The 72089-nt window shown below is 36.5% G+C and overlaps 1 long non-coding RNA gene and 1 pseudogene across 9 annotated transcripts; one reads left to right on the top strand and one right to left on the bottom strand.

Annotated features, from left to right (window-relative positions):
• The first annotated feature begins 15830 nt into the window (after positions 1-15830).
• On the top strand, positions 15831-55388 carry LOC113194494 (uncharacterized). Of its 9 annotated transcripts, XR_003302288.2 has the most exons (8): positions 15831-15970; positions 16334-16502; positions 17371-17499; positions 18072-18227; positions 43733-43805; positions 48790-48904; positions 54160-54301; positions 54803-55388. It is a non-coding gene; the product is annotated as an uncharacterized LOC113194494 (long non-coding RNA). The 9 variants fall into 9 exon arrangements; XR_003302292.2 differs by lacking the exon at positions 43733-43805 and having other exon boundaries at positions 15831-15956; XR_013342542.1 differs by lacking the exon at positions 43733-43805 and having other exon boundaries at positions 48790-48866.
• Positions 55389-67207: 11819 nt separating this feature from the next.
• On the bottom strand, positions 67208-67545 carry LOC113194508 (large ribosomal subunit protein eL30 pseudogene; annotated as a pseudogene).
• Positions 67546-72089: the final 4544 nt, after the last annotated feature.

Genomic DNA, 72089 nt, shown 5'->3' with positions numbered 1-72089 from the left:
GCATTTAATTTGATAACAGTGAATGCATAAGTGAGAAGACTTGAGGGAAGTCAAACAGGGAAGAGAAATCCATACATACTTGTATGAGTATCCGTGTGTGTGTGTGTGTGTGTGTGTGTGTAGGTAGATAAGACATAGATGATATACATACCCCAAGATATTTTTTTTATCATTTGAGAAGAACTTCCAGTTTATGGAAAGGATCAAATTTCCTAAGGTCAGACATATTTATACTTGAAATAGTCATAGATTTCTTGTGTGTTCTAGAAGTAGCATTGCTTTGTTCCTTTGTTCTAGACAAAGTATTTTATAGGAGCTCTATGTACCCATATGATAGTTTGGACAAAATAGGCCTAGAAGGACTTTGATATTGTTTGTGCTTATCCTTCATCAGATATAAGAGAGTAGGGATTGCTGGTTTACCTTTTCCTCCTCTGAATGCCCTTTTGGGCCTCTCTTGAGGTTTCTTATGCCACATCCAAAGAGGATGGTGTCCATAGCCTAATCTGTTCCTCAATTACATGGCCCAGGAGGTAAGTGTAAACACAGGTCACTCATTTCCTCTCTCAGACCTTACATTCCACTCTCTCTAGCAAGAGCTAACCTGTATCCTGAGGCTTGAGATGCAGGAAAAGTGACAGTTTTCTTACTTGTTCATAAAGACTAAACATTGCCTGATCTTAGAAAAATCAGTGCCTCTTTAAACTAAAACGTGTTTCCACAGTTTTCAGTCTAAATGATGTTCAAACTACGGATTTCCCTAACACCTCTCTTCCTACTCACCCTTCTGTTTTTCAACTTATTTTATCCATTCAAACATACAACACTGCCTCCTCTTCTCACTTCTGGAGGATAACCTTCTTTTCTATTCATTGAGAAAATTTCAGAAGACTCAACTAAGATTTACAAGCCCCAAACTGAATGCTCCCATCTTCTCTCATAAACCTTTTTCACCTGTAGTTTCCAAGCAGGAAAGGGCATCTCTTATGTCTCTTATGTCTCCAGTTCTTCCTGCCATAGATTTCAGGATGGCCCTCCACTTTGCTCCTTCCCTCATCCTTTGTTTTCCATTTGTCAGGAAATTCAACGAGCTCTCTTCTCAGAATGGATCCAGAATCTGAGATCTTACCACTTCTTGCTGCCTCTTCTGGTACCACCCTGTTCCTAGCCACTCTTAAGTTTGCTCATAGGGTATGGGAGTGTTTTGCTGACTCTCTCCTTGCTTCACCCTCCCCTCACCCACTCTGGTGATCAATTCAGCAGCCAGAGTACCTCTATGAATACATACTCAGATCTTAGGAATGCCTCTGCTCAAAACCTACACCCCATGTCAGTCAGGGTAATCAAGTGTCCCTACAGTCCTCTACAAGGCTGTATGTGGTGTGGGTACCAGTTACTTCTTTCACCCTGTCTTCTAGTACTGTCCTCCTTCTTCCTGCTCTGGCTGTGGTCACGTCCTTGTTGCTCTGGAGGTAAAGGCTTTTGCTCTCTTCTTTCTGCATGAGGCATTCTTGTCCTAGATGTGTGCCCTACATATGTCATCCTCATTTCATTCATGTTTTTGATTAATGTTATTATTCAATGTGACCTCCCATTAAAATGTCTTATTTCAAATGCCACACCCCTCTCTCATCAAACACAGGATTCCCTCTTACTTGGCTTTCTTGGGACTCTTTTTTTGGGGGGCTGGGTACTGGGGATTGAACTCAGAGGCACTTGACTACTGAACCATATCCCCAGCCCTATTTTGTATTTTATTTAGAGACAGGGTCTCGATGAGTTGCTCAGCACCTCACCATTGCTGTGGCTGGCTTTGAACTTGTGATCCTCCTGCCTCAGCCTCTCGAGCCACTGGGATTATAGGTGTGTGCCACTGTGCCTAGCAAGAAGCTGGCTTTTCTTGTTGATTTTAGTTTGGGTGTCTGATTGTTCATTAATTTATCCCACTAGAGGCTGACTTGTAGTAGTTGCTCTGTAAATATCTATTGAATTAATAATACATTCATTCAACAAAAATCCAGTATATTCATCTCTACATATGTATTCATTTCTACTGGATTTTTTTTGGTCTTTTTTGTTTGTTTGTTTGTTTGTTTTGGTACTGGGGATTGAACCCAGGGACGCTTAACCAGTGAGCCACATACCCAGCCCTTTTTAAAATATTTTATTTAGAGACTAGGTCTTTCAAAGTTGCTTTACAGCCTCACTAGATTGCTGAGGCTGGCTTTGAACTTGTGATCCTCCTGCCTCAATCTCCTGAGATACTGAATTACATTGTACCTGGCCTGTCTGGTTTTTTGACCCAGTGAAGAATAAGAGTGAGTTATGAGTTTTCCTTACAAAATTATGCTCCTTTCAATTTCTCCTTGTTGTTGTAGGATCATTGACAATGTCCCAGAACAAGGAAAATTATTTCTTGTGCATATGACTGTCAATAGGTGAATAACCCTTAAAAGACAACATAGACAGTAACACATAGCTATTCACAGAAATGAAGAAAACACCTTAATGCATAAATAAATGCATACTATTGACAGGCTTTACTACACTTACACTAAAGTTTTTATTTAAAAGACCTCATGCATTTCCTTGTTGCATTTAGGGTCAGGACAGAGTTGAAGAGGAATTTTACTCAGGACAGGGTTCCCTCCCTAGGATGAGTCGTGGTAGATGCTTATTTCAGGGAAAAGCACAGTTGTTCTTCCTTAGTTAGTAATTTGGCGGGTGGTGGGGGGTGCTTGTGATTGAACCCAGGGCCTTATGCATGCCAAGCAAAAAGTCTACCAACTGAGCAATATCCCCAGCCTTAGTTAGTCATCTTTGGTCTCAGGGGTGCTGTGAGTACCCCTGGGTTCGCTTTTCCCTCTTTACATCTTGGCAGCTAAGAAACTTAGCTCCACATCTGTGACCAGCTAGTGGTCAATGTGTAGAACCCTCCGGCCAGCACTCTGTTCAAATCAGTCCTCTGATTAGAAGTCCCTTGAGTTGACTTGCTTTTCCCTCCCAATATCTGTTTTAAACTTTGAAATCTACATCCTTATGTATTTTATGAACTGCTCAAAGCCCTCCAAAGGCTTCAGATCTCGTTGAAGTAAAAGGCCAGCCCTTGGCCAGTAAGGGCGTATAAGGTTTAACACCTAACTTACTCCCTGGCTGCCCTACTCACAACTGGCTTTTCCCCTTTACTGCCCTAGTCAAAATGAAATTGGCTCCTACTTTGAACAAAATCTTTTGTTCCCAGGGTAGTAAAGGTTTGTGGCATTTGACCACAGCTACAAAGTTTTCATTTTTATCTAGCTTTTTTTTTGTACTAGTGAATGAATCCAGGGGTGCTTAACTACTGAGCCACATCCCCAGCCCTTGTTTGTATTTTATTTAAAGATAGGGTCTCACTGAGTTACTAAGGACCTCACTAAGTTGCTGAGGCGGGCTTTGAACTTGTGATTCTCCTTCCTCAGCCTCCCAAGCTCCTGGGTTTACAGTTTTGTGCCACTATGCTCATCCTTTATCTACTTTTGATGGGAAGATAGATATCATGGTTATGTAAGTTCAGTCATCCCTTGTGCATGCCATCCTTTGTTAAAGCACTGTGAATAAATCCTAAATGTCTATCAGTGGGTGAATTGATAAGGAAATATATGCCACGAATAATTGTTGACCTTAAAATAGGAGGAAATTCTATCATTTGTGAATACATGGATGAAACTTGTGAATATTATTCTAAGTGAAGTAAGCCAGGCACAGAAAGACAAGAATTGTTTGATTTCCCTTATATGTGGAACTCATAGAAGTCGGGAATAGGGAGATGGTTACTAGAAGCTGGAGTGTCGGGCAAATGGTGAGGAATGGGGAGGTGTTGGTCAAATGATACTGAAACTGTCAAACTGAAACTGTTTGACAAGAGGACTAAATTTTAGTGACATATTGTGGAGAATGCTGACTATAGTTAGTGGTAATTTGTTGTCTATTTTAGGTTTTCCATGAGTCTTATTTTCAATATTCTTACCACAAAAAGTATGAGTCATGATATACATTCGCTTGTTAGCTTCATTTAAGCATTCCACATGTGTATGTATTTGAAAACATTGCATCATGCTCCAGAAATATATAAAATTATTATTTTTTACAGTTCTACAACCTCTCCAGACTCTTTGTATCCCCCCTAAAAACTGAAGCTCAGCTCTGAGTACCACATTCCTTTTCTATGACAAGGTAGAAGCAGAATAGGACTATTGCCATCTTCCTGGAATCCTAACCATGCAGGCCTATTACAAGGCTGATTCACACCTGCTCTGTTAATTAGGAACCACACTGGGAATTATGTGCTTAATTAGAAGAAAATTTTTGTGTCCCTTAAGAAGGTCACACTTACCTATTCCATCAATTTCTCTTCTTAAAACACTATCACCCTGAGTTGACAATTCTCAGAACTTTTATTTCTTTTTATTTTATTATTTATTTATTTAGGTACTTGGGATGAACCTTGAGAAGTTGCTGAGGCTTCCCTTGAACTTGTAATCTTCCTGTTTCAACCTTTCAGGTCACTGATATTAAAGGCATTTGCCACCATGCTTGGCTCTCAGTAATTTTAAACTTTCACAAATTATAGGGTATTTTACTTGGAAGTGAATATTGGAAAGTGAGTGGCTCAGGCAGGTGAAGTTTTTTTGCTTAATATCATGAATATATTTAGTGGCTGAGCATGGATTAGAGGCAAATTTCCTGAAGCCCAGGCCAGACTCCTTAAGTCCTCAAAGGAGTCAACTGCAGTGGACTATTCTCTAGCCCTTGTCTCTCAGGCCAGATCTTTCTAGAGGAAACACATATCCTCAAAGCCAAAGCTGCCAAATATTTCCTTCCTAACCCCACAGCATCCCTATATTTTTCACATGACTGCTTGGCTTCCCGACAAACCAAATGTGGGAGAATTTCAGAGTGCATTAGTAAAGGCCTAATGTCTCATAGGAAATATAAGTCTGTGGTATGAACGCTGCCACCAGACAATTAAAAACTGTGAAACATATGGTACTTGATTGGCTTCATATCTGTAGGTTGACACTAGGTCCAAGGTCTAAAGTAAGTATTTCTTGAGGAAGTTCAACTGGACACTAGTGTATGATATAAGTACATTTGAGACCTAGAACCTTGATGGTAAACACAACTTTACCAGACTACCATTTCCTTGAAACAGCTTCTGGCAGTCCTGGATGTTTCTCCCCAACTCTTACACTGACAGTTAGCTGGAACCCAAAAGAACTTAGAATGTAATCCCCCAAAGTTGCAACCCCTTGCATTTTCCCATTGTGTTAAGTTCCTTTGGGACTTATAATTTGAATATTCCACATGGTAAAGGAAGAGAGTCAGTGCCATTAACAGAACAAGTACAAATGGTTGATGCAGAGCAATGGCATATGGTGGTGCAGCTGATGCTAATGTCTAGATCAACTAAATTAATGTTTTCTTCCAGTCCTTTTCATACTGGAGTGTCCCCCTGAATTAAAAATTCTACTCCCATTGACCTCAGATTCTCAGAAGTCACAGAAGGAAACAATTTGCAAAGTGGAACAGTAAAGCAGGGAAAGGACCAGTGACATACAAAACCATAAAGTAAACTAGCAGCAGTGTAACACAAGTCTCCTGACTTCCAGCCAAAGATCATTTTACAAAACATCCCAGCTCCACTTATTTTTAGCAAATCTGGACAAGTAATTTAACCATTCAAGCTTCAGTTTCCTCATCTATAATGAGAGGATAACAGTACCTGCACCATCATACTGTTGCAGTGAACTAATGCATGGGAAACATTTAGCAAATTCTCTGAATATTGTAAAAGCTTAATAAATATTAACCATCAGTATTATATTGGATCAGTTTTTTCCTTATACCAGAATAAATTGGCCACTAGATGCATCCCTGTTTTTACTTCTTCATCCTGTTTTCCATGGAGCATATATCCTTTGAGTTTCCATTTTCTAGTTTCCATTGATATAGAAAGGAAGTTACTGTAGGTGGAAAGGAATAGAAGAAGAGACAGCATTTAGTACTACCTCAGAAATCAGTACTCTTGAAAATAGAGTAAAGGAATGGGATTAAGAGGGAGGAAGCTAGACATGGAAAAGAAAAAGAAAGGTAGAAGTGTGTGATCTTATGAAAATCAAAGGGATATCGATCAGTAGAGGAAAGGGACTAGGGCATGGGAGGAGGGGAGGGAGGGGGAACTGCTGGGGAGTGATGTTGGCCAAATTATATTGCTATATTGTGTGCATATTCAAATATATAATAGCAAATGTTATCAGTATGTACAACTATAATACACCAATAAAAATGTGGAAAGAGAATAAAAGAGTCAGGAGGGGAGAGCATGGGTAAGTACTGGGGAATGGAATCTATCAAATTATGTATGCTACAATGAATCCTGATTGTGTGTGTGTGTGTGTTTGTGTGTGTGTGTGATTATAATGTGCTAATTAATATAATCATAAAAAATAGAAGGGAGAGAAATAGAATAGAGAAAGCAGATGGAGGAAGTAGGAGGGAGCAAAAAGGAGAATGAGATTGATCAAATTGTTATATGCATGTATAAATATGGTATAATAAATTCCACTATTATATATAAAATATGTCAGCGCTCATAAACTTCAAGGGAGTTGGCAAATTTTCTGGCTGTTATGATTCTTCTATTTCTGAGTGGGAATCAAAGCATGAGACAGGGCTAAATTCTATAGTAGGTATATCGAAGAAAGGAGTTCTAGTTTGGGATCAGTAGGTGTGTGTTTGCACCTCAGCTGTGCTTCCTTTTTATAGTGTCATGGTTTAGATATGTGCCTCCCCCCTCAAATCTCATGTGTAAGACAGTGCAAGAAGTTTTGGAGAGGAAACGCTTGGGTTATGAGAGCCATAACCCAATTAGTGAATTAATCCCCTGTTAGGGATTAACCGAATGGTAACTGTAGGTTACCATTAGATGTAGCTATTAGAGGTGGGTCCCTGGAGGTGTGCCTTTGGAGTAGATATTTTGTCCTTGTTGGGGCTGGGGATGTGGCTCAAGTGGTAGGGTGCTCGCCTAGCATGCATGAGGCACTGGGTTCGATTCTCAGCACCACATAAAAACAAAATAAAGATATTGTGTGTCCACCAAAAAAAAAAAAAAAGATATTTTGTCCTTGTTGAGTAGAGCTCTCTCTCTCTGCTTCCTAGTGTGATGTCTTGAGCCATGTTCTTCTGCCATGATGTTTATTCTTGCCTCAAGCTCTAAGGAATGGAGCTTGAGACTGAGGAATGGACTGAGACTTTTGAAAACATGAGTCACTAAATAAACTTTTCCTCTTCTAAAATTGTTCCTGTAAGGTCTTTTGGTCACTGAAGCAAAGAAGTGGCCATAGGTAACTAAGTGACTCAATTTTCAGAGCCAAACTCTTCAGTTGTCAAATATGGCTCATAATACCACATACAGGATCGCAGTGAAGAGTCCTGAGGGAGAAGGGTATGTGTGTGTGTGTGTGTGTGTGTGTGTGAGAGAGAGAGAGAGAGAGAGAGAGAGAGAGAGAGAGAGATTTTCCCACACATACAGGGAATATTCAATAATTGGAAACTTCTCATTTTAGAGATGGTGGAAATGTTTCACATGTTCTGACTGTTGGTTCCTTGACAGTCTTACTTTTCAAGGTTGCTGCAAAATTTTCTCCCCTCTGTGGGTCATCTTAGGTATTTAGTCAGAAGCTGGAAGAGGCAGAATCAAGGACTATTCACCAATGGCCATTATAAACTTTAAACCCTTAAATAAAAATAAAATCTATAATTTTTAAAAACAATTATAATTAAACCCTCCCCCAAAAGTTTGATAAAATACTGTTAGCAAGACAGTGGGTAACTGTTAGATATTGTTGGTGACAGTATAATTTGACACACCAGTTGAAGGCAATTTAAGAAGTCTATCAAATTTTGAGTGCATATAGCCTCTACCCAGCAATTTCTTTTTTTATGTATTTATTTTTTAGTTGTAGTTGGACATAATACTTTTATTTTATTGTGATGCTGAGGATAGAACCCAGGGCCTTGCACATGCTAGGCGAGCACTCTACCACTGAGCCACAACCCTAGCCCTCTACCCAGAAATTTCACCTCTGGAAATTCATCTCACAGACATGCCACTATTTATAAATGTTTGAGAAAAACACGTTCCAGGTTGTTCACTGAACCATTGCTTGTAATAGTGAAACCCTTGCCCCTTGTTAGAGTACTTATTAAGTAAATTATTATACAATGAAACTATAAAAAAGAATGAGAATTGTTCCATATAATGTCATGGAGAGCCCAATAGGAATAAAACATATTCATAGAAGTGCACATTGTGTACAAAAACAGATGGGAGGTTAGCTCCTTATTCAAATATGCACAAACGTACTTGAAGTTTTCAGAAGAAATGAATAAGAGTGGTTAACTGTGCATGTGTGTGGGTGAGTGGGAACTGCTAGATGGAAGATTAAGTTGAGAGAGATGCTTTTCATTGTATAACTATTCTTATTTTTTGTTTTTTGATAACTGTAAATATATTACCTTTTAAGTAAATCTGATTTTAAAAAATTAAAAAACTTGAAAAATGTTTGCTATGTACATGATATATGGCAAATATTCTTATTGTGCATCTAATTTTACAAAGTAAAGACATTCTCAAAGAATTATGTGAAAAAATAGTTATTGTACTTTATTAATAATAGTGACATATAAAGAGTCAAATGCATAAGAGAATGAGTAAATAAAGAATAGTATGTGGACCTCTGGTAGATGGATTATTTGTCAACCACTAGAAATATTGTTCCAGAAGAATTTTATGACATGGAAAAATGCTCATTAATTCAACATTACATAGAAATCTATGGTATGAACACCATTTTATTATGTTGTGTGAGTTCATGTGTGTGTCATTATCTGACCAACCTGTAAATAGAGAAAATGATTTTGGAGTAGCACCATAAAAGTCCACCAAAATAATAACAGTGATTGATCAACAGCTACTGTTTCTGTAGCTTCTGCATTTGTGAATTGTTCAAATTTTCACAAAGTATGACACATACTGTAACAGAGCCCCTTGAGAATTAAAAAGCCTCAGCCTCCCCAGTTTCCTGATAAATTGTTTGTCTGCAACTGAGTTTCCTCGGGCTGAGAATGGAAACTGAGGAACTGGCCCCAAAGTCTGTCCAGATGCCAGCAAGGGTTGGAAATCTAATTGTAACATATCTCTGGCTAGCACAGCCTGACTAAATCTACATATGTATATTTCCTGACTTTTTTTTCCTATAAATTGAAAAGTTCCTGAGGGAGACAGATTAATTACCTTCCCAGTTTGGGCCAAACTGTGATTAAATTCATTTTCCCTTTTTATATTTTATCTCTTATTTCAGATGTGGGCGGGTGACTGAGTCTAGTCTGTTGGCACCCTGATAGGACCTCTGGACTGGGATGCTGATGATAGTACTAATTTGATGATTTATATTTAGAATATAAAACCACAGTAGGGAAATAAAGGACACAAATAGAAATTTCAGTGAAAAACACAGAGACAAACTGGGAGCAAATGTTTAATCTCCAAAGTAATTTTTAAAAACACTAATTAAATAGTAATAGAATCATACTACAAAGGCAATAGTTTACCCTGGTCAAGACAAAAAATAGGCCCTTTACTTCTAGAATATTTCAGCCATCTGCAGAAAACAGTTTAAAATTTTTTTAAAGGCTAAGAAACTGATTTCTTCTCTCTCCTAACATGAGTCCCTCAACCTTCAGGACATGGGTAAAGGGCAAAGTTCAGATGAATAAGGGGGCGGGGGCTTTAATCCCTGCACATATTCAGGAAGTAATGTTGCCTACCTAGATCTTCCAAAAAAGAGTCAGACATAAAACACAGGAACTTTTCCCAGTTTTATTACTGAAACCACCTGATAATTTCATTATATCTCCAAAGAGGGTGACATTCATGGTTGCCTAGGAGATCAGGAGCCTGAGGAAAAGTTTTAAAGCTGTAGAATTCATTTCTGCTGGGTTTTCCTAAATCCCCAATTTCCTCTCTGCTTCAGAAACCTATTTTATAGACCATCTGAGTTATCTTTTTTTTTTTTCGTGGTGCTTGCAAGTTAAGCACTCTACCAACTGATTTATATCCCTAGCCCTTGAGCTATTTTTTTTTCTTATCTGTATATTTGTTGAACTGGAGCTAGATTCCTTGCCACTTCATCCTGTGGTCATTTTCTTTCTCCTGTTAATGCAGTATACATTATAACCCCCATTAAAACAGTCCTCAAAGCAGGAAATAGAAATGAAAGGGCATATAGCTGGATGTAGTGGCACACGCCTGTAATCCCAGCAGCTGCAGAGGCTGAAGCAGGAGGATTGCAAGTCCAAAGCCAACCTCATCAATTTGGGCCCTAAGAAACTTAGTGAGACACTGTCTCAAATAAAAAGGGCTGGGAATGTGACTCAGTTGTTAAGCATTCCTGGGTTCAATCCCCAGTACAAAAAAAGAAAAGGTATCAGTTAAATAGGCAATCGGACAGGGCTGGGGATATAGCTCAGTTGGTAGAGTGCTTTCCTGGCATGTAGGAGACCCTGGGTTCAATCCCCATCACCAAAAAAAAAAAAAAAAAAAAAAAAGACAATCAGACAAAGAGAAATAACCAAGCAGTGCTTTATCCTAGGGATTTCTTCTCCCTTAATGATATTTTTCTCATTATAGACCTACCAGATATGACAGTAAACTAAAGGAGAAGAGACTTGATACAAAGAGACTGAGTAATAAATTCATTTTAATAGTTTAGATGGATATATTGACAACCAGTATTAACCCTTACTTAATTCTTTGAGCCAAGCACAATTCTAAATATGTTATAGGTATTAAGTGTCAGAACAACCCTATGAGATGGGTACTGCTATTGACCCATTTTCCACATAAGGGAGAGGTTAAGTATCTAGCTCAGGGTCATACTCCTATAGTAAGTGAATTATCCCAGTTGCTATGGTTTGGCTCTTAAAGATTCCTCACAGAAACATAGGTTAATGCTTATTCCCCTCCCTGAGGTGATGGAACTTTTAAGTGGTGGAAAGGAAGTTAGGCCCTTGAGGGCATGTACTTGAAGGGGATTTTGGGACCTGGCCCTTTCCTGTATGTTTTCTTCCTGGTTACAATGAGGTGAACAGGCCTTCTCCACCACAAGCTCCAGTCATGAGGAACTGTGCCAGTCCAGGCCCAAAGCAATGGAACAAATCAACCATGGACTGAAACCTCTGAAACCATGAGCCAAAGTAAAACTTTCCTCCTTTTAAGTTGATTCTCTCAGGTGTCTTGTTACAGTGACAAGACCTCAAGATATTACACAGGAGGTCCAACATCAGCAGAATAGCATATCTTATAAAAAATATATTACTAGAGTATGAGGATCATTTTCTAGGAGATTAGGAATATGATCATATGCTGCTAAACCAAGTGTAAACCAGACCTTTCTTATACTCAAATATTCCTATTTGGTCTATGAGTCAAGAGATTACAAATATTTTATACTGTTGTTCCTGTCTTTAGGAAATCCCAGATAACCAATGTTACAACCTGGACTGTACCTGCAACTTGCTTTGCTCTCTTGATTCTCCAAATTGAGTGCTCACCTTTGGTTGTTGTTATTCTTATTTAGTTTTGTTCTTCTTCCTCCTTTCCCCCCTCCTCCTATTTCTCTTTCTCCTTCTCTTCCTCCTCCTCCTCCTTTGTACTGGCATACTGGGTATCAAACCCAGGGTCTCACACATGCTAGGCAAATGCTCCTCTGCTGAATCCCCAGCCCATGCTCACTCTTGTGTGTATATGTATGTGTGTATTTTACTGGGGATCGATCCCAGGGTCTAGCATAGGCTAAATAAGCACTGTACCACTGAGCTACATCCCTAGTCCTTTTTACTTTTTATTCTTCATTTTCTAAAATTTTGAGACAAGTTCTTACTAAGTTGCTAAGGCTGTCCTCAAACATATGATCCTTTTGTCTCAGCCTCTCAAGTTACTGGGATTGCAGGCATGTGCCACCATGCCCAGCTATGCTAATTTTGCCATCTATAGTTATTACTAATTTCATGTTGTTGAATTGTGACTTGATCCCTTGATTTGGTTGAGTCTCTTCAAACCTTAAGTTATACATATTTTTCATACATTTTTTCTAAGTTGTTTTAATTTAAAAAGTTTAATTTTGAGATAATTGTAGATTCTCATGCAGTTGTATAAGCACATGTATTCTTTATCTGATTTTGCCAAATGATAACATCTTCCAAATGTATATAGTCCAATATTACAAGAAGAAAATTGATATTCATTTATAAATGATTCATATTTCCCTAGTTACATGTGTACTCATTTGTGTATGTGTGTGCTTAGTTCTATGTAATTTTATCACATGTGTAGGTTTGCTAGTCCACCAACACCACAGTAGGTGTACAAAACAGTTACATCACCACAAAGTTTACTTGAATGTTGTTCTTTCATTACCATATCCACCTCAACCTTCTTCTACCCCAAGACCCTGTCCATAACACCTGGCAATCACAAATATCTTCCACATCTCCATAATTTTGTCATTTCAAAAATGTTATGTAAAACAACAATAAGTGTTGGAGAGCCCTCTGTTTTCCCTGATGGGAAGAACCATAGCCTCTGGGACTAGATTCCCCTGTGTTTTTCCTTTGCTAGCAAAGCAATAAGCCTTCTTTTTCCTTTTTCTCAAAACTGTATCCTCATTTTTAAATTGGAATGAATTGGCATTGGGGAGAAGGAGTGAGCTTTTGGTAACAAACTTAAACCGAACACATTTGTGTCTTTACAAAATGCCAGAATTTATTGAAATTGACAAGGTACACCACTTTCACTCGTAGCAAAAAATTCATCAATTACTTCTGGTACACCTGATAGTCATAAGCCGAGCAATCAAAAGTTCTTTTATTTCATTCCAATCTTACTATAACTCTCAATTCATACAAGTATACACACACATACAAATATGTCACAAAGGGACAAAAAAGGGGTTAAGGAGGCTACAGGTTACAGGATGTTTTGCTAAGGATACAAGCAGAGATCACACAGGAATGCGAAAAGTCAAAGAGTTATGGTAGGTGCTCAGATAAAGATTTTTTTTTTTTTGGTACAGAGATTGAACTCAGGGACACTGAACCACTGAGCCACATCACCAGCCAATTTTTGTATTTTATTTAGAGACAGGGTCTCACTGAGTTGCCTAGCGCCTTGCTAAATTGCTGAGGCTAGCTTTGAATTCCTGATTCTCCTGCTTCAGCCTCCCAAGGGGGTGGGATTATAGATGTGTGCCATCATATCCAGTTCAGATAAAGATTTTTAAAAAAATATTTTTAATTGTAGTTGGACACAATACCTTTACTTTTTTTAAAATTAATTTTTATGTTGTGCCCTGGATCGAACCCATCCTGGCACTGCTAGGTGAGCACTCTACTGCTGAGCCCCAGCCCCAGCCCCTCAGATAAAGATTTTAAGGAACCAGTTTCACAGAGTTGTGAAGGCAGAGGACGTTGAAAAAGGCAGCTTTGGAGTGTCAGCTTGAGGAATCAATTTGAAGTGGGCTGTGGGTTCTCTTCATGGACAGGAGAAACTGCATTATGCTGAAGCTCGGTGGGAGAGAAGTAGAGGTTCATCACTGTACTAATTTTCCTGGATAAGTCCTCTGAGAGTGCCCAGGTCACAGGGTCAGAGTGTTGCCAAGTCCAGTCTTTGAGGAATTCCTCCTATTTATGAGTCTTCACAAAGGGAGTTGTATCTGATAAGGTTGATGAGCCTCTGTATCTGGTGTTTCTCAGATCATTTGGGAGGTCCAGGTATCAAAGTGTTTCTGATTTAGTATGATGAATTAGCATGAATAAGTGCCTTATGGTTGTGCCAGGCAAATGGTGGTTGTTTACTTGTACAAACAATAGAGTCATTTTACCTTGGCATTTGTGCTCAGATAAAGATTTGTGTGATTTGTGGTAAAATACTCCTTCACAAAAGGGTATTCAGGGTTAAGCAGAGCCTGAAAACTACTTTTCTATACATCATGGAGTAACTGGCAAGATATAGATTACTCTCCGCAGGGTGATTTTCTCAAAACTTATTACTTTGATTTATGCTAAAGGCAGACCGAATTGCAGGCCTAATATAGAAGCACTCAGGGAACCTGGAGCAAAGTGTGGTCAAGGAGTCATTGTCAGCAAACCTCATGATTTATGCATCTTATTGTAAGGGTCCGGAGAAACGTCGGAAGAAGAGACCACCAAGAGACTGACTCATGCAATTGCAGAAGGGGATTTATTGAGGATCCATTCCAGTGCGCCCCGTGCTCACTCAAGAAGGGAGAGCAGCCCAGAGCCCAGAGCAGAGGTTAAGCAGTGCTTAAGTACACTTTTTGGGGGAGGGCGGGGGCTTTTCGTACATCAGAACAAATCATCATGAGGCGTGGGAAAATCAAACAACAATTCTTAAATTTGATTAGTACATTCATTGGCAGGAACAGGTCGGGCGGGGGTGATTGGTCACTCCTAAGCGGGGTACACATTCATACTGATTGGTTTGGGCCCTGAATGCTTACGTGCCAAACTGCACAGGGTCCTAGGTTATTAAACAGTGGGGCATTGTCTTAACTGCCTCAGGAATTTCAGGTTCTGTGTGCAGTTCAGAAACTTTACAATACCTAGTCCTTTACATTTTAACTCAGGCTTTGTAGCTTAGAAACTTTACCCTTTCATTATTGTATCCTGTCCACGTGGACGTACAACCAGATATTGGCCAATTTTCCCATTTCAAAGCATTTTTTTATGGTTCTCCATTTTAAGAAAGGGGATAATAAAAAGATCCATGAGCATAAAGCTTTGTTTTTCTGTTTCATTATTTCACAACCTATTTTCAACAAGTCTTACTCCCTTGCCAGTACCCCAAACTAGTAATAAATTGAGTGTTAAGGCAAACCCCTAAGAGCTGTGACTCTAAGTAGAATGTGTCTCAAGAAACACCTGGAGATCTGGGCAAGAATTCCAACTTCGAATGTAAATAATACTCAATGGTTATGCTACCAGTTTGTGAAAGGCAATATCTACACGGAAGTAGGATTGGTACTTTTTGCTGAAGGGTGTTGGGGCGAAATTTCCCTTCTTATTCATATTTTCTGAGTGCTGAATGAACACTTATAGGTTCAGCATCATGAGATTTACTTAATGAATAACAAAACGAATTAAAATAAACTTTGGAGGAGACTTGGCGTTTGACTTTAAAAAAAATTGCACATGCGACAAAGTACAAGTAGGTTTGTAATTAAAGATACTTACACGAAGAATATTTTTTAATGTCCCCTTTGTGTCCATTGGATTGGCCTAGAGATTGGAGTTAAAAGTGGGAATCAGAAATCTGTGATGGAAAAACTGGGCCTGTTTAAATACAGAACTTTGTGCAAGAAATTCCTTTTTTTTGAAACGCGAAGGGCGGGGTAGGAGCGGAGCGGCGCTAATCAGTGGTCTCTTACTGCCACCTAACGGTCAACGTTTAGCTGAAAGACGACAAAAGTCCGTGATTATGTACCCTTTCCACAAGATTTCTGCTCTTTAGAACCACAGTAACCCAATGAAGTACTGCGGCAAGATAAATGGTAAGGATCAAGCAATTGCGGTTTGACCAGTTGCCCCTTCACATAACCAGTAGCGGTTCCCGGAAGTCCATTTGCTATTGGGGGCGCGCGCTCCTAAAGTCCGACCCGGAAGCCATAATAACAGCGGCAGGAAGTTCCGGCTGTTCAAAGGCAGCGGTTCCGGCCTCAGGAGGGCCCAGGCTGCTGGGCAGTGTGCATGTGTTTTATTAGTGTTGTGCGGTATTCGGCGTGGTCCTTTGAACTCGCCGCCTGAGCTTATTTCGTGAACGGCTTCTTCTGTTCCTCGGGGTACCGGACTTACTGTGAGGAATGAGAGCGAGCGGGGCCGGAAGTGGGGGGTGTTGGACCTTAGACCTATGCCCCGAGGGTCATATTGAGGAGTAGTGCAGGGATGGACGCTTTCGTTCTAGTTGAGCATGCGCATTAGCTCTCCAGGGATAATAAAAAGGGGTGACTTGACAACGAAATGTGGTGAATGTATCTCCGTTTAGACTAAGTGGTAAGATTGGACTTCCAGAAATGATTGTTGAAGACTTTAGAAATGATCCAGCCTGGCTTTGATGAGTGGAAAGGCTTTTTCTGTTTTCCTTTTTGTTTGTTTTGTGTTTTACCAACAGAAACTTACCGCAAAATATAATATATGCTTGTTGCTTTATTCCCTCCAGGTGCTCCTAGCTTCACCCAGTTTCCCGATGGTGCTTTGAGCTGAGCAACTTTCCTCCACTGGGCCCTTACCCCCAATATGCCTCCTCACCTGAGGTTCAGAGCAATGGATTTGGCTGTTTATGGACTGCGATCTCTTAAAACACGATCGCTATATAAACTTTTCCTGCTGTAAGTTGTTTTGTTGGGTATTTTGGTCACAGTCACACAAAAGCTAACTAATACACTTCCCTTCTGGACTCCTTTCCCTATGAGCCCTGGGATTTTCTCCTTCCATATTAAGTTAGTATGGAACTTTGCTTGGCTGTCATGGGAGAAGTAGTGTGTCACATATTCCCCAATGGTATTAGGGGAAAGCCAGTGGGATTTTAATTCTGTATGAGTTTGGAATGGGCCCACCATATAGTACATCTTCACCTATTAGGTAGCAGACAGACATGAGTAATAGGAAAAAGGAGGGGAATACTGTACCCCCCCCCCCCATATGCTGTCTTTGGGGGAAAAAAAAGCAATTTACCTAACCTAGCTTATTGGCTTTAATCAGTAGGCTATGCTGCATTTCTCACCCAGTAACCTGCAGAGCTATTGTCAGGGCCTCTGTGCCAATAAGAACAACACAAGTTACTGTAAAGCTGGGACTTTACAGCTATACACGGATCAAAGATTCCAGGACTCAGGAAGACAGGATAATTAAAAGCAAAGACCACCAACTGTAAAATAGCAGTAGGGAATTAATCTAATGTGATCGTATTGTCAGTTGCAAATTGAGAGGTGGTTCCTGGGGTTACACTTTAGAAACTTCCCTAAGGCCCCCAATAAAACTAGGAAAGTGGCATGTAATCACTATCTTCTTTGAGAGAACCCACTTTCACCTTTGAGAGTGTCTGTTTTTTCCCCTTCTAATGATCTTTGGTATACTTTTATTATGTTTTATGTGTTGCCTGAAAGTTTTTTTTGCAATATCACCAGAGCCAAAATAACAACACAGTTTCCTTTACCATTTTGGTGCTGTGACTCAGATTGATATTTACTTTTCTAGATCTTTATTGTAGGCCTTGGATTCGTGGTGACTGGAAGGATATTTTAAGACAACTGAAAGTCTCTGGCTGGAGATACTCTGCTGGGACTGAAACTCTTGATTGAGACTCAGATCCTCCAGACCCTAGAGGTAAGAAACTGAGGCTTTCTTTTCAGTCTTTTTGGCAGATAGGTCTTGCTCACTGACAATTGAAAGTCACCTGGCTAGGGCAATACTGTAATGGAATCTGAAGTTCAATGACTACAGGATTTTTGAACCCCAGAGACCATTAGGGGAAAAAGACCTCTTTCCCTTCCTCATACCCTTTTCATCTTGAGATGGGTGTTTGAGAATAAAGGGAAAAATGCTGAATTTAAAAGGAAGTACCCTTGACCCTGCCTTTGTATCATAAAGGCGGTGGGCAGGTATAGGGAAAACTGGCATGAAATTATGTAACTCCATCCTAGCTCTACCTCTAGTTCAGTCCCTAGCATCTGTCCCTCTATTAATATTAATTCCCTACACCAATGGGTTGCTGTCTCTCCCATTGGAGATAGCCAGCATTCTCACTTGAATGTGTATTCCTTGCTTTACTCCAAAGGTAGCATTATCTTGAGATTGTCCCCATTCTCCATTAAATATATATCTACTTTTCTAAATAATTCTCTATCTATGCCTTAGACTGGTGTGTGCTGAAATTTTTTTCTGTCTCATATGCCAAGAACCTCGGTGGTCCTGAGTCAGGTTATCCCTTCTCTCTGGGAACCCTTCTTCAGAGACATCCCTTCTTCTGCGATAACCTCTATCTCTGGACCAACCAAACGTCGTGGGACCTCACTCAAGTCTCAAATCAGTGGGAACTTGAATTCACATTTAAGGTAAGAAGACACTTTCCATGCCTTTATGTCAAAATGCACATTTTAAGGTCTGCCTCTTATATTCAAAAGGCAAGTTTCTTAGCTCTTCTGTTACTTTTTTTTTCTTCAAATTTGTGTTCTAGTTAGCTTTTTCATTGGTGTGAACAAAAGTCCTGACAAGAACAATTTTAGAGGAGGGAAAAGTTTATTTGGGGTTCAAGGTTTCAGAGGTCTCAGTCCATTCATGGCTGAATTCATTGAATCCATTGTGCTGGCCCCAAGGTGAGACAGAACAACATGGTGGAAAGGTGTGGCAGAGGAAAGCAGCCTAGGCCCTAGCCACCTGTAAACAGCACTTCTCTCACCAGGAAGAAAATGTGTACCCTAAAGGCATGCCCTCAGTAACCTACCTCCTCCACTGACACCTTATGTATCTATAGACACTACCCAGTTAATCAATTTAAATGGATTAATGCACTAATTAGGTTAAGGTTCTCCTCACCCAATCATTTCACCTCTAAACTTTCTTGTATTATCTCACACATGAGCTTTTGGGGGACATCTCTTTTCTAAACCATAACAATTTGAAGCCAGGTCTCGCTAAGTTGTAGAGGCTGGCCTTGGAACTTGGATCTTCCTGCCTCAGACTCCTGAGTAGCTGGGATTACAGGTGTATGTCATTATATCCAGGTAATAAATGAAACTTTATAATACGTGAACTTTTGTTTGGCTTCTTTCACTTAGCATAAGGGTTTCAAGATACATCCATATTATAGTTGTTTGAGTCAGCTGTAGAGCTCCTCTAGTGTATTTTTTATTTTGTTTACTGTACTTTAAATTATAGAAAATTTTCTCTATTTAATTACACATGGTTTTCATACTTTCCTTTAGTTCATTAAACATGGTTTCCCTTAGTTCTTTTTTTTTTTTTTAAGTATTGGGGATTGAACCCAGAGGGCTTTGCCACTGAGCCACATCCCCAGCTCTTTTTACGTTTTGAGACAAGGTTTACTAAGTTGCACAGGACCTCACTAAGTTGCTGAGGCTGACTTTGAACTCGCAATCTCCCTGCCTTAGTCTCTTGAGTCTCTAGGATTGCGGGCATGTACCACGGCACCTGGTTTACCTTAGCTCTTTGAATTGATCAAGTTTGATAGTATATAGGCTTTGAAGAATTAGTCCATTTCTTTTAAATTATCAAATTTTGAATGTATAATTATTCATAAAATAATTCTCTTTGAAAGCCAGGCACGGTGGCACACACCTGTAATTCTAGTGGCTCGGGAGGCTGAGGCAGGAGGATCAGGAGTTCAAAGCCAGCCTCAGCAACTGTGAGGCGCTAAGCAACTCAGTGAGAGCCTGTCTCTAAATAAAATACAAAATAGGACTGGGATGTGGCTCAGTGGTAGAGTGCCCCTGAATTCAATCCCTGGTACCGCCTCTGCCCCCCCCCCGCCCCCAAAAAGAATATATGTTATAGATGAGAGAGCATGGCTGGTAGCTGCGGTAGCCACTGAGGCAAGGGGAGAAGCACAGGCAGAGAATTTATAAACAATTTTTTTTTTTAAACTTCGGGGAACTTGTGGATTAGAGAGAGAGGCTGATTTTTTCATACACACAAATATATATATTTTTAATTGTAGACGGATACAATACCTTAAATATAATAAATTAAATAAATAAAATTATGTGGTGCTGAGGATCCAACCCAGTGCCTCACACATGCTAGGCAAGTGCTCTACCACTGAGGTACAACCTCAGCCCCGGAGGCTGATTTTAATGAACACAGAGTCAGTGGGGAAATGAGTTGAATGAAACCAACCCCAAATTGCTCAGATTCCTGGAGCAGGGATTTTGAACTGAGATTCCTGGCAGGTGCAGCCTGGGAACTATCTGTAAACACTGGGGCAGCCAGCAGAGACAAATCAGGATGATTGATATAAAGGAAGTTGCCAGCAGTAGCATTTTACCACCTGCAGAGTGTGCCTGATTCAGAGTGACTGAAATAGCCACAAAACATTATACAAGTTCCAAATACAAAGAGGAGAACACTAAATCTTTGTGGCAGGCACCCCATAAGAGCTATTGGGAATCCACCTTATAGCAGTCACTCAGGAGTGTTTGCATTCCAGGGCATATATGCGGTAATTCACTTTGAGAGTGGCCAAGGTAAAACCTGTGGAAAGTTAGTCCCTGTACCGGAAAAGTGGATTTTACCAGAGGCCTCAGTGATCTAGACATCCAGCAGAGTCTGGCATTTCTCCAGTAATAGGGGGTGTGAACCAAATCCCAAATATCTACCAACAGAGTTCCAAAATTCACCCAACATTAAACCCCAAATACTGCAACGTCATATTTAGAACTCTGCTTTACCCCCACTATGGTATTACACAATCCACCAATATTACATAGTCTATCCTATTCTGTACTGGGAGATTGGAAGCTGAGAGCTACTACACTTGGCTAGCAGCTAGGTGAGGAACACAAAAGACATGTGATTTAATAACCCCCAGCTTTTGATCCAACGGTTACAAAGCCAAAAATAAACATAGAGAATGAAAATCCATTCCTGCCAATAATTTTGACCACCAAAACAGAAACAGGCCCTTTATTTCTTACCAAGATATTTCTGTTTGTTTTCTTTTATCTATATTCACATTTTTAAATTTTTAATTCTCTTTAAATTTTAACCTAAATTTTTTCAAGCATAATTTCATCAGTATATTATTTTTCACTTTTTTTGATCATACATGATTTTTTGTATGTGTATATGTGTGTTCTCACTGAAAAACACTGAGAAAATAGGCTTGAAAAAATAAGTATATATTCATATAATTTTTACCTTCACATTAATAGCATTTGTATATAATTTAGTCTTATTTGAATCAGTGGGGTATAATTATATGAGAGTTTGAGTTGTAGGTTCATACCTTGGTTCCTGTCCCTCCTATCTCCCGTTTTTTACTTTTTTCTCTAATAGGCAGATTTTCTTGTTCTTTCTTGCTTTCTTTCCTTCATTCTTTAGTTGTAGTTAATTTTTATTCCTCTTTACAGTTGACATCTGGTATCTCCTGCCTCTCCTATGAACAATTTCTTAAGTATCTCAAACTTTCTTTCATCTTCCTGATTTTCTCTTAAAAAGTAGAAATCACTGGGTGTGGTGGTGCACGCCTGTAATCCTGGCAGCTGAGGCAGCTGAGGCAGGATGATCACCAGTTCAAAGCCAGTCTTAGCAACTTAGTGAGGCCCTAAGTAGGGCTGGGGATATAGTTCAGTTGGTAGAGTGCTTGCCTTGCATGCATAAGGCCCTGGGTTCAATCCCCAGCACCACACACACACACACACACACACACACAAAATGCAATAATCATTTTAGGGTCTGGGGATATAGCTCAGTTGGTAGAGTGCTTGCCTCATATGCATAAGGCCCTGGGTTCAATCCTCAGCACCACAAAAAAAAAAAAAAAAAAAAAAAGGAGGCCCTAAGCAACTCAGTGAGACCCTGCCTGTAAATAAAGTACAAAATAGGGCTGGGGATGTGTCTCAGTGGTCGAGTGCCCCTGAATTCAACCCCTCATACCAAAAAAGAAAAAAGAGCCAAAATCCCACTAAGTAACAGAATTATGCAGTTTATATATTTCCTACTCCATTTATGTTGTGATTATAAATACAGTGGATGACATAGTAGACACCTACTGTTAAATGTCCAATCTAATTCACAGTTATTTATAGTTGGTACTGATGTTAAATGCTAATCCCATCATTCCTATATAGATGGCAATTAGTGTTATAGATTTCAAAGTAGACACTGAATATTTATATTAGCGCTGTACATCTGTTGCTGACATTAGGGCTGTCCCTGGCTCCCCCTTTCCCTTAAAAGGGGCTGGAAAGTGATTGGGACACTTTGAGATCACAGAGTAGTGATCCTGATGCCGAGAAATCCTCACAACTCAGCCAAGCAAAAGTGAATCTCACCCTACACATGATCTAGACCCACCTGAGCCCTGACATTACTTCAACTCATAGAATTGGGGAGATAAAACTCCCAAACTAATAACCAGGCCTCAAGGAGGAACAACCAGAGGGAGACTCACGTTCCACCCCTTTACATCTACTCATATATCAAAAATTGAAAGAGATCCCAGAAGAGACAGTAACTACACACAAAAGGACATACATATAAAAGAGAAAGGGGAATCCATTTCAATTGATGCACAAGTTTAGGACTTTTGAAAACATGAGAAAACAGGCAAACAAATTTCACCCCACTCCCAAATTTATAATCCCCTAACAAAGGATCCCAGATATGAAAGGGATAAAATTCCAGAGAAAGGTTATTTAAAAACGGATTTTTTTGTTGTTGTTGTTGTTGGTACCAGGGATTGATCCCAGTGATCCCTGGATACAACCCTAGCCCTTTTTTACTTTTCATTTTGAGACATGGTCTTACTAAATTGCTTAGGGCTTTGCTAAGTTGCTGAGTCTGGCTTTGAACTTGTGTCCATCCTGCCTCAGTTTCCTGAGCCAATTGGATTATAGGCATGCTCCATTGTGCCCAGCAAAAACTGATTATTAAAATGTTCAGTGAAATTTGGCTGGGGCTGGGGCTCAGTGGTAGAGCGCTCGTGCAGCAAGGCGCTGGGTTTGATCCCCCACACCATATAAAAATAAAACAAAAATAAAATTAACGTTTAAAAAAACTTTAAAAATGTTTAGTGAAATAAAAGAGAGCTAATGAATTAATTAAGAAAGCAATGCAGGAAATGAAAGACCATTTCAGTAAAGAAATAGTAATATTAAAGAGAAACCAATCAGAATTCCTGGAAATGAAAAACATAATCAAATTAAAAACTCACTTGTAATCATCACCAACAGATTACACTGCATAGAATATAGAACTTCAGGCCTTGAAGACAGGGTACATGAAGTTGAACACATAGTATGCAATAAAGGGAAAAATTAGTAGAAACTGACCAAAATATACAAGAATTCTGTGATAACATCAAGAGACCCAACTTGAGAATAATTGGGATATAAGCTAAAATCATTAACAACATCAAGAACATTTTCAATGATAGAGTAAAAGAAAACTTTTCCAGTATCAGAAATGAGATAGACATCAATGTACTGGAGGTATACAGGATCCTAAATAGACCAAATCAGACGAGAAGCTCTCCAAGACACATCATAATCAAAATGCCAAACATAGAAAGTTAGGAAAAACTATTAAAAGGGACAGGAGGGAAATATCAGGTCACCATTTAAAAGAAACCAGTAAATCTCACTTCTGACTTCCCAATTCAGACGCTAAAATGAAGGAGAGCCTGGAATGAGATATTGCAAGCTCTAAAAGAAAATAATTGCCAACTAAGATTGCTGTACTCATCAAAGCTTTCTTTCAAATTTGAGGGGGAAATAAAAACTTCCCATGACAACGATAAGCTGAAATTTCAAATTTATGACCACCAAGCTAGCAGTATAAAGAATACTTAAATATAAACAGCTCACAGGGCTGGGGATATAGCTCAGTTGGTAGAGCACTTGCCTTGCATGTACAAGGCCATGAGTTCAATCCCCAGCACCACAAAAGAGAAAAAAAAAAAAAAAAAACTGCACACAGAGGAACCCAAAGAAGATTAGTAGAAGAGTAATCATCTCAATGAAAATCAAGACAATTAAATATAGCAAAGAATCAGAATGGCAGAAAACCACTAACATCCAGACTAACACTGAATGTAAATGGTCTCAACTCCCCAATTAAAAGACATAGATTAGCAGAATGGATCAAAAACAAGATCCAACTATATGCTGTTTGCAAGAGACTCGTTTCTTTTTTTTCTTTAAATATGTGTGTGTGTGTGTGAGTGTGTATGTGTGTATTTGTTGTTGTTGATGATGGACTTTTATTTATATGTGATGCTGAGAATCAAACCCAGTGCTTCACACATGCTAGGCAAGTGCTCTACTATTGAGCTACAACCTCAGCCAAGAGACTCATTTCATAGGCAAAGACACAGACTGAAGGTAAACGAATGGAAAAAAATATTCTATACAAATGGAGTCTGCAAACATGCAGCCATCTGAAAACCAGATATTCTCATATCTGACAAAGCAGATATCAAGCAAAAATTATTTGGAAGGCACAAAGAAGGCCACTACATCCTGGTAAATGGAAAATTCCAACAAGAAGATATAATGAGAGCTGGGGTTGTGGCTCAGCAATAAAGTGCTTGCCTAGCATGTGCGAGGCGCTGAGTTCAATCCTCAGCACCACATACAAATAAGTAAAATAAAGGTATAAAAATTAGTTTTTAGGGCTGGGGTTGTAGCTCAGTGGTAGAGTGATTGCCTAGCATGTGCAAGGCACTGGGTTTGATTCTCAGCACCACATATAAATAAATGAACAAAATAAAGATCCATCAACATTAAAAAAAATTAGTTTTTTAAAAAAGAAGATATAATGATAGTAAATATATATGCCCTAAACGTCAGCACTCCCAATATATATAAAAAATACTCCTTGGCATTAAATCTGAAATAGACCCCAATACAATACTGGGTGATTTCAACACACCCTTATCACCAATAGACAGGTTATCAAAACAAAATCAATAAAGATATTTCCAACCTAAGTAATACTATAAATCAAATGGACCTTGTTTTCGCATTTTCACTGCTGTGAGTAAATGACCTGACCAGAACAATCATAGAGGAGGAGGAATTTATTTGAGGGCTCACAGTTTCAGAGGTCTTGGTCCATAGATGGCCAGCTCCATTCCTCAGGGCTCCAGGTGAGGCTGAACTTTATGGTGGGAGAGTGTGGCAGAGGGAAGCAGCTCATATCACGATGATCTGGAAGCAGAGAGAGAGCACTCTCCGATTACAAATGTATATTCCAGAGCCACGCCCTAATTCCCACCTCCTCCAGCCATACCTTACCACTTCAATTACCACTCAGTTAATCCCTATCAAGAGATTAATTCACTCTCACAACTCAATCATTTTTTCTCTGAACTGTTTTTCATTGTCTCATAATGAGCTTTTGGGGGACACCACACATACAAACCATAACAGACCTAATACACATCTATAGAATATTTAACCCTCAAACAGCTAAATTTACCTTCTCAGCAGCTCATGGAACCTTTTCCAAAAAAGACTATATTCTAGGTAGAAATGTAAGTTATAGCAAATACAAAAGAGTCTATATAATCCTGTTCATCTTACTGAATTTTAATGGAATAAACTAGGAATGAATAGCAAGAAAAATAATAGAAACTACATAAACATGTGGAGATTAAATAATATTTTAAATGAAGACTGGATTAAATAAATGAGAGAAGAAATTCTGAGAATCAAATGAGAACATAGATACAACATATCAAACTCTCTGGGATGGTAGGAAAGCAGTTCTAAGAGGAAAGTTCATATTATTGAATGCCTACATTAAAAGAACATATATACCAAATAAATAAGCTTATATTCTACTTTAAGGCCCTAGAAAAGCAGGAATAAAGGAATTCCAAACTCAGAAAATGCAGGAAATAATTTAGATCAGAGCTAAAATTAATGAAATTGAGAATAAAAAAACAATATTGTTTCAGGATCAGTGAAACAAGATTTAGTTCTTTGAAAAGACAAATAAGATTGATAAACCTTTAGCCAAACTAACTAAAAGTAATAGAGACCCAAATTAACAGAATTAGAGTTGAAAAAGGAGATATAAGCACAGATACTTCTGAAATCCAGAGGCTCATTAGAAGCTATTTTGAAAAATTATACTCCAGTAAAATGGAAGATATTGACAAATTTCTAGTCATATATGACCTGCCTAAATTGTACCAGGAAGATATAGAAAACAAACTAATATCAAGTAATTAAATTGAAACAGCAATTAAAAGTCTTCCAACAAAGAAAAGCCAAGAGCACATGGGCTCTCAGCTGAGTTCTACTAGACTGTTAAAAAATAACTAATTGGAATCTTCCTCAAAGTATTCCATGAAATTAAAAGGGAAGAAAGACTTCCAAATATATTCCATGACGCTAGTATAACCATGATACCAAAAGCAGACAAAGACACATCAAGGAAAGAAAACAACAGAACAATATCCCTAATGAACATAGATGTAAAAGTCCTTAATAAAATAGTAGCAAACCACATTAAAAAATTAAGATAATACACCATGATCAAGTGGGTTTCATTTCATGTATGCAAGGTTGGTTTAACATTCAAATCAATAAGTGTAATTCACTGTACAAATAGAATTAAGAACAAGAATCAAGTGATCCTCTCAATAGATGCAGAAAAGGACTTTGATAAAATGCAGCACTCATTTATGTTAAATATACCAGCAAAGTCACCAATACAAGGAACTTACTTCAACATTGTAAAGGCTATATGTGACAAACTCAAAGCCAACATTATACTGAATAGAGAAAAAGTGAATGCATTTCCTCTAAAAACAGGAACAAGAAAAGCACTCCTTGGCATTAAATCTGAAATAGACCCCAATATAATACTGGGTGATTTCAACACACCCTTTTTACCAATAGACAGGCCATCAAAACAAAATCAATAAAGATATTTTATGTAGATCCCTTAAAAAAAAAAACTAGGAATGGAAACCAGTGTATAATCTACCTGTCCCACTCCATATTCTTTTTCCAAAAGAACTAATAAAAGCACACTAAAGTGGTACAGCTACCTCAATGTTTATAGCAGCACAGTTCACAATTGCCAAAGTATGGAATTATCCCAGATGCCCCTCAGTAGATGAATGGATTAAGAAATTGTGGCATGTATGTACAATGGAGTTTTACTTAGCCAATTAAAATAATGAAATTATGACATTTGCTGGTAAATGAATGAAAATGGAAAACATCCTACTATGTGGAATAAGTGAATCTCAGAAAATCAAAGCTCAAATATTTTGTCTTATATGTGGAAGCTAGAGCAAAATAAAGGAAAGTTGGAGGGCAGGATCAGGTATCAATGATATAGGGAAATCAGTAAAGTATAAGAAGGAGATGGAGAGGGAAAGGAGGTGATGGGAAAGTGGAGAAAACACAAAATGGATTTTAAAAAATCATGCTATGTGCACATACCACAGGTAATTTCACCTTTATGTATAAGTGGAGAGAACCAATAAAAAAGAAATAAATAGATGATCTAAAGGAAGATCAGTAGAGAAAGGTGAATGGAGGGAGGAAGGATGAGAAGAGGGGACATGAACTGAAATTTAATTCCAAGAATGTATGAATTTGTCAAGATGAACCCAACTACTGTGTGTAACTATAATGCTCTAATAAAAAATAAAATAATTCTTTTTATAATGATTGAAGATTCCATAAGGATATCCTCTGTATTATATCTGATAAGGTAATTTGTATCTATTTTGTCAAGTCTTCCTACAAGTTTATAAATTTTAATTATCTTTTCTAAGAGTTATCTTTATATATTATTTTTAATTGCAAAATAAAAAATGTTAACAAACAATAAATCTGTTGCTGTGTGCCACATGATAAATGAGAGAATGAATGATCGCAATCTTCTCCCTGAGCCTGACAGCAGGACTTATTCAACCCATTTTCCAAAATATTACATCATCAAACCTATGATTTACCCAATTTTTTTTTTTTAATATTTATTTTTTAGTTCTCGGCGGACACAACATCTTTGTTGGTATGTGGTGCTGAGGATCGAACCTGGGCCACACGCATGGCAGGCGAGCTTGAGCCACATCCCCAGCCCCGATTTACCCAATTTTCCACTGAAAATAATTAATTTAAATATAAATGAACTAGATATTGTAATTAAAAGGTATAAATATTCAGCATGTGTAAAAGGCAAACAATATATCACACTTTAATATCAGTACACTAATAGGTTAAAAGCAAAAGAAGAGGAAAATGAGCATAAGAAGTCAGAAGTAGAACTATTAATATAAAATAAATTTCAAGAAAAAATATCTTCAGGGGCTGGCATTGTGGCTGAGCAGTAGAGTGCTTGCCTAGCATGTGTGAGACACTGAGTTCAATCCTCAGCACCATGTAAAGTAAATAAAATAAAAATATTGTGTCCGGGCTGGGGATGTGGCTCAAGCGGTAGCACGCTCGCCTAGCATGCGTGCGGCCCGGGTTCGATCCTCAGCACCACATACCAACAAAGATGTTGTGTCCGCCGAGAACTAAAAAATAAATATTAAAAAATTCTCTCTCTCTCTCCTCTCTCACTCTCTCTTAAAAAAAAAAAAAAGACCCCTCCTCCTGATGTTAAAAAAAAAAATATTGTGTCCAACTACAACTAAAAAACGTATTTAAAAAAAGAGAAAGTATTTTCAGAGATAAGGAGGAACATTTCATAACCATAATAGGATAACTTCTTCAAGAAAGTATAATAATCCTAAATGTGTATGTACCTAATAACAAAATTTCAAAATACATGAAGTAAAAATTAATAAAACTAGAAAGACAAATCCATAATCATATTTGGAGATTTTAAGCCCTCTTACTTTGCTGGAAGAAGTAGTGATATAGAAAGCTTAACAACACTATCAGCCCCCTTGAACTACTTGTTATTTATAGAGAATTATACACAAAAATGACAAGTAGAAAATTAATAAGGATAGAATATATTTTGTCATAAAATAAGCTTTGAGAAATTTTAAAATTTTGAAATCATGCAGACTGTTGTTTCCTGCATGATTTATTACATTAGAAATCAATCACTTTAAGATATATAGAACCCCACCCCCATGTCTCAACTACTTTAAAATTAAATGGTACACTTATAAATATCTCACAGATCAAATAAGGAAGCACAAGAAAAGCAAATAAAAAGTGCTTTGAACTAAGTGATAATTAAAGCTTAAAATATCAGAATCTTTGGAATGAAATAGTACTCAGATGAACACTTGCAACAAAGTATTTGTATCAGAAAGAAGCTAGATTAACAAATTATTTTCAAATTAGGTCGTAGGAAGAAAAAAATAAAGAGTAGGAGCAGAAATATGTGAAACAGAAAAGAAATAATACAACTAAAAGTTGGTAAAAATCGCTAACAAGTCAAATCAAGAAAAAATATTAGTGGAAAGGGAGCTATCAAAACAACCCTTCAGATGCTAAAAATGTATTAAGGCAACATTACAATCGTATGAGTACAATTGAGAAGCTTATATAAGTTGTTCTATTTTAGAGGATAGAAACCCCTGAGATCCACGTAAGTGGTATGTTTTTTCCCATCCTTTCATTTTCAGTCTGTGGATGTCTTTGCCTTTGAGGTGAGTCTTTTGGAGACACCATGTTGTTGGGTCTTGTTTTTTAATGCAGTCTGCCAATCTGTGTCTTTTGATTGATGGATTTAGGCCTTTAATATTCAAGGCTATTATTGAGATATGATTTGTATTCATGGTTATTTGGGTTTATTTCTAGTTTTTAATATTATTTAGTTTCTCCTCTGATTGACTATTCCTTTAGTGTAGTTCCTCCCTTCGCTGGTTTTCACTTTTTAAAAATTTCATCTTCATGGAATATCTTGTTGGGAATATTCTGAAGAGCAGGCTTTCTGGTTGTAGATTCTTTTAATTTGTGTTTATCACAGAAGGTTTTCAAGGGCTGGGGCTGTAGCTCAGTGGCAGAGCACTTGCCTAGCATGTGTGAGACACTGTATTCGATCCTTAGCACCACATAAAAATGAAACAAAATAAAGGCGTGCTGTCCGTCTACAACTACAAAAACAAAATTAGAAAAAAAAAATAGTTCAGTACAGCATCCGAGATGCTGTGACCCACTGGAGCCGCACAGCCTCTCAGAGATGGGTATGGCTCGCTAAAATGCCAATCAACCTGTTTGCCACAACAACCCATGCCACAACAAGAAGCAAGACTCCTCACTGAAACCTTATCCCTGCCTTTGATGTACTCCCCCTTAAATAAAAAATTGGAGCCATTTTTTTAAATTTTAGTTGTAGATGTACACAATAACCTTTATTTTATTTTTATGTGGTGCTGAGGATCGAACACAGAGCCTCATGTGTGCTAGGCGAGCACTTTACCACTGTGCCACAATCCCAGCCCCAAATTGGAGCCATTTTAAAAAAGAGAGAATCAAAGGGAACAAAAATATATATATAAAACAAAAATATAAAAAACATAAACAAAAAATGTATATAATGCAAAAGTTTAAATAAAAAGATTAAAAGAATATAAAACAAAACTAAAATACACTAATCAAACATCCTAGTTCACAAAAAACTTCTAAGAACTATCTTTTAAAGAATGGGTTTCTCTGTTTGTTTCTTGGTTTCAGTTTTACTGTCTTCTGCGCTTTATTTGTTCCCTTCTGTTTTCTTTTGCTTTTGTTTTTCTGGTTTTTAGAAGTAGAAACTTAGCTTATGGATTTGAGATCCTTCTTCTTTTCTAATATAAACACTTAATGCTAAAATTTCCCTTTTGATATTCCTTTGTACCAGCCCAAACATTTTGATATGCTGCAATTATATTTTAATTCACTCCCACTTATTTTAAATTTTCTTTTACTTTTTCAGTTGATCCATTGATTATTTGTAAGTTTGTTGTATGTTTTGTAAGAATAGATTTTCTTGTCTCTCTGTTCTTTTCTAGCTCGACTCCATTATGGTCAGATAATGACTTCAATTCTTTAAAATTGTTGAAGTTTGTTTTACGGCCCGAGGATGATCTATATTCTTTTTTTTTTTTTTTTTAAACATGTACAAATGAAGCCAGATTTTTTTAAAGTTTTTTTTTTAAAGAGAGAGTGAGTGAGAGAGAATTTTTTAATATTTATATTTAATATAATTTTATATTATATAAACATTTATAATTATATAAACATCTTTGTATGTGGTGCTGAGGATTGAACCCGGGCCGCACGCATGCCAGGCGAGCATGCTACCACGTGAGCCACATCCCCAGCCCTGATCTATATTCTTAATGCACCTGTTTCAATTTATCTGAATCCCTTCCATGCTAATTTGCAATGTAAGGCTAGGAAATTGCTCCCCATCATCTCCATTTTACTTCTGTAGCTACAGAGAGCCAAGGTCTCAAAAAGAATATCAAGTTTCCTTGGCTCTGTTCTACAGTGGTTTTCAAGTCACAGATTAATTTCTTAGTTGCATTTCATGTAGTTGTCTTTAGGTGGCAGCAAAACATGACAAAAAAGGAGAACTGGCCCCTTCTTCCTCCACCCACTACGTTAAAAAAAAAAAAAATGAAAGTAAAAGAAATGGGTGTATTTCTGCTGCCTTGAAAGCTGGGATACTCCCTTGAACAATGTCTTTTTAATATATCTGCCAATTTGAGAGATGAAAAAAGATTATTATTTTTGAAGTGGCCTTTAAAAATTGTTAGGTTGAATTTACATTTGTGTGTTTTTAGTGGATGCTTTCCCCCTTTAATTTATCTTTTCATTTTAATCGTTCATTTTCCTGTTGAGAATCTTAAAGGACAACTTAAGGCTTTTTCTTTTTTATCATTACAAAAATAATTCAACTCATTAAAGAAAAGTAAGAAATGTCATAAAGGAGAAAAAATGAAAGTTACATGTTACCACTAATAGCATTTTGATACACTTTGCCTGTTCCTATGTTGGTGTTTTGGTGGTGTGCTGTGGATTTAAAATTATATTCTTGTCCAGTTTTGCTTCCTAATTTTTTAAAAAATATTGTATTTAGTTGTTGATAGACCTTTATTTTATTTATTTATATATGGTGTTGAGAATTGAACCCAGTGCCTCACACATGCCAGGGAAGTGTGCTAGCACAGAGCCACAGCCCCAACCCCACTTACTAATTTTTAAGTAAAATTAATATTGTGATCCTTTTTATCTCACTAAACTTTTTGAATATTCTTTAAAATAATTTCATTAAAATTTAAAAAATAATATACAACTAATCTTTTTGTACATTATTGTTAATTTTTATATTTATTGCTCCAGATTAAATTTGAATATATGTCAACTCCTTCCCCAAGTAGAATTTTTGAAATTCGGGTTGATTGAAATCTATATAATAATTTGGGAATAAGAAATGAAGTAACAATTAAAGACAGGCAGTCAGTGTAGATAGATAATAGGGTAGGATTTTGAAAATGAAGGCAGGTTTAGGTGTGGGAAGTTAAAGAGAACCACCTCTGGGAGATTGTTAATACCTCTAGAGCCCTTCCTCCACTCTTACCAAGATAGTTTGCTCCTCCTCCAACCTGTTACTAAGGTAACCCATCCCAGGAATTGTTCCTCCAAAAGGTATAAATTAATGCCTCCTGGGCTGTTGCTCTTTTCCTGTCCATCTGCTTCTCACCTTTTGGCCATCCCAAGGGCATCTCCTTGGCCTAGTCTGGTATAGGGATGGGGAAAGGAAGTAGCCAGATGAGGAGGGAAGAGGGCAGGAGAACAAAGAAAACCTAAAATGTATAAAAAGGGCAGGAGGCTCCTACTTCTTGGGATACTAGGAAACTAGCTATGGCCCCCCTCTCTCTCTGGGAGAAATCTACTTTACTATTTTTTAAATAAAACCTGCTTTCTATGCTCGCCTTGGGGTTCAAACTTAAGCATTTGAGGAAGCAGAACTTCTCACTGTTAACTGATAGCAGTATCAGTATAATCTTTAAGGTAAATAGTTTTTCCATCCAGGTATATAGCTTATCCCTTTATTGACTTACCTCATTTATCTTCTGTAAAAATTTGTCACTTTATCCATATAAGTGTAGAATATTTCTTCTTAAATACATTTCTAATATTTTCTATTTTTTCTTACAGTGATAGAAAGTGATTTGACAATGAATGGGGAAAATGAAGGCCCATTAACTTCCTTAAATAATAAATGGAATGATTAACATTTCTTTGTGTTGTAATTGTTTGTTTTGTGGTACTGGGGTTGAATCCTGGGTTTCCCACATTCTATGCAAATGTTCTATCTTTGAGTTACATCCTCAAACCCTTTTCATTTTAAGGCAGTGGCCTAGAACAATGATTCTCCTGCCTCAGCCTCCCAAGTAGCTGGGTTATTGCCCTGTGCCATTGCACCTGGCTTATTGAAACATCTTAAAGTAAGATGTGCTTATTGTTGAAACATTGGGCAAATGTAGAAAAGCAAAAGAAGAAGGGAGAACAAAAATCATCTATTCATCTGTATTCTCAAAAATCATTAGTACCAACTTGGTATATTTCCTTCTGTTTCTTTTTGGATTTCTTTATTGTGTTCATAAGTGCACAATTCTACATGGAAATGTGCTTCTAAAATTTTTAAACAGTACAGAAACATATAAAGATATGAAATAAAAAGTAAAAGTGTTGACAAAAGCTTGGTCCTTGTCCCAATTCAATAATGAGGACCCAGTTTTGAGAAAAAGGAAAAAGAAGGTTTAGTGCTTGGAGTTGTTTCCTGACCCTGAATGGGCTCTTCTTAGATATTTATTACCCTAGTTGTCTCTGTCAAACTGGTTGGCCTAAGAGTTAGTTTGTTACTCTCCTAAAGAAACAAGCCTCTTTGCAATTGCTAACCACTCAAATCTATATTATTTTCAAGAATACCCTTGGGCTTGAATTTCCCTCACACTCTGAAATAGTCAGGTTTTTTTGTTTGTTTTTGTTTTGTTTTGTTTTGTGTGTGTGGAGATCTTCAGAGTTTTCTGGTTTTATGGACTCCTTCCACTTGGAAAAATTTATGAGCCACTGCCTTGGGCCCTGGACAAAGGAGAAGCATTCTCTATTTTCCTTTCCTTGCCTTTTACTTTGGAACCTCTGCCTTGTGAACACACTGGTGTGACAGCAACTGATGCCCCAGTATTTTGTACTTCAAACCCTGGAGTAGAGCACCTACCTTATGAGTTGGGGGCTTGGTGGAGGAAAGAAGTCTCTTGGCCACATTAATGAGGACTAACATTAGTAAGTCTGAGTTAGAGGAGATGAAAAATACTGGCAGTTTGCCCCTCCCCAGTAATGTACTTTATTTATTGGGAGCCATACCTACCTGGTGCAGAGTTTCTCCCAGAGTTACCTGGGGAAAGGAGGGAACTGATCATGGCTCAGTAGCAATTAAAGTGCCACAGAATTTCATTGTTCTTGCCAACTTTTCATAATTTTTATTGTATAAATATTTCTTCATTTCCTGTATTCTTTGGCATAATTTTCAGACTCTAAACTGTCATTTAAAAGTAATTTCAAGTGCTGGGCATGGTGGCACATGCCTGCAATCCCAGTTACTAGAGATTTTGAGGTAGGAGGATCATCGCTTGAGGCCAGCCTAAGCAATTATAGAGACCCTGTCTCAAAAAAACAATAAAACAAACCACTAAAAAGCCAAGATGGGGGGCAGTTGGGGATTTAGCTCAGTGGTGGAGTGCTCACCTAGCATGTGTGAGGCCCTGGGTTCAATCACCAGTACCACACACAAAGGAAATTCCACCACTTATAATTGTTTTTCCGGAAAGAGTGTTCAAGGTTTTTAATGACTTCATCCTTTAAGTGGAATCTTCAATCCAGTAAAATATTTTTTGCACTTAAATCTCATCATATTTTTTTTTTTTGTGTGGTGCTGGGGATTGAACCCAGGGTCTTGTGCATTGAGGTAAGCACTCTACCAACTGAGCTATATCCCCAGCCCCATAATTTCAATAATAGTGATATAATAGAATAAAACTAAATGTTTAACAGCAAGAAAATGATGAAATAAAAGATAAAATCATTCAAATAATAGTTTGGATGTAGTTATGCAAGAATATTAAAAGTCCATACATAAAGCCATATACAGTCATGTGCTACATAATGACATTTCAGTTTTAAAAATGGACCACATATATGATAGTGGTACCATAAGATTATAATGGCGCTAGTATTGCAAGACATAACTCATGTGTTTGTGGGATGTTGTTGTAAACACACCAAATGCTTTGACAGTCATATGAAAGTATAGCATGTGAAAGCTGGGGTTGTAGCTCAGTGGTAGAGTGCTTGACTAGCATGTGTGAGGCACTGGGTTTGATTCTCAGCATCACATATAAATAAAGGTCCATTGACAACTTACAAAATTAAAAAGAAAGTGTAGCACATGCAATTATGTATAGTATATCATACTTGATAATAATAATAAATGACTTATTGGTTTATATGTTTAAAGTATACTACTATATTGTATTTTTTATTGCTATTTTGGAGTATATTCATTTTACTTATGAAAAACCTCCAGCTTACTATAAAATAGTATGCCATGTTATGCCAGCAGCAGATTCATACATCTTACGTTTGTTGAGTATCTTGATTTCATGAACAGGCCACATTGACTGGTTAACTTATGCTATCCAAGTTTGTGTTAAGTACATTCTACGATGTTCACTCTGGCAAAAGCACCTAATAGCACATTTCACAGAACATATCTCTATTGTTAAGCAATGCAGGACCGTATATAGTATAGTCCTAATTCTGTTAAATATATATATTTATAAGAATATAGAATATTTGTATAGATAATATTTAGGGAAAATATATTAAATGGTTAACAATAGTTATCTGTATGTTGAAAAATTATTTTCTTATTGCATATATAGTGTAGATTTGCCAAGTTTTCAATAATGCTTATGCATTACTTTACAAATCACCAAAAAAATCATCAAGATTATCTAAGAAAAATATTTATGACAAGTCATTACTCTTATTTGCCATGATCACAATTCTATGAAAATATTTGAGTACAAGTAAAAAAAGAAATACTATAAAATACAAACTATTGCGTATCAAACAAAATATTTATTGACTATCTAGGATTAGGGATGCAATATTAAGTAAAATATTTATTGAATACATAGGATTAGGGATATAATGGAAAGTAGTAGGAATGCTATCATAGGTTACAAGGTTGATTTAAAAATTTTTCCTTTTTCCAATTAAAAAAAATCAACATATAGTAGTATTGTAATAATCAAAATAATAATATAAGTGGGCAAATGAAATTCAGAGAAGAAACACTAGTATCTTTAAAAAGCTATGAAAAAAATTATTTGCCTTAGTAGCACTTAAGGTATGCACATTTTAAAAATATGTATCACTTTTCTCCATTTGGCCTTGCAAAGGACTTTTTAAGATTATTGTGGTAAAAAACACACAACATGAGATCTATCTTAATTTTTTAAGTGCATTGTACAGTATTGTTAATTATAAACATAGTGTTGTGTAATATCTCTAGAACTTTTTCATCTTGCATAACTGAAACTTTATACCAAATGCATAGTAACTCTTTCCACCTTCTGCTAACCCTTAGATACCATTATTCTACTTTGTAATTCTATGACTTTGACTGCTGTAGATAATTCATGTAAATGGAATCATGCTGTATTTGTCCTTCGGTGACTGCCTTATATCACTTAGAATTATGCTCTTAAGATTCATCTATGCTATGGCATACAACAGGATTTCATTCTTTTTATGGCTGAATAATATTCCATTTTATGTATATATCATATTTTCTTTAAACATTCATCCACCAATACATATTTAGGTTGTTTCCACCTTTTAGCTACTGTGAAAAATACTGCAATCACCACAGGAGTACAAATATCTCTGTAGGATTCTGATTTTAACTCTTTTGGATAAATATCCAGAAATGGAAATTACTAAATCATATAGTGGTGCTATTTTTAATTTGTTTTTAGAAAACTCAATACTATTTTTCATACTGGCTTCACCAACCTCACCAATACTAGTTATATTTTGTTTTATAGTGGCCATCCTGACAATTGTTAAGGTGATATCTCATTGTGATTTTGATTTGCATTTCATCCATAATTAGTGAGATTGAGCATCTTTTCATATGCCTGTTGACCCCTTGCTTGTCTTTAGAGAAATGTCTGTTTAAGACCTTTGCCCATTTTAAAATCATTTTAATTCTTTCTTTCCTCCTTCCTTTTCCTTTTCTTTCTTTTTTAATATTTTTTATATTTGTTTTTATATTTGTTCCTTATATATTTTGGAGAGAAATCACTCATGAGATATACAGTTTGCAAGTGTTTTTTCCTTTTCATAGGTTGCCTTTTTCATTCTTGAATGCTTTCTTCGCTGTGCAGAAGGTTTTTACTTGACTATAAACCCATTTGTCTATTTTTGCTTCTGTTGCCTGTGCTTTTGAAGTCTTATCTAAGAATCCCTGCCTGGACCAATGTCATGAAATGTTCTTCCTATGTTTTCTTCTAATAGTTTAATACCTTACATTTAAAGTATTAATTCATTTTGAGTTGATTTTTGTTTTGATGTAAGATCAGGATCCAGTTTCATTCTTTTACATTTGGATATCCAATTTCTCCACTATTTGTTGAAGAGGCTATTTTTTTCCCCTTTTGATTTGGCACCGTTGTCAAAGATCAGTTGACCATATATACATGGGTTTATTTCTAGGCCTTAACTCTGTTCCATAAGTCTATACATATGTCTTTATGCCCATGCTACAGTGTTTGATTACTGTAGCTTTGCAGTGTATTTTGGAATCACAAATTATGAGCATCCAAATTTGTTCTTTTTCAAGACTCTCTTGGCTATTTAGGGTTCTTTGTGGCTCCATGTGAATTTAGGATTTTTAAAAAAAATTTCTGTAAAAATTTTTTTTGGGATTTTTGATAGGGGTTTGACAAAATTGAACATGTTTCTAAGGTTTATTTTTTAGTTATAGGTATATCTTTATTTTATTTTTATGTGGTGCTGAAGTTCGAACCCAGTGCCTTGCACGTGGTAGGCAAGCACTCTACCTCTGAGCTACAACCCCAGCCCAGAATTGAACACTTTTTAATGGTAACAACACTCAACAAACTAGAAATAGAAGGAAATTACCTCACTATCATAAAGGTCATACAGGAAAGTATAGCTAACCTAATAATGAATGATAGAAAGCTGAAAGCTTTTCCTGTAAGATTAGAAGCAAGGCAAGGATGCATACATCTATTCTACATAGCACTTAAAGTCCTAGCCAGAGCAAATAGCAGGAGAAAGAAACAAAAGTCATGTAAATTTTAAGGAAAGAAGTAAAATACCCCCATCCACAGATGACACAACCATTTATATGGAAAAATCTAAAGATCACACACACACACACACACACACAGCACAACATTTCACACAATAAAAACTTATTAGAACTAATAAATGAATTCAATAAAGTTGCAGAACACAAAACCACATGAAGTCATTTGCATTTCTAACACTGAGAATGAACAATCTGAAAAGGAATTTAAAGAAATAACTCCATTTCAAAGATAATAATATCAAATAACAAAAGAAAAGAACAAAATACTTAGGAATAAACCAAGGAGAAAAAAGACTTGCACTGAAAACTACAAAACATTTATGAATGAAATTAAAGAAGATACAAATGAAAAGATACCTCATGTTCATAGACTGAAAGATTTAAAATTGTTAAAATTTCCACACTACCCAAAGTGATTTTGCAAAGAATTTAGAAAGGTACATTGAAAGGAAGGTGGCTTTCAATTCCAGAGCAGCTATATAACAGGACTTCTGCTCAATTTGGGCAGTTTGTAGCACTTTAGTGGAACAGTATTGCCCCCAATTGGCAACTTTGACAATAGTTAGATAAAATCTAAAAATATTGTCTTGAAGAGGATTTTGTACCATTGAAATATATGCCAAGGAACCTAAACAAGATGAATAAAAAAGAGGAAAACTGTGGTTCTGGTGTCCATTCTGTTGGATTTCCCTGGCCTCCTAGAACCATAAGAGTAATGTATTTATTCAACTAGCAGTAATTGAGCACATATTGTAATTATGTGCCAGGCATTGTTCTCAGTGCAAGACAGACAAGGTGCAATTTTCCCAGTATCTGCATTCTATTGGGGATGTGGGGCATAAAAAAATCACTCCAAATAATAATGAGTGCTCAAGGAGAAGAAAACAGGGCAATATGCTAGGTTTGATGATTCAACACTTTTACATAAGCTTCACTGAAGAGATAATATTTGAAATGAGAACTGAACATGAAGAAGGAGCAAACTATGCAACTATCTAAGGGCAAAGGTTCAACAGTCATAAAGACCCTATGAAGGGAACAAGTTTGACAATTCCAGGAAAGAAAAGTCATTGTAGACAAAGCATATTGATGCAAGTACCAAATAGCAGGAAGTGAAGGGAAAGATATAGATATAGCCAGGATCCAGAATGTGTAAGCCAAACTAGTTGGTTGAGTGTTTATTTTAAAGTATTTGAAGTGTCTTAAGTAAATGAGTGTCATAGTCCAATTTGCATGTCTTACAGTATCACTTTGGCTGCAGTATGGAGAATGGAAAGGGCAGGGGAGCAGCAAAAATGGGAACATGAATCTGGTTGTGGTAATCACCTGTAATCCCAGCACATTGGGAGGCTGAGGCAGGAGGATTGCAAGTTCAAGGCCAGCCTCAGCATCTTAGCAAGACCCTGTCTCAAACTTAAGAAAAAGGGCTGGGGATGTGGTTCATGGATAGGGCACCCCTGGCTTCAATCTCCAAAAGAAGAAACATGTGGGGACATAAAGATCAGTTAGGAAGCTCTTTCTGATAGTATATCTGATATTGCTATGGCAGCAATGGTAAAAACGAAGAATAGAATGGTAAAAACGAAGAGCTTCAGCATATATTTTGTCAGTAAAGATGAGTAGATAGATTCAGTGTTTTGGATGGGGGAATACAAAAACTTAGGATAATTCTCAGGTGTTTTTGTTGAGTAGCTATGTGCAAGGCCAAGATATGGGGATGACTGGAGGAGTAGTGCAAATAGGATGTAAAGTTAGTTTTGGAATGCCTGACATCCATATTGAAATGTATTGGCACTCAAGCTAGAGATGAACTCTGGAGTGTAAGTTTGGATGCCACCCAGTGTATAGATGGTAGGACTAGATGAAATTACTTAGGAAAAGATTACAGATTAAATAGAGGGCTGAAAGTGGAGCTCTGGGTTACTCCAACATTTAGAGTATTAGCAAAGGAGCACTAGCAATGGAAAGTAAAATACTAGAAAAATGTGTGGAGTTATGGAAGCCAAAAAAGAAATGAGTTCTATCAAGCACTGAGTAAGTTGAAACTAGGGAATGGACATTGGATATTACTAAAAGATAGGGGGATTGATAGTAATACATGTCTATTTGTTGCATATTTCCTCAGTGCAAGGCATTATGTTAAGAAAATTTTTATACTGGTTATTTCATTTTGTCCTCACTACAACTCCAGGAGGTTGGTACTATTAATATATCCTTTTTACACCTAAGGAAACTGAGGCATAGAGAGGTCAGGCTATGTGTCCAAGGTGGACATTAAGGTCTGAAATTAGGATTGGGACTCAGGGAGTCTGACCTAAGTAGCCATACTGTTGCTTTTCTTTTCTTTTTAAATTTTTAGTTGTAAATGGACACAATAACTTTATTGTATTTATTGATTTTTATGTGGTGCTGAGGATCGAACCCAGTGCCTCATGCATGCGAGGCAAGCGCTCTACCACTGAGCCACACCTCCAGCCCCCATACTGTTGCTTTTCTATGATTGTTCCACTTGGATCTGGAGAGGGCTTTATGAATGGTTTTTAAAAACTGGTAAATTTCACTTACAATAAAAATTCACTGTTTAAACCATTTAAAAGTGTATAGTTCAGGAAAATTAAGTACATTCACAATGTTATGCAATCATCATTTCTACCTGTTTCCACTCATGAACAAAGAACACAACCAGAGGTTACAGGAGGCATGCTTTGTAGTATCAAGAGTGTGGGGTGACCCTTGGTACCTCTGGGAGAATGTGACTGGCTTCTTTGAAAACTTTTGAGAGTTTGCAGGAAAATGCAACCTGCTACTCAAGGATAAGAAAGAACTACACTTGGTCCTCTTGTTAAAGAGGGCTATTGGCTCAGGTGTGGAGAGTGTTTGAGCCTCCATCATTGGCTGATCCCCTGGCATCAGCAAAAGCCAAGCCTGGGAAATATTCCTTGCCAAAGGTGAGGGTATTATCAGCCTTGACTCTTGGTTCCAGTGCTAACAGTTATCAGATGTCCCAGGTCAATGTCTTTCCTGGGTGCAGCAGAATATTTCTAGTACTGCATTAGCTGCAAAGAATGTTTCTAGCTCTGTAACTTTTTAGTACACAAGAAGCCTCTGACAACTCAGAAGCCTTAAACAATTTACAATGCCCCTATAGCTTAATTTCCTGATTATGAGACACTATATAATAAACTTGTGGAAGTAGTTCTGGGTCACTGTTCCTTTATCAAAGTGTAGTGTCCTACCTGGCCCCAGCTTTACATGAAAAGGTCCCTGTGTTTTCTTTGTCTCTGTGTTTTTCTCCATCTTTAGTCACCCCTACTTGAGAATCCTTTGTTGATGCTGCGTGAGGTCCTCATCCACAGGAGCAGAGAGGGAAACTTGTGATTATGCCATTTGAAGTCCTTCCTATTTCACTGGATGTCAAAGAAGTGTATAATATTGGGCCTCTATTGGGGGCTTTATGCCATCAAAGTTATAAATCAAGCAACAAAGTAGAAAGTGGAAGGAAGAGATAGAGTAACCAGGGATAACAAAACTATCTGCCAGGGTGTATCAGTGCCCCCTATAGGAGCTCTAGACCTCAACTCTAATGATGCAGTTCCTGTGATTAGGTTCTCTCTCAGTTTGTCTTTAGATTATAATTCCTAGAACCTTTATACCCAATTAGTATAGAATTTAGTGTTATACTTGAAACTTAGGCAACCATTCCAAGTTTATGGATAATTTAAACTTTCATATTAGAATAGTTTTACAGAATAGTTGCATAGGTACTACAGAGTTCCCATATATCTTACATGCAATTTCTCCTATTAACATCTTATATGAATAGGCTATATTTGTTACAGTTTATGAGTCAATACTGTTGGCTCATATTTTCCCCATAATTTTTATTGGTGCATTATAGTTGCACATAATGTTGGAATTTGTTATATATTCACACATGCACACAATATAACAATATAATTTGGACAATATAATTCCCTGGTATTTCCCCCTTTTTCTCTCCTCCTTCCTCTCCCCTGGTCCTTTTCCTCTATAATACTGATATCCCTTCAATTTTCTTTCTTTGTTTCTTTCTTTCCTTCCTCCCCCAGCCCCCCAATAACATGGATTGAACCCCAGGGGTGCTTAACCACTGAGCCACATCCCTACCTCCTTTTTATATCTTATTTAAAGACAGGGTCTTGCTGAGTTGCTTAGGGCCTTGCTAGGTTGCCCAGACTGGCTTTGAACTTGCAGTCCTCCTGCTTTAGCCTCCTGAGTTGCTGGAATCTTTTTGATTTTCATGAGACCCCTTCCCACACACCTTTATTTTCCTTTTCTGAATTACTTTAAATAAAATCCATACTTCATTTTGATTTCCTCAGTTTTCACCTAAGTCTCTTTTCTGTTCTTGGGCCCAGATCATCATGTTACATTTCATTGTCCCATCTTCTCCAGGTATCACTTAGCTGTGATACTTTCTTAGATTTGCCTTGTTTACGTTTTTTTTTTTTTTTTTGTGTGTGTGTGTGTGTGTGTTACCAGGAATTGAACCCAGGGGCATTTAACCACTGAGCCACATCCCCAACCCTTTCTATCTTAAAATTTTGAGACATGGTCTCAAACTTTCTTAACCTAGTGCCTCACTAAGTTGCTGAGGCCAGTTTTGAACTTGATATTCTCCTGCCTCAGCCTCCCAAGCTGCTGGGATTACAGGCATGGACCACTGCATCTGGTCATTTGCCTTGTTTTTGATGACCTTGACAGACTTGAGAAATACTGGTCAGGAATTTTGCAGAATAATGTCTACTGCCATTCTCATTATTAAACTGAGGTTATAGGTTTTGGAGACCACATGGGGAAACTGCCATTTCATCACATCATATCAAGGGTACATGTTATCATTATTGTAATAGTACTTTATGCTTTGAATATAGTCCTTGTTGCTGTGCCACTGCAACTTATTTTTTAAATGGACATGTTTCTTTCCTCTTCCTCTCTCCCTCCTCCTTAATCTCAGGGGAAGCAGGATTTTCTTTCTTTGGCATCCTAGGCAAAGTTATCTGTCCTTAAGCATACACCCACCACAGGAATGAAGTCATTCAGACTTTGGAGATGGCACCAGAAGATCTCAGAAATGACTACCTCCCAAATTAACAAGTGAATTACAATTCAGAAAACATATTGAATGTAGCCTTTGAACCACCTCTTTAAAAGCTCCTTGCTTGGCAGAATCACAGTCTCTGGGACAGGAGTCCCCTGTGTTTCTCCTTTGCTAGCAAAGCAATAAACTTTTTCCTTTTTCTCAAAACCTTATCCTCATTATTGGATTCCATTGGGGACAAGGACCGAGTTTTTGGTAATAATATGACTTATCATTGATGATGTTTGGAATTCTTCTGCATAGTAGATTTGTCTTCTTCCCGATGTATTTATTGTTCAATAATTTTTGTAAATATGGACACACTGATATTTATTTTGCTTTTCATTATAACCAATAACATTTTAATGTTTTGTTTTTCAGCGTGCTCAAATTTGGCTATTGTGAGCTCTGGAAGTTTGTTCCTGTGTTCCTTTGATATATTCCTATCAACAAGGTGGTTTGCCTTTTTTTTTTTTTTTTTTTTAAAGCACTTCTTTGCTTTCTGGTACTGAAATATGTTCTAGGTTCATATTATATATTTTACACCAGTCCTAGTCTCAGCCCTTTCTTCAAGCAACTCTGGTTCCTTTAGTCAAATAATGTTAAAAGAAACCAAGCCTGTGTGCTAGTCAAGCTCATAGCTACTGGAGTGTTTTTAATACCTTTAGCCAGTCTCAGAGATAGTCAGACATATGTTGTTATTTTCTTGTCCCTCCTCCCTCCCAATTTCCTTCCTCTGTTCCACTGTTCTCCCTTCTATTTTCATGGGATCCCCACCCCAACTTCTTTTTCTTATTTTGGACTAGCTTTTGCATATGAGAGGAAATATTCAACCTTTGGCTTTCTGAGTCTGAAAAGTTCACATACTTCGACCTTAGATTCTTCTCTTGTTCTCATCTCTCTTTTTTTCCTGGGAGGTACAATCTCCAATTCCTCACTATCTGTTTACTTCACAACCTGCTATAATCTGCCTGTATACCTTAGCTTTACACTGAAACACTGTGCTAAAGGGTCTATGTTAGATGAAAGACTTAGGCCCTTTGCATGTTCATGGAAAGTTTTAGTTTGCAGGGTAATTAAATTCCATCTCAAGTTTGTAAATTTAATTAAAATAGGACTTTCCCATCTATTACCTCATTTAATCCTTACAAGTATCTATATCTTTCTCTTTATTTGAAGTAGCTATTCCTCCACTAATTTAATCCATCATGAATTTTCCTGAAAGCTCGAGATAGCACTTTACCCAAACTCCATCCAAACCCTAGGAATTGTTCACTAGTTTCACAAAACCCCTAGGAAATTAGCCAAACAGTGTGCTATTTCAAACTCCAGATGCCTTACACATCTACTCTATTCCCACCAGACCAGATTCATAGAAGACACTAATGCTTTGACTCCTATCTTACTACAAGATTTTGACTCTTTAGCTAATCATGGCACCAAACATTCTTCCAAGGAAAATGTACATATTTCTCATTCTTATAATTCAACAACTAAATGAAAGGCAAATTATATATAGTTAAAGATATATTATAAATCTCGTAAAACAATAGGAAGGCATTCTAAGAGAAGGAATGCTCTTAACCTTTGGCCCTCCCCAACAAAGTTGAAGGATGAGAATGTGATTCCTCTTCACCAGATACTGGATCCCACTTATTTATTGAATCTAATGATAAGAACAGCAAAATATTCATTAATACCTCATTTGCTGTTTGCATTGTAAAAACACACTTTTGTCCATTATGAGAAATTATGTAACTGAAGAGGCTGAGATTCTAAGTGATAGAAATGAAGGCAATATAAGCCTTATTAAGAATTGGGATTTCTGGGGCTTGGGTTGTGGCTCAGTGGTAGAACATGTGTGAGGCAGCACTGGATTTGATCCTCAGTACCACATAAAAATAAATAAATAAAGGTATTCTGTCCATCTACAATTAAAAAAAGTTTAAAAAAAAGAATTGGTATTTCTACTACTTTTATGGAGTATCAGAATTTGCTATTAGACTTAATATATTATGATATATTGTATCATGTCATAACTTGGAACACTCTAAATCTTATACTCCAAAGTTCTATTTCCTGATCAATAGCTCCTCATTCCAGCACACACCCACTTCCCCCCAATATCTTTCCTCTTTTTCTGTTGTAGCAAAGTATATAGAATATTGGGCTGGGGTATAGTTTAGTAGTAGAGCACTTGCATAGCATATGAGATAACCTGGGTTAAATCCTTGACACTACATGCATAATAATACAGAATATGAAATTTACTACTTTAATCATTTTAAGTGTATAATTCAGTGGCATTAAATACATTCTCAATGTTACAAAATCATTGCCACTATTCATTTCCAAAACTTGTTTATCACCCAAACAAAAACTCTGTACCCATTAAACTCCCCATTTCTCTTATTCCTGGTTGTTCCATTCTACTTTCTGTCTCAATGGCTTTTCTTGTTTTAAATTCTTCATATAAGTGGAATCATGGCATTTGTCCTTCTTTTGGTCTGATTTATTTTAATGAGCATGCTTTCAAGGTTCATTCAAGTTGTAGTATGTAACAGAATTTCATTCCTTTTAAAGGTGACTATTATTCCACAGTAAGTATACATCACATTTTGTTTATCCATCATCTGTTGGATATTTGGGTCGTTTCCAACTTTTAGCTATTGTGAATAATGCCTCTATGAACATTGGTATATAAGAATTTGTTTGTATCCCTGCTTTTCATCCTTTTGAGCTTATATTTGGGAGTAGAATGATCATATGGCAATTATATTTTTAACTTTTGAATAACTGCCAAACCATTTTCCAGAGCAGCTGCACCATTCCACACATCCACCAATGATGTAAAAGTGTTTTGATTTCTCCACATCCTCACCAAGACTGGTTATTTTCATTTTTTTAATAAAAAAATATATGAAGCCAGGTGTGGTGGTACACAGCTATAATCCCAGGGAGGCTGAGGCAGGAGGATTTCAAGTTCAAAGCCAGCCTCAGCAACTTAGCAAGGCCCTAAGCAACTTAGTGAGACTCTGTCTCAAAATAAAAAATAAATGGGGCTAGAGATATGGCTCAGTAGTTAAGCATCCTAGGTTCAATCCACAGTATCCTTCTCCCCAAATTGTTTAAAAATATATATAACAAAATTCATCATTGTGTCAATCTGGCTGAACCATGGTGCCCAGATAATGGTGAAATGTTATTCTGCATGTTTTTGTGAAGGTGTTCTTGGATGGCATTAACATTTAAATTGGTAGGTTTTCAGTAAAGCAGATTGCTCTCCATAATGTGGGTAGGCCTCATATAATCAGGTGAAGGCCTGAACAGAACAAAAAGACTGACCTTCTCTGAACAAGAGTGTATTCTGGCTGGGCGCTGTGGTGCACGCCTGTAACCCCAGTAGTTTTGGAGGCTGAGACAGGAGGATCATGAGTTCAAAGGCAGCCTCAGCAAAAGTGAGGCACTAAGCAACTCGGTGAAACCGAGTCTCAAAATGTAAAATAGGGCTAGGGATGTGGCTCAGTGGTTGAGTGCCCCTGAGTTCAATCCCTGGTACCTGCCTCCCCCACAGAAAAGTATATTCTGTAGTAGTTTTTCGTCTTGAACTGCAACAGTGGATCTCTGCTGGGGCTATAGTCTGATAACCTTTAGGCTTGAAATATAACATCCTTGGGTCTCCAGCCTACTAGCTAATACTAGAGATTCTGGAATTGCCAGTCTCTACAATTGTGTCAGCCAATTCTTTTTTTTTTTTTACCTTTTTATTTTTATTTTTATTTGTTTATTTTTTTATTGGTTGTTCAAAACATTACAAAGCTCTTGACATATCATATTTCATACATTAGATTCAAGTGGGTTATGAACTCCCATTTTTACCCCAAATGCAGATTGCAGAATCACATCGGTTACACATCCACATTTTTACATAATGCCATATTAGTAACTGTTGTATTCTGCTACCTTTCCTATCCTCTACTATCCTCCCTCCCCTCCCCTCCCCTCCCATCTTCTCTCTCTACCCCATCTACTGTAATTCATTTCTCTCCTTGTTTATTTTCCCATTCCCCTCACAACCTCTTATATGTAATTTTGTATAACAATGAGGGTCTCCCTCCATTTCCATGCAATTTCCCTTTTGTCTCCCTTTCCCTCCCACCTCATGTCTCTGTTTAATGTTAATCTTTAAAACAGATCCTTTAGACTGTACTTTTCTCACCTTCAATTATCATTACCTTCAAGTTCACTGAAATGAACTCCAAGTTTTTCTTGTTGTTGTTGAATGTGTTTAGTAAATTTTTTATTTTAATAATCTGTATTTTTTCAGCTCCAGAATTAGCTCTTTTCCTTCTAATAATTTTTATCTCTTCACTGCTATACTCATTTTGTTCTTACATTGTTTACCTGATTTCCTCTCATTCTTTATGCATGTTTTTATTTATTTATTTATTTATTGGTACTGGGGATTAAACTCAGGGACACTTGACCACTGAGCCACATCCCCAGCCCTATTTTGCATTTTATTTAGAGACAGAGTCTCACTGAATTGTTTAGCATCTCGATTTTGCTGAGGCTGGCTTTGAACTCACAATCCTTTTGCCTCTGCCTCCTGAGCTGCTGGGATTATAGGCTGTGCCATTGCACCTGGCCATTTTCCTTTATTTTTAAAGCATATTTAAGATTGTTGTTTGAACATCTTTCTCTAGTAAGTTCTATATCTGGGCTTCCTCAGGCTAATTTTTGTCAATTTATTTTGTCCTTTTGAATAGACCATTTTTTTTTTGTTTTTCTGTATAGCATTGTAATTTTCTTATTGAAAATTGAGCATTTAATTACTTAAGTTGTAAATCATATTCTCTATCTTCCCTAGGTTAATTTTTGTTATTATTCAAAGTTATAGTGATATGTGTGTTTTAGAACTTTTTTGAACTTTACAAAGATTATTCCTTGTCATGTATATCCACTGGTGTCTTTGTTCCTTTAGCTCATGTTCAGCTAATGTTTTGACAGAGATGTCCTTGAATGCTAGGAGCTCTCCAAATCTTTGCATATTTGCTCTGTGCCTTCTAAGGTTGTTTCTGAGAATACATCCTTCCTTATTATGCTTGTGTCTTTTTTTTTTAGTTGTAGTTGGACACAATACCTTAATTTTATTTATTTTTATGTGGTGCTGAGGATCGAACTCAGTGCTAGGTGAGCGCTCCACTGCTGAGCCACAACCCCAGCCCCCATGCTTGTGTTTTTTTCAGCTTTTCCCAGAGGACTGAATTTCTCTAAGTTCCTCACAGCTCTACAAGTAGTACCTGCTGCCTTCCCTTTCTTAGATCACATGAGGCAAAGATGAGTGCCTTGCATCATTTAACTATCCCCCATGTAGGATAGAACAGGTGTGCACAATAATTTGCAAATAAGGTGTGTTCTGCTTCTTTTTGTTTAAGGGAAGAACTGAGAACCTGTGTTGCTTCTTCAAGACCAAATCTGCCAACCACTTCAGTGGGAAGGACATGGATCAAGGGCAAGTAAAACATCACAAAACATCCTATTATTTTAAAGGTAACTTTTTTTTTAAAGAGAGAGAGAAGAGAGAGAGAGAATTTTTAAATATTTATTTTTTCAGTTTTTGGTGGACACAACATCTTTATTTTATTTTTATGTGGTGCTGAGGATCGAACCCAGCACCCCGCACATGCCAAGCGTGTGCATTACTGCTTGAGCCACATCCCCAGCCCTTGAAGGTAACTTTTTTTGATTGTGTATTTGTTTGGTTGCTGTTAATCTTTGACTATTTTCCAGACTCTGGCAAAGTTGGTTCAGATAGCTCCTACTTGTTTTTTTTTTTTTTTTTTTTGAGGGGGAGTTGTTTTGTTTTGCTTTTTATGTTTATTTGAGGAAAGAGGGCCTACAGCTTCCTATCATACAGTTTTGCAGCTGTTATTCAATACCTCTACTATTACAATGCATTGAACAGTTGTACTCTGAACTTTTCTTCCATTAGTGAAACTCCCTTTTTGCTTTACTGAGCCACTGTTGATTGTAGGGTCTTTTATATCAGTCATTGAACTATTGGTGGAGTATAAGGAAAAAAGAGTTATTGTTGGCAAATGCAACAGATTGACCCACATTGCATTAACAAACTCTTCTACATCTTTACCTTTTGTACAATAATCTTTCTCCTTCCCTTTCACTTAAAAATCTAGCTATTTCCCAAGGATTTGTCACCTGAATTACAACTCATTCAGTTACTAGGGTCACAAAGTTTATAAAGGCTTTCATGTATATGGATAAAGTCAACCAAAAACAAAACCAGAAACGAACAAAAACCAACCAACCAACCAAACAAAAAAACCAAACCAAAAAACTGTATTATTAATCTCAATAATTTCCTGAAGGTGGCAGCCAAGTTCTACAAACTAGAACTGTAGTAGTGTCTAGGCTTCCTTCCCCTCCAGATTTGCAGAATAAATGTTTCCAAGGAGAATAGATATAAAATGCTTTTCAGCAACCTTCCAGCATTGATTATGATCCTTAAAATAATTGTTTGTCAGTGTGATAGGTTAAAACTAGCATCTTGACAACGTTTTAGTTTTCATTTCTTTGATAATTAGGGAGGCTAAACATATTTTTGTGTTTCAAAGCATTTCTCTTCTTTAAATGATTTTCGTATTCTTTACCCTGTATTTATATTGGGATTCAATTTTGTAGTCTTCACCTTTTCTCATTATGAAAATAATATGTTCACACTGTCGAGATTCAAATGAACTTAGAAGAAATTTTCAAACATTCACATTAATAATATCAGAGACAACAACTTTAATGTTTAGATACATTTTTACTAGCTCCCCCCATCTGTTTAGTTAGTTATATTTTTCACATTTAACATAATTTTTCTCTATAACCTGCTTTTAAATATAATTGTATGGTGATATTTCCCTATGCCATTAATAATTCTTGTGTATATTTAAAAATAGCTTTAGTTTTTGATTTTAAAAATTATTCATGATCACTGTTGACAATTTGGTAGGTACAGGAAAATTTAATATGGACAACAATGTATATTCCCTCAACCTATGGATAACTATTATGAAGCTTTTTTTTAGTTGTATCACTAGCCCTTATGTATATTTTGAAATCACCAGGTAAAAATTAGCCCTACATTTAGAGTAATTTCAAAAAATGAAGTAGCATTCATATTCCTTATTATCAAACTTTTGATGTATTTTCCCAACCATTTTTCTGTGCAAGTATTGCACATTTTTATTTTATTGGCATCATACAGTAATGTATATTTTACATGTATTATTTAGTTGTATATACATGCCACTCAAACAATTTTCCAAGGGTATCTTTTATGCTCTATAATAATTTATTGTTTAATCACATATATTCCATTTCTATGAATATTGAAATTCCCCCCCCATTTCACTATTAGAAGCTATGCTGTAAAGAATTTTTGAGTATAAACATCTTCTGCATTTCTGATTTTTACCTTATTAAGAGTCCCCAGTGTGGAATAACTGAGAAAAATGTTTTGACCATTTTATCAAATACCATAGAAATTTAGATTTATGTAAATGGTTCTTTCTTTGTATCCTAGATAATATTTAATAGTTTCATTCTTAGTATTTATACTTTTTAAGGTTGGAAACTATGCCCTAATATTGTATTAATTTAAAAATCTATTAATTTTTTTCAAGTTTATTAGGAACCTGATGAATTTTTTTATATCCATTTCTTATTTATTATGTTAAATAATTCTTTAAAATCTTTTGTTTCCTTGTATTACCTTATATATATTAATATTTAAATTAGAGATAAGTTTCCTTTTAGATTGCTTTATGATGGAATGTCTTCTAAATTATATATATATAATATATATATTATATATATGAACATATGTATTTCATTTTGTCGGGTTATAAATGTAATTACTGATTATTGTTAAGTTATTAAAATATAAAATTTAAAAAAAATATTTATTTTTTAGGTGTAAATGGACACAACACAATGCCTTTATTTTTATGTGGTGCTGAGGATCGAACCCAGGTTCCCCCCGTGCTAGATGAGCGGTCTACCACTGAGCTACAATCCCAGCCCAAAATATAGAATTTTTAAAAAGAGAAATGAAAACCAACAGATATTTGCAGATAACGCATTGATATTTAGTGTATTGTTTTACATTGTTCAGAGAGAAAGAAACATTGAAATCATGGTCTAATTCTTAGAGGTAGGATTTAAATTTAGTGTGGTCTAACCTGGGATTATAGGTTTTATAATGTGGTAAATTAAGTCCTCCTCTCAGAATCAGATATGCTTCATATAAAGATCCAAAACCATGTGTACTACTCTACTCACAGAGTTTTGTTAACAGTATAGGAGTGGCAATAAACACATCAGCTATAACCATCAAAGACCCTCCTAATTATGGTAGTAAGAACAACAATATTTATTGAATTCTTGGTATATGTCAGGCACTGAAACCACAACTTTACATAAATAACTCATTTAATTCTCACAATAACTCTCTGAAGTATGTACTATTATTAGCCGCATTTTATAGATGGGGAGATCAAGGCATAGCTGGAGTAGCAAAGAGATCCCAGGAACTGAGCTATCCAGATGCAAATCTGAGAGCAGAGAAACCTTATGTTCATCACATTTTGGAGATAATTACTCTTATCAAGATAGATATTTCTTTTTTTAAAATCTTTATTTTTCATTTTTATGTGGTGCTGAGGATCGAACCCAGTGCCTCATGCATACAAGGCCAGTTGTCTACCACTGAGCCAACCCAAGGTAGATATTTCTTTATGTCAGAAGGTACAAAGGTATATAGGGGATAGGAATAGGAAAGACAGTGGAATTAGTCTGACATAACTTTCCTATGTACATATATGAATACACCACAGTGAATCTCACCACCATGTACATCCACAAGACTGAAATCCTAATTAAAATAAAATATATCACATGCTTATATAAATATATCAGAATAGATTGTACTGTCATGTGTAACTAAAAAGAACTACTAAAAAATAAACAGATGCATTAATGACATTTTGGTAGGAAAAAAGAGTATTAGGAAGCCTAGGCATCTGGTGGAGAAGGGAAGAATAGAAGTAGTGGTTTGGGAGTTGAAAGTGATTAGGGAGGAAAGTAGGGTATTCAAAGACAAGCTATATTTACTGTTCAAGTCATTGTTTTCTGAATGAAAATAATTATTTGCTAAAATTAAAATAATTATATTTTAAAAATTTAAATAATTTTTAAAATTATAAAATGTGATGACTGAAACTAGGGGAAATGGATACTCATAGTTGATGAAAGAATATAAGTTGGACAAAATCTCTCAAGCTAATATTGGTAAGTGTCAAAAATTTAAAAAGTTTATTAAATATTTGTTGAGTAACTTCTTTGTGCCAAGCAATATGCACACTGAATTCATTTAAATATTGTATTATATTTAATGAATAAAATTGTCACAGGTCTAAAAGTTGGATTTGAGTGTAGTAGAAAACTTGTCATTTTCTTTCAGAATCCCAAATGTGCACATTCCCTTGGACCAACATTTCCACTGATAGAATAAATATTCTCTAGGTGTATATGCATTTTTCTAAATGACATATGTCTAAGGTTATTCTATGCAGGATTTTTGTTTACAATATAATATATTAGAGAAAAACAATTTAGATGAAGATCTTTATGTTTTACTGTTCATTTAATATTAGTAAAGCAGGGGAGGCTAAACACACATTGTATATATTTGGATATTCATATAATATATGTGGGAAAGAACGCATAGAAACTAATACAAGTTGAATGAAGTCCATCTCCCTTTTATGTTCTTTTTTAAAAAATATTTTTTAGTTGTAGATGGACACAATACCTTTATTTTATTATTTTATTTATTTACATGGTGCTGAGGAGCCAACCCAGTGCCTCACACGTGTAAGGGAAGCATACTACCACTGAGCCACAATCCCAGCCCCTCCCTTTTATGTTCTAATTGAAGAGTGATTTATGGAGCTTATGTGTACTAGATAACTGGAAGAAGACTGTTGTTCTGAGAGAGAGGCACAGGAGAGTTTTAGCTCCAAATTGAAAAGGCATCTGGGAAGCCAGACAATAACGACCACATATTGTGTTATTACATTTAAAAATATCCAGAAGATTGTAATTCCTGCTGCTTGAGAGGCTGAGGCAGGAGGATGGCAAGTTCAAAGCAAGCTTCAGCAATTTAACAAGGCCCTGAACAACTTAGTGAGAATCTGTCTCTAAATAAATAAATAGATAAATAAATAAATAAAATAAAATAAGTAAAAGGGCTGGGGATGTGGCTCAGTGAGTAAGTGCCCCTGGGTTCAATCCTGGGTACCAAAACACAAAAACAAAAACCCAAACAAACAAAACAAAACAAAAAAACAATCCAGAAGAGCAGGCATGGTGGCACATGCTTTAGTACCAGCTACTTGGGAGTCTGAGGCAGGAGCATTGAGTTGGAGGCAAGCATGGGCCTCCAGGAAATTGAGAAGAGGCCAATCTATAGACAATAGAAGCATGAAATGATTGCTCAGGGCTGGCAATGAGAATATGCAGTGGATGTAAATGAGCACTAGGGATCTTTCTGGGATAACGGAAATATTCTAAATTTAGATAGTGTTGATGGTTGCACAAGTTCATAAGTATAATATTGAATCGTACAGTTAAAGTGGGAGGATATTATGGTATGCAAATTATACCTCAATAAAGTTGTTAAAAACAAACAAACAAAAAAACAAGCCACCATATCTAATAAAAGAATTTTAAAACAGGACTCTGGACTGTGAAAGAAGAAAGTTCACCAAAGAATCAATTGTGAGAGCAGGAGCAACTCCAGGAAACCAATTGTCAGTGAAAATAACCTCAGGATTCATAGAGAGGCTTTAGTTCTTGGAAAGACTTGCAAAGGTCCAGGCAAGTACTTTAATGATCAGCCCCAAGCTCCTGTTCTTCCTCGGTAATCTCCCCGTCCTCAGAAGTTATACTTTTAATATAATTAGAACAGGGTGCAATATATGATAGTGGTGTCTGGTACAAAGTAAGTGTTAAGTAAATGTCACCTGTTATTATCTTTTCCATCCAGATTATTAAAACAAGCTCTTTATTCAATCTCCTTGTATTAAGTCTCTCTCATTCCTCTAGTCCATCATTTTACCAGCCACTTGATATACCCTACCTCAAAGAACATGTCACTGCAGCAGGCAATGCATGATGGGCTGGATTGCTCCCTGAACAAGCTGCTGGGTACACTGCTAAGGAAGTCTGGAGAAATGCCTGGAGACCCCGAGTTACCCAGCAATGAATATCATTCATGTTGAACAAAAGCAGGGACTTACAATGTTTAATTTTACCCAAGCCCTGTGCTCCTGGAAAACAGGGCCAATTAAGAAATACTTTCACTTTTTTGTTTTCTAGGAAACATTGCAAAGAACCACCCTCTCCCTGTTACTTGGATAAGACCTCCTTGTTTACCTACAGACGCAGACCCTCCAAATTCCCATTCTTTGCCTCCCAAGTGATTAGATAAACTGTACTCGCTGACAAATCAGGACAATATACCTGTTCCCTTGATTTGACTAAAGTTAGTTAAGTTTTTCTGCTTACCCCAGGCCCTTTAATTTTGACCCATCCTTGGTTGAGCCAACACACAATGACTCTTTAATGGCTCGTTTCTTAGGGGGAAAAATTCACTGTCCAATCCCCATACTATTTCATTCCAGTTCTCCCCTCCTAGTTCTTTCCATCCTTGTTCATTTCTCCTTACAAAATAATAGTTAACAATTTAAAATTTAATTAAAAAAGGATAGAGAACTGTGTCCTTAAAGGAACAGGAGATTAGGATACAGACATGCATGTGCATAGAAGAGTGACCATGTTTGAGCACAGTTGGAAACTGGACATCTGCAAGCCATGAAAAGAGGACTCAGAAAAAAAAAAAAAACAAACCTACCAACATCTGGATCTCTGTCTCCCAGAACTGTGAGCAAATAAAATTCTGTTGTTTAAGCCACCCAGTCTCTGGTATTTTATTGTGACAGGCCTAGCAAACTAAGACACTTCTCAAATTTGTTTGTTATTCTTACATAGGAGCACTGTGTATTGTTTTATTATTTAGCATATGTGCTGTCAAAGTGAAGAAATATACATGATTTTTTCATTTGAAGCTATGCCCCTCCATGCCTACAGCTTTTCCTGCTTTATCTTCAGATCCCCCTTTTTTTTCCTTTTGCTTAGTGAATCTCAAAGGACAACTTTGAAATAAATAGATGAATGTAAGGAAATGTAGTAGAGTCAAGGAAGGAGAACAGGGGAGGGGAGGGAAGACGTTAGGGAAGATGGAAAGGGAAAAGGGGGGATCATGAACTGAAATCAAATTCCATGCGTGTATGAGTTTATGGGGATGAACCTAACTACTGTATATAACTGTAAAGCTCTAATAATAAAAAATGAATGAATAAGAAAAGAAAGACAGCCTTGACAACAGAAGACAAAAAAATTGATGGTCAAATTGATAGAAGTCCTGTACTGTTCTCTTTTCTTCAACCCCTTAAGTGAACAATGCAGCTTGCTTCTTTTCTAATCATACTAAAAAATAATTCCTGAAAGTTGGAGATATTGGATAAGAGGACAGAGAAGGAGTTGGTCATTAAAGTAATAGCTTGGTCTACTACAAAGTCTTTCCAAGACCTAAAGCCATTCAGTGAGTCGTGAGGTCATTTTCAAGGACAGTTGATATTCTTGGTGCTGCTGCTACTCTTATAAGTGCTTCCTTCTTTGACTTTTTTTCTCTAATAGACTGAATTTGTAGTTAGACTCCTTCATGCCTCACCTTCAGGGCCCTAGTCTTTCTCCTTTTTACCCAGTACACATGAAAAAATTCAAACAGAATGTTAAAGGGAGAGAATTTTTAGTTAGAAAAATCAGATAGAGATAAATAACTCAATAGGGCTAAAGCCTCCAATTTTTTCTGAGCTCCACCACTGCTTTTGTTTTTGTGTGTTGTGTGTGGATAGAACCCAGGGCCATATTCAGCACAGATTCTATCACTGGGCTACATTCCCAGTCACTCCACACATTTTTTGTTTTTTAAGACAGGGTCTCACTATGTTGCCCAGGCTGATCTCAAACTCCTGGACTTAATCCATCCTCCTGCCTCAGCTTCCCAAGTAGTGGAACTACAGGTGTGTACCACCACGACTGGCTTTTAGAATGTCTTAGTTAATTAATTAGTATCCTCTAGCCTAACACCAGGAGCACATCTATAGTTGAACATGTTGAGTTTATTACTCATTGCAGCATGGGCGATGTTATCTCATTTAGCAGATATTTGAGAGGCTTCAAAACAGGACATGGGCTTGTTCTAGGTAATTGGGGGTGGGTTTAAGGAAAAAAGACTCTGGAAGCTGGTCATGGCGTTGCACACCTATAATCACAGCAATTTGGGAGGCTGAGGCGGGAGGATCACGAGTTCAAAGCCAGCCTCAGCAAATAGCGAGGCACTAAGCAACTCAGTGAGACCCTGTGTCTAAATAGAATACAAAATAGGGCTGAGGATGTGGCTCAGTGGTCAAGAGACTCTGAGTTCAATCCTCAGTATCAAAAAAAAAAAGGATTTGATGCTATTTAACTCTGGATTTGATGCTATTAAGAAATGGAGATTAGGGGATGGGGCTGTAGCTCAGTGGCAGAGTGCTTGCCTAGCATGCATGAGGCATTCATTGGGTTCAATCCTCTGCACCACATAAAAATAAACAAATAAAATAAAAGCATTCTGTCCATCTACAACTACAAAAAATTTTAAAAAAAGAAATGGAGATTATTCTATTATTGGTTAGCTCAGTAACTTATCTAAAGGGAAGGATGAGTTTGTGAGGCTAATGTAGTTGGTTAAGAGTGGGAGTTATTTTAGCTGAGAAGAAGACATTTTCATATTTTGAAGATTGTAGAAAGGCATAGTTTTTGTTTGTGCTTAGAAAAATTTAAAGAGTAGTCTTGTTTAATTTTACATTTTCATAGTCTCAGATTGACCTTGTCTGATGTTGGTATTTTATGAAATTGTTTATGTCCACCAGGAGAATAACAAGACTTTGCTGTGAATAGCAGGCAAGCTTCCAACAGTGTCAAACCAATTCTTGAAAATCAGTGGAGATTTTTTTCTTCCTCAAGTACACACACACACACACACACACACACACACACACACACATATATGTATAGGTCTGTATATCTCAACCACTTGGTAACTTTAACATTTACTCTATGTAGTTCCCCCATTCTGTCTCTTTGCTTCATCCCTGGAGCTAACTACTGTCATGAATTTTCTGGTTATTATTCTTTTTTAAAGTTTCATATCTAAGCTTAAAATTTATATTGTATAATTTTGCATTTTTTAAATTAAGTAATTCACTTAAAGAATATTGTGTTATATATTTTTTCAGGGCTTGGTTTTCTCACATAGTGTTATTTTACTATTATCAATCTATGTTGCTGCATGTAGTTCTATTTCATTCCTTCACATTGTTGTATATTATTCCATTATACAAATTTACCATATTTTGTTATGAATTATTCTGTTCTTAGGAATTTGTTATTTTGAAGTTTTGGCTTTTACAAATAGTGTGTGTGTGTGTGTGTGTGTGTGTGTGTGTGTGTATATATATATATATATATATATATATATATATATCCTTATTATTGACTCATTCCCTATATATTAAAAGGTTTCTTTTGTAAGAAGAGGAATTGCTAGTTTATATATATGTGAATGTTCAATGTTCAGTTCTAGAAACTAATATCAAATTGTTTTCAAAAAAATTTATATAAACTTACAGTCCTACCAGTAATGTAGAAGAGAACCTAGTGATCCAAATCCTCTCCCACATTTGGAATTACCACATTAGTTTTTGTTAAATGTATGCAAAATGGCATATCATTTTAATCATGATTTGCTTTTCTCAGATCACTAAGGAGAGTTTAATTCCATATATTTTATAGGCCTTACGTGTTTCTTCTTGTGTGAAATGCTTTTTTTTCCAAGTTTTTCCTATTTTTCTATTGGGTTATTTGTCTTTTTATTAGTGGTTTGTAGAAGTTCTTCACATTTTCTTGATTCTGATGCTTTAATATATCAGTCATTCAAATGTTGGTGGAGTATGAGGGAAAGAAAGTATTAGCAAATGCAACAGATTGACCCACTTTGCATTAAACAGACTCTTGTACTTCTTCCACAGTAACTTCCCACTTTTCTTAGAATAAAAGCAAAATCCGTACAGTGGAGTATAAACCTCTTGTTATTTAAAAAAAAATTCATTTCATGGAAATGAAGATAGCAGAGTGGATCTAGACAGCAACCCTCAAGCCATCCACAGCCCAGAAAGGAAGCAGTGAAAAAACAGATCACCAGAGAGAGGTGGGTGACTCAATACTGGACAGTTTGAGACTTAATGGGACTTGGAGTTTGGTTACTGTAGCAGAAAATAAGGACAGAATTCCTTGACCTCTGTTTGGGGTTAGGGAGAGGGATAATAAAGAGAGAATGAGGGAGAGGGAAAGCACATAAGCTCACTTCCTTAGCAACAGCTGGAAAGAAAAGCAGACCAAATCGAAATGGGACAGGAGCAGCAAAGATAGTGAAGGAGATCATGCAGTTTAACCCAAACTGTGGACTGAAAGCTGCACCTGGCAGGGCTGTCATTTTGTAGAGTGCATAGTTAGCCAGCCTACCCAGAGATGTACAGACCCAAATTAAATAAATACAGCCTTTACCCACCTACAGATAGTAATGAATAAAACCAAAGGGAATGCCTCTGAAATAGGTTGTCTCAGTAATCTGTCTAGAAGGAAATTGTAGAGGGATTGCTGCTAGCTGAAGGTTACCAAAAATAGTTGACCCGAGAGCTAATCACTCCTGGGGAATGTTATCCCCAATATGGTGCTTCACACAGCCTCAGCAGGAGCTCAGGTGATGGCAGACCAATTGACATCCTGTCTCCATCCCAGTGATGGGTAAAACCACAGTGAGCTGTACCAGCCAAGGTCTACAGATGACCCACAGAGAGTCTACACCCACAGTTCGTACAGTTTCAGCCAGCTACCAAATGCTTACATAGTGCCGCCCACCTTGAAGAAGACCCAGCAGTGGGGAGCAGGTGCCTGCAATTCACAACCATGGGCAGTAGGAATTCAGACACAGGCAGGCCAACAGATTCTCCATTTCAGTCACGGGGACAGTACTCCAGTGATCTACATCAGACAGGTTGGAAGCTTCTGCAAAACAGAACACCCACAGAGAGCCTGAAATCACAGGTCCCACGCTTGCAGATGGCCACCAACTCTATGCCACTTTTAAAAAGGCCCTGTGGAGGGGAGCAGGTGCATAGCTTTCCATAGCAGTCAGCATCACAGCCATGAACCCTGCATCCTGTGCCCTCGCACATAATAGAAACAGTTAGCAGATGCATCACAGCACTCTCTAAGCATGCAGGCATGGGCCCTGGGCTGACAAACAAGAAATCACGGTGAGAAATCCATAGCAACTGGGGAAGTAGCTTCTGTGCCGCAGCACCTCTAGGATGATCCACAGCTGCTAGTCTGAGAATTTCCAGTTAATTCAATTCTCATTTAGATGTACAGACCCACAGAAGGCAATTCCTGAGGATAATTCCAAGAAGCCAGTAGAGAATCTGCTGCATATACAATGACACTATATCCCACAAAGGGGCTTACAGAGGAGCAACTCACAAACACTAGCCACCAACTAGTGAGCTTAGATACAAGCCCACTGACCTGTAACCTGCGCACTCCAAGGAGGGCAGCAGCCTTACCCCACCCCCACCACAGACCATCCAATGCCACATCAAACAGACTATAATACCTCTACCGTGGACTGCCATACCTTGTATACTCCGAAATATACATGGGGTAGCCCACAATGGATTTGACAGTGCTGAATGCACAAAGCTACACAAGACTACATGTCCTAATAGAGTAACTGGGCTGCTGAGTCATAATTAGAGACCATCTCCTCTGGCCCAACAGAAAGCTAGCAGGTACCTAAGCACACCAAAGATTGGAGGGGACCTAGAATTGTATTAAAGGTAAGCTGGTGTGATCACTACCTCCATACTCAACAAATTTAAAAGGTGAACAAGTAGAGTAGAGGAAGGGAATAAAGGGGGAGGAAGGAGGGACAGGAAACTGGAGGAATGATGGAATCAAATTATGATATGTGCATATATGAATATGCCACAGTGAATTTCATTTTTATGTTTATGTATAAAGCAATAATTTTTTAAAAAGTAATAATAAATAGAAGTAAGAGTAGTAGAGTATAGATAGAGGAATGGGGGAGGGAGGAGGGGATAGAGGAAGGACTAGGGACTGACATGGAATAAATTATATTCCATGCATGTATGTTTATTATGTCAAAATGAACCCCAATAAAATAAACCCCAATATTATGTATAACTATAATGCACTAATAAAAACATAAAAATTCATTTCTTGTGACTCTTACTCTTTCTCTCTCCTTTCAAAAGTGGGTCCAGCCAGGCACAATGTGCATGACAATAATCCCAGCAACTCAGAAGGCTGAGGCAGGAGTATTGCAAGTTCAAGACCTGCATCGGCAACTTAGAGAGACCTTGTCTCAAAATTTAAAAAATAAATTTTTTAAAAAGGCTGGGGATATAGTTCAGTGGCAAAGTGCCCTTGGGTTCAATCCACAGTATTGGCACACAAAAAACGTGAGTTTCATTCATTCATTCATTCATTGTTTTGGCCATTCAATAGAACCTTTTAATCTGGAAACTAATGCCTTTTATTTCTGGGAAATTTTGAGTTGTTTCTTTGATCATTTTTCTATTTCTTTCTGGAATCCACATTTTTCACATACTGGTTTTCTTGGATCTAATTTCATTTTCTCTCTAATTATCTCTTTGCCATTTTGCTCTACTTTCTTGGAAATTTCCTCAATTTAAATATTTCTACTGTTTTTAATTTTTGCTATTACATATTTACCATTTAAAGGCTCTGACACTGTTGCCAGAATTTCTGTCATTCTCTACTATTATTTTTGTTGCATAAATCCATTTCTATCTGAGTATAGTTTTTGAAGTAGTACATACTTATACCTTATCTCTGCTATCATCTTAAATGATTTTGGGGGGCACATACTTGGAATTCTAGTGACTTGGGAAGCTGAGACATGGGGATTGCAAGTGTGAGGTCAGCCTCAGCAACTTAGTAAGAACCTCAGCAACTAGGTGAGACCCTGTCTAAAAATAAAAAAAATAAGAAAGATCTGGGAATGTAGCTCAGTGGTAAAGCAACCCTAGGTTCAACACTAAAAAGAAAACACCTGCTCTTTCTGGTGTTTTCTATGTGTAGACTGTTTTGCTATAGTAAAAACCAATCCCCAAATTCTTGGAGGTTAAAGATAAAATTGATTATATTTATCATTATGTCCTTAATGTCCATTGAGGTTTGTGTGGAGGGTCTGCTCTGTGTCTTCTTCACTTCAGAATCCAGACTGATGGGGAAACCTTATTCTGGAGCCTTAACTGTTGTAAGGGAAGAAAGACAAAGAGGATGTGATGAGGTACACACTTACTCTAAGAACTTCTGCCAGTATCTGATAGAGGCTATTACTGCTCAGATTGCTTTGGCCAAAGCAAGTTGCATGACCACACATAATTTCAAGGGATCGGGGTAGAATTCTAGTATACAATCCCACTATGTGCCCAGAATGAGAAAGAGGACCAGAATATTTATGAAAAGTCCTAGTGATTATTGCCATTTAATCTTACTAGGTCCTTGGATTGTTTTTGAAGTTAATTTATTATATTTGACATGTTTTTTCAAAGTGCAGGTTTTGTTTGTTTGGTGGTACTGGGGATGGAACCCAGGGCCTCATACATGCTGGACAAGCACTTTATCCCTGGAACAGACCCCTAGCCCCTAGGGTAGTTTTAAAAACATATGTTATCCTATCATCTTCACAAAGTGCACTTAAGCATTTGGTTAGCATCTGATTTTATTTGTGCTGGGGTAGTAACTAAGTCTTCATTTACTTTTATGCTTTGACATCTGTTTTTTCTCTCAATGCCTGAAAAGTAATAGTGTACTCTTTTTAAATTTTTTTTAGTTGTAGATGGACAAGAATGCCTCTATTTTATTTCTTTATTTTTTATGCAGTGCTGAGGATTGAACCTAGTGCCTCACTCATGCTAGGCAAGCACTCTACCACTGAGCTAAATCCCCAGCCCAATAGTGTACTCTTAAAGTCAAGTTTATTTGTGCTTTATTGTTTCATCAATAGTTAACATCTCTCTTTCCTCTCTTACAACTTTTTTATGGGGATAAGCTCATTTAATTATATGTCACTTGATTACATTAATAGGACCTTGTATCAGACGATTATTTTCTAGGCTAATAAGTATTGTTGCTATGGGGATTTCTAATTTCTATCTTTTAAGTATTTGATGATATTTAGACTTTTGTTATCATTTTGAAGGAATTTTTACCTAATCCTTGCCTTTAGACCCTGTCTTTGTTTTATTAGATATATCTATTACTTAGAGAAATGGCTTCGTCAGAAGATTTACATATTTTCAGATACAGAAATTAGAGCATTCAGTATATTTCCATGTACAGTGGTCCAGTGGACAATTAAAAAACAATGAGATGCTATGGTCTCCTAACTAAAAAAAGAGAAGATATAATACAAATGGTACATTCACCTGTGGCTAGTGGCAGACCAAACTGGCAAAATCCTGATAAAAGTAATTTATTCACAAATGAAGAATTACAAAGCTATTCATTTCTATTGGCCCAGTAATAATATTCTTTTGAGAATTTAGGATTACTTTTAAAAACTAAAAGTTCTGAATCTCAATATTTTCCTTGAAAACTGAGAAAAAACTTAATGTATGCTATATAATGTTAAAAACTAGCAAATATTTAATTTAGTATATAGGCACTGATGAATACTGAATGGTTTCCTATGAAATTTTAATAATTGTATTTTAGATAGATTCCAACATTTTGTTTCCTGTGGTATCTTGTGCCTGGATGGATGATAGTTGGAAAAATAGATGTTTTATTTCCATTCATGTGATTGTTCATGGGTGGGTCTCTACTGAAACCTATTGTAGAAGGTTTTTTTGATAAACATGAAGTACTCAGGAAGTAAAGAAGCTACTTTAATCTGATTATTCATGATGAGGATTGTCAACAAGCAATACATATAGTTGTCCTTCTCTTAGGCATCTTTATTCTCTCTGGGAAACTTCAGAGCTTACTATTGTATTAGGTGGCACTTGTAGAACTGATAGATTCACAATTTGTTTTTTCTTGGAATATTCATAGATCCTCATTTGCATGGGATTTTGTTTTTATTTTTTGTGTCAATTTACATTAGAAATAAGCAAAAGTCCTGAGTTCAGTGGCACACGCCTGTAATTCCAAAGGCTCAGGAGGCTGAGACAGGAGGATCGCGAGTTCAAAGCCAGCCTCAGCAAAAGTGAGGCACTAAGCAACTCAGTGAGACCCTGTCTCTAATAAGAGAGAGAGAGAGAGAGAGAGAGAGAGAGAGAGAGAGAGAAGAGCAAAGGTGTATAAACTACTAAATCATAGGTCCACAAAATAATGATGATGATAACTAACACTTTATTTAGCTCTCTCTGTGAGCAAACTACCATTTATGTGCTTATTTATATACATATGGTTATATATAGTAACATTTATAGATTTTTGCATATAGGGGAATTGGTATACAAGTATGTACTTCCATGCTTTGGCAACTGAGAGCACCTAGAAGCAATGCTATCCCAGTTGTAATCAGCACACCTAGCCATTAGATCTTAGTTTCTAAAACTATACTTCACTTAAAGGAACAAGAGCTCCTTGAAGAAATGGCAAATTCAACTACTGAGTTAGGAAATATATCAGATGAATGTGGACCATGCTGTTGTATGAGAAAGTAAGGAAGTACTGGAAAAAAAAAGAGCCTAACCTAACCCAAACCAAACAAAATCCTACAATGATGAGATATGTTAAAGGGACACAGCAGCCAACTTAAAGGGCCCAAAATTGACAAAGCTCCAATAATTTGAGTAAGAATATAAAGGTTATTTCCCATGAATTCATAATGGTATAAATGAATTGTTGAATGAAAAAATAAATTGATTAGAAGAGAGAAATCTACCATGCAGAAGAATTCTAAATAATTGTAAGGATACTTGGCCCTCTTAAGTAGAAAAGCATAACTCCACAGTCCTTAAATATGGGCCATACATTGTGACTTCCTTCCAAAGAGTACAGTATAGAAAGAGGGAAGAAATTTACTTTGGAGGGAGAAATTTAAGAAGCACTGTGCTAGCCAGTTTGTTAAAGTCATCATCAAGAGTGATAAATCATATTGATATTAAGTATCCTTAATACAATATGAGAGTGGCACTTTCCCTCTGTGGTCCTCCATCTCCAATCTCATAGTCCTCATATATTCAAGAGAAAACCAGAAAAATACCAAATGAGAGAGAGTCTGCAAAACATTTGGCCAGGAATCTTCAAAACTGCTAAAATCATCAAAGACAAGGAAAGTCTGCAAACTTTCACAGCCGAAGGAGCTTAAAGGCACATGATGTAATGGGCATCCTAGATGAGATCATGGAACAGAAAAAGGTTACTTCATGTTATCACAAATGACAGTATTTTCTTCTTTGTTGAGGTCGAATAGTATTCCATTGTGCATATATACCACATTTTCTTTATCCATTTATTCATCGGTGAACACTTATATCGATTCCATAGTTAGTTAAAGGATATAAAATTTCAGTAAGACAGGAATAATTTCAAGAAGTCTATTGTATGTCATGGTGACTATCACTAATAATATATACATAAAAATTGCTGAGAGTAGATTTAAAGTATTCTCACCATAGAAAAAATAATATATAATGTAATACTTATGTTAAATAGCTTGATTTAGCCATTCCATCATATGTCAAAGCATTTTATCAATTAAAAACGAAATACATCAAATACAAAGAAAATCTCAAAATATGAGCTTTAATTGATAATAATATATCAATATTTCCTCATTCATTGTAAAAAGTATACTAATAGAAGATATTTATAACAAAAAAGTGATGAGGGATATATGGGGCCTATTATCTGGGATTTTTTCCATAGATCTAAAATTAGTCTACAAACGAAGTTATCAAAAATATGCAAAAGGGCCTCAAAAATACATTGGAAGGTGCTATTGAGGTCTGGATTGACCTTGACTGAAAGTAAGACCCTTATAAACAAGGATCCTGTTTTCTATCCTTTGTATCTTTTTCAAAGCCTTTCTCTGAGACCACCATGGATTCTAAGTGTGTGAAGCCTTATCTTTACCCTGGAGTTGTCTCCATTGAAAGCCTTTTATCCTGATTAAGACTCTAATTTCATAGAGATAGAGTAGGTAATGTGAGTTTAAAATGGAATTTTAATCACCAAGAGGAATTATTAAAGTATTTTCATTTCAGCCTCACCCCTGTCCCCATGTTGTCCCCTCCCACCTCAGGTTTCCTTTTAATCTTAGTGAACAGAGCTCCTGGCTGCATCACCATAGCAACCAACAGCAAGGGCCAATTAAGTTATAGCTGTGTAATTAGACACCTAAGTTGATTATACAGCCCAGCATACTGAATGGAGGAAAGAGACTGACAGGAAAGAAAATAAGACAGATCTTAGTTGGAGTGTAGTGGGCAGCTGAATATCCAAATTGCAAACCATCCTCCACCTTGATTCCATGGGAGTCATGAGCCTGGGTGTTAATACCATATCATGTGCCCTCAAACATTAGGCCAGAGGGGGCACCAGTGTCTTTTAAGAAAGTATATAGGGCAATGCTCTCTCCTACCGTATTCCCTAATACCCAGATGTGAACATACTTTCTCAATGATTTGTTTCCCAAACTGTATTCACAGTACCTAAAGCCTTGTCAGTCTCTTACTGCTGCCTAGCACTTCATGTAGACAGATACTTACATAGCCATCATGGTGTCCTAGGAACCACTCACAGCTCTAACATATTTTGTGGTCTGGGGCTGGTGTCTTCCTCAGTGTAGGACTCTATTTCCCTATTTGTATAGTGACCAAACTAGTCTAAGATTCTAAGATCCTATAAATGAAGACCTTGGCCTCCTATATCCCTTGAACCTTGCCAAAACTTACATGTTGACAAAATGAAGAGCCTTAATTAGGTGAAGAAATTTACGGCAAATAATTGAGAGGTGATTATATAAAAACCAGGAAACCATGGAAATATGACTTTCTGTAGGTAGGGTTTACTGGAATATAAATATAGGATATAGTTTTGATTTCTCTCTTCTGTGTATAGTAAGTCAGTTCTTTCACAGGATCGTGAGGAGAGATACAATTCATATATCATACCGTCCACCCACTTGAAATGTACAACTAAATGATTTTGAGTATATTCATGGAGTTGTGCAGTCATATAGCTATCAATTATAGAATTTTTATCACCCCAACAGGAAACCACATTTCTTTTAGCAGTGACTCTCTATTTTATTCACTCCACCCAGCTGTAGGCAAACCCTAATCTACATTTTCTCTCTATGAATTTGCTTATTCTAGACATTTTGCATAAATTAAATGATAACATTTTTAGTCTTTTGTGACTGGCTTCTTTCACATAGTATGTAATGTTTTAAAAGTCCATCCCTGCTCATTTCTATTTGTTTTAATTATTTTCCTTCATTCTTTTTTTTAAACAAGTTCTGCCAAGTTTTATTAAAGAAAAATTTTTCATGTTTTACTTTTCACCAGTCTGTTCTGGAATGCTTCTAATGATATCAGAATCAACTGGATCAATGTGCTCACTCTGTAGTATTTTCTGCATACTGTGCCCAATTCAATATTATTGCCACTGTAGTGATGGACACCAGTTTTGGCCAACATGGCATAGAACTCTATTTCAGATTTCCTCATATCTGGGCAATTGATGGCAAGGATGACCAATTTCGCTTTGCCCTGTCTGATCATCTTCAGAGTCTGCTTGTACCCCAGTATATACTTTCCACTTTTCATAACAAGCTAGAGCCTAGAGTTGATCAACTCCAAAGGCTTTTTCATCTTTTTTGAGGCCACCATTTTCCTGCCTTAGATGCAGGATGGCCCCCAACTAAGAGCAGCTGTCAAAATGGCTGGAGAGCTAGTATTTTCCTTCATTCTTGAAGGAAATAAATAGAATAAATAGAATTACATGATATGGACATGACTCATTTAGGCATTCATCAAATGGATATTTGGCTTATTTCCAACTTCTTTGGCTATTATGAAGAATGCACTTGTAAACATTTGTACAAGTATTTGTGTGGACATATCTTTTCAAGTCTTTTGGTTAAGGGCCAAAGATTGGAATTGCCACCCAAGTCTCTCAGATTATAGTCATGTGCCACCATTGCAGGCTGAATTTTTTAATCCAGGTATTAATTTTTTAGTACCAGAATTTCTGTGTGGTTCCTTTTTAAAAATGATTTTTCTTTGTTGATAATCTCGTTTTGTTCATTGTATCATTACTCATTCCCTTTAGGTCTTTGTTCTTTTTTAGTTCATTGAGTATATTTAAGATAGTGATTTTAAAGTCTTTCCTTTGTACTACATTGAAAGGCTATGTCTTCCTCGGGGATGGTTTCTGCCACTTGATTTTTTTCTGTTTTTTGTTTTCTTTTGTTCTGTGGTTTGGGGGATTGAACCCAGGGCCTGTGCAAGCTAGGCAAGCACTCTACTAACTGAGCTGTATCCCCAGCCCCCTTGATTTTCATTTGAATTGGGCACGTTTCCTGTTTCTATGTCTTGTATTATTGAAAATTGTGTATTTGAAAAGAATGGTCACCACTTTCAGCTTTTGCAGACTGCCTCTGTGCCTGGGAAGACCCTCCCATGCCAATTAGCAGTATGTTTTCCAAGACTTGGGATCAGCCCAAGATGAAGGCTTAAAGTCTTCTAAATTATTTTCTTAATATGCATCTTACGTTACTTTATGCACGTGTATTTTTCAATTCTCCCATATGCAGAACTGCTTTAAAATATCTTAATTTCCAAGACTCTCACCTCAGTTTCTCATGAGGGCCATAGATGTTCTATTGTACTGCTCTTCCCGTAATCTCTTGCCCTGGGCATATGTGTGTCTTTAGTCCCCTGCAGCTTTCACAAGTAGTGTCCATTTCTTGGCTTTTTTCAGCCTGAGATTGGAATTATGCTGATTTTCTTCATCTGAGATCTTAGGTGAAACAGAGAGCAGTCCTCCAAGTAGTCTCCACACAGATTAGAATATTATAAATAAGGTCTGCTCTGTTCCCTCTGGTTTTAAGAAGGGAATTAGGAGATGGGCCAGTGTTTCCTCCAAAGTGTACCATGTCATATCAAGGAGGGGATGGGGCAATGGTGAGTAAAATACCATAAATTTTCTACTGCTTTGAATGTAGTTTTAAATTGATTTGGGGGGGCATTATATTGGTTATGTAGATCTTTAACTGTTTTCCAGATATTCTATAAAGCTATTTTATCAAGTCTCCAGTTGTTGATTTTTAATATTTCTGTAGAGAATTGAGGCCCTTACCTTCCTAGTCTGTCATTTTGCTGTCATCACTCCTATATTATCAGGTTTTTTTTTCTGTCGTTTTGGTATCAATATTATGGTTCCTTAATAAAATGAATTGAGAGGATTTCCATCTTTTCTATGTTTGGAGGAAATAATTGTAATCTTAGAATTAGATGTTCCTTAGCTGTTAAAAATATACTATACTGTTAAGAATATTCATCTGTAAAGTAATCTGTCCATTGAGCATTTTTGCCAGAGGTAATCTTTGGGTAATGTTTATATTTTATTTATTTTGAATGATTCCAGCTTTCTGTTTTTTGATAATAAATTTTGATTTCATATGATATGTAGGAGATATTAATCTAAGAAGCCCATGAGTGTATAGAAGTTTATACCTCTTCCCCAAACAGAAATTCCATTTCTTTCTACCCCTTCATCGTGTTTATTTACTTCTGTATTAAAATAATATGTATGTATGTATGTATATGTTAAAAGTAGAGGAGTATAAAGCATGTATCACCTATAAAATCAGAGTTACAAGTTCTAAATGAATGGAAATAATTGAAATTTATCAGTATACTAAAAATGTGGTTTAATCCAGGATAACTGGAATAGTTACATATCAGGAAATCTATAAATTCACTTGACTTATTTGAAGTCTTCCTGATAAATTTATAACTAAGAAAAGGATGGAATTATTAAAAGACTTTTATATGTTAAAAAAATCCGCACAACAATATTTCTATTATTACACAGATAAATAAGCATGCAGAGCAGAGATACACTAAACAACTTTCCTTAATCTATGCAATAAGACACAATTTAAAAAAATCATTTAGGGGCTGCGGATATATCTCAGTTGGTAGAGTGCTTGCCTCACATGCACAAGGCCCTGGGTTCAATCCTCAGCATCACACAAAATTTAGAGGTAAAAATTTCAGCAAGAAAAATCAATTATTTGAAGATTCCAAAACCAGTTAAATGTAAGGTGCCACTATAAAACGCAGTATGTTTGATAGAAAAAGCTCTCACCATAGTGTGAAAAGTATAATGTGCATCAGAATAAACTTAAGAAAAAATATAAAGCTGAGGTTATGGCTTAGTGGTAGAGCACTCACTGAGTACATTTGAGGCACTGGGTTCTGTCTTCAGCACCACATAAAAATAAATAAAGTTATATTAGAAAATGTTAAAATTTTACAAAATGGCATGATATATGGGGAATAAACCATGTTCATTTTGGGAAAGCCCAATATCCTATTTTAGTCTAATAATTCAAACAATTACAATTAAGGCTTTTTATAGATTTTGACATGTGTAATTATAAAATTTACATGGAAGTTTGTATATGTAGGAAGAACTAATAATAAAAATAAAATTATTGGAAATAAAGGGACATCAGAGCAGGAAAAGGTAATCACTGCAAGAGGACAGAGAGTCCATGGAAAGATTTCTATACCATATTGGTGAAATTTAAAGGGGGAAAATTGTACAATGTAGCATGAAATATAAATTTTGTGTTAAAAGAAACCCTTCAATATAATAACCTATATTTTATGACTAAATATGTATATGTAAGTTCATTGAAAAAAGCCAAGAAGTAGAAACACTCCATACAATGATGGCAGGTTAAACACTAAGAGAATATTGATTTGTGAGTTGGATTGTTAGCAGAAGAATTTGGCATCATTTGCAATCCTTTGGAGGAGTTTTTAAACATACATAACATATTTATGTATTTTATGTAGTTAGAATTAATTTTATAACAAGGAAAAGAGACAGTCGGAGAATATGCAGTCCCCTTCCCTGGACTCACATTTATTGAGTGCTTATAATATGCTATGCATGATTCTGAGCAATTTACATGTACTCATGCATTTAATTTTCACAACTCTATGAAGTAAATAGTTTTATTCCCTAAATTTTGTTGATGAGAAAACTGAAGCAAAGAGACATTGAGTAATGTCACACAACTATCAAAGGGTACAACCAAGATTAGAATCCAGGCAGTGTGTTTTCCACTTTATACATGAAAACAGATTTAGAACATTTTTATTTTTGAAAAATATCTTTATTTTATTTATTTATATGTGGTGCTAAGGATTGAACCCAGGGATTCATACATGGTAGGCGAGTGCTCTACCTCTGAGCCATAACCCCAGCCCAGATTTATAACATTTTAATAAGTTTAATATACTTAACAAAATAATGATTGATATCAGTATGGAAGATGGAAAAACACAATATAAATATGTCTAAAAGTTATAAATAGAAAATTCAGAGAAAAAACTGAAAATGGCTGCTACTGACATGTAATCAGAGTGTATCCACAAAGACTGAATTTTAAAAAGATCTTACTATACCCTAAATTAATCTAAAATAGTTAAATGTCATTATAAAAGATCAGCAAGCAATGTAATTTCTTTGTTGGAAACTGACAAGATTATTGCCAATTCAACTGTGGTGAAAATGTGAAATATAAAAACATGTTTTTTTAAAAAAACAGTAACATATCAAAACATTGTAAGAGACCGGTAACTAAAGCAATATGATACTGACACAGAAAAATAAAAGAAAAATCAAAGGAACAGAATATTTTTAGAAATCTATGTGATATAAATACTTCTATATATGCACAAAGATATAGATTTAATTATGTCAGTATTTGTAATTGTAAAATAAAATGTAAATGACTCAAATATTTATCAAAAGGGACTGGTTAAATTACAGTAAAGTAAAATGATGGCACATTATGATATGTATAGAATCTCTTTATAATTACATGATAAAAGCTCCATGACATACCATTAGTCACAAAAAGTAAATTATAGAGAGAAATATATATATATATATATATATATATATATATATATATATATATATAAATAAGGTCCCATTTATGTGAAATTATCACCATTTATATATATACACATACACACACACACACACACACACACCATAATCACAATATGGTTAAGAGTGCTGGTGCCAGAGTAGATTTCCTGGGTTCAAGTCAAGTTTCTTACCTTTCTAAACATCTTTCTTATAAAATAAATATATCAGTGGGAACTACTCCATTGTCTTATTATTC

This window comes from Urocitellus parryii, chromosome X, assembly GCF_045843805.1.
Source record: "Urocitellus parryii isolate mUroPar1 chromosome X, mUroPar1.hap1, whole genome shotgun sequence".
Lineage (NCBI taxonomy): Eukaryota > Metazoa > Chordata > Mammalia > Rodentia > Sciuridae > Urocitellus > Urocitellus parryii.
Note: the sequence above shows the minus strand (reverse complement) of the source record. Positions and strands in the feature narration are given on the sequence as shown.